Here is a 70,660-nt window from a genome sequence, read left to right as displayed (position 1 = left end):
ATTGGCCTTGCTATCTTTGGCAATGTTGTAGCACTAAACTAGTAAAACTTATCTTTTGAACAGACCACACAAGAAAAACTCCATCTAGGGCATCAAAATCGATAAAATGTAGAAAATTTTATATAATTGCTGAAATTTTGGTCAGTATCAGCTAAACTACTGGGAGTTGAACCAAGTAAACGTTTGCAAAAATATTTTAAATAAAGATCTCAGCAATTCTTCGGAACATTCTGAACTCTAAAATACTTACTTCATGTTTTTCTTATATTTTACAACACGTATTTCAAATACAGTTCACACCAACAGTTTATTCTCGCATTTCGGATTTCACTGCATTACAACCTAGACAGACGGCAGCGTTAATGTGCATTATCTGCCTTAATTCAAATTAATTCGTGCATTATCCACATTCTTAATGCACAAAAGAAACTGAATTTAAAGGGAATTTAGATATTTCAATATGGCAATACCGTAAAAGAGAGGGAGAGACACAATCTGAGACACAATTTGCATTGCAAACAACAACAAAACAGTGGTTTACCAGCAATCAGCTGTTTCGTAAATGCAGAAACTGTCGTCTGTCAGGGCAAAATTAAATACAGTTCCTAATGCAAATTAACGCTGCCGTCAGTCTAGGGTATTATTTTTCCAAAAGAAAACATTAAGAAAAAATTAACGGTTTTGGAGATATGTTCCGAAATGTACACAAATTACGGAAATGTTCGATATTTAGTAAAATGGCCCAAAAACTCAAAGAATCCTATAGATGTTAGAGATATTGTGTTTTCACATTTCCTTTAGGTCAGAGACTGAGTTTATGTCTATGTCGGCACAGTTGACTGATAATTTTTTTAACTGTTTTTTTTAGGGATCGATAATGCATTGCCACTGAAGTTGATGGCCTGTTCCCGTACTTTATAAAGTGGTAAAAGTCGTAAAAGTTGTAAAAGTCGTAAACGATTTTCATATAAATTTTGTGTACGGGAACGCAAAATGTGTAAAAGTGGTAAAAATTGTAAAAACTTTTTAGTTCTGGAACAGAGCTTGAGTTGCGTTGTCAATTGCCTGCGCGACTGAGATGACATGTTGTATTATTAGGTCTGTTCGATAACGCAAACGTTTGTACAAAATGTTGCAAAATGTTGTTCGATAACAAACTGGTAAAGTAAAGAGAGCGTATTGAGAGAGAATTTTGGAGACGTTTGTAACTGAGAACTTACAAGTTTTTGCAAACAAAATTTTCCTTGTAAGAATTTGCAAGTTTGATCAGCTGATTTAAAATTCGAATGTTTTGCAATTCTTGGTAAAAAAACATAAACAAACATTTGGTTATTAAAATAATTACACGACAAAAAGGGAAGAAATAACTAAATAAATTATGGAAAACGAGATGGTAAATAAAATAACTTATTTTGTAGTTTGTGAAGACATTTTTTTAAAGGTATCCATGGTTTAATAAGAAAGGTTAGCCAAAGCTTTATGTCAATTTATTTTTTCATTCGAGTATTCCTAAAACTTCAAAACAATATACACAAACTGTGTATGTGTGTGTGGTGTTTGAATAATATGTCAAACAATTTTAAAAACAATCGAATTCAATGATTTTTAAAATTATTTTTGGAACATTTGTGTGGAAATAATTCGTCAGGTTATCATTGAAACAAACATTTTATCATATCCACAACTTGATTATGCGGAGAAGCATTGGTCCTTCATTCATTTTTCGCGATTTTTATAAAATGCTCAAAATTGTTGTTGTAAACAAACCCACTTGTTGCTTAATTTTGAAGTTTTAGGAATTCAGGAAAAACAAGGGTTCTATAGATTTTTTTCATTTAAATCTACCTCTTTACTTATACCATGAAGGTATCAAATCCCAGCAAAAGCGTTACATCCGTGGAGTAGGAGATACACCATGTAGACGTCCCTGGAGAACACACTAGATCTATTTTCCTTTTGTTGCTAAGATTTATTTAATTTTCAGTGGAAAATCAAATAATTTTCGTTTACAACCTTCAATTGTTTAATTTTATCTTTTCCGCCAAACTTCTTCTTTGTCAAATCAGCTGACTTCTTGCAAGTGATTGCATATTGTTTTTCGATAACATTCTTCAAATTTTTAGCATCGAGAGAGTAAAATTCATTGAGAGAAGTTACTGAGTACTTGCTAGAACTTTCTACTTGCGAAGTTATCGAACAGACCTATTGATGTCAAGCCAACTGGGTGGTCGATAAACGTGTTATCGATCAGTGTTTTTTCAAACTTGTGAACTCTATGTTCAATCCAAAACACACTATTCGCCAACCAAAAACTATTTTAAATGATCAGTTCAGTGGAATTATTTGTTGATGATGAAGAAAATTGAGGGACAAATCGAATCTATTGGAATTGCCATCTACACTGTAAGTTGATGCTCATGTTGGAAAGATCTGTATAATCAGTAAATTGTTTTAGGTTTAAACCTGGGTACAGATTGTCCGTTTTGAATGACAGCTTTGTTGTTGCTTGCTAGTGTGGCCGTTGATTTTTGTCATTCATCATGCAACCGCAAAATGTTTTGTGGTTGCTGCACAGTTTGAAGGTTATCGATAATTGCGAAATATTGACATTCAAAACTGACAATGTGTACCCAGCTTAATGCGTGTTTTCGATTACCAAAAGGTGCCGTAGTTTACATTGTGGAAACGTTAAAGGATTACTTTTAAAAGTCCCATGACAATGATTACAACAATTGCATGGCTCAATCCACATTGTCGAACGTACTGAAGTAAGTTGTCCTCTTTATAGAGGACAACTTGTGCCAAAATTGGATCGTTTCGAAGTTGACGGAGGAGGAAAAGGCAAAATAAAAATCATTTTTATTCAAAAACGAAATTCCTGGTGTAGTCGGTTGTATATATTAGAGCTGGCAAAAAATCGATGGCATTATCGATTATTTTTAAAAACTCAATATCGATAGATAGTTTTGTCTATCGATATTATCGTATTAAAAACTCCTAACCTAAAATTCATTGAAATAAATAGAAATTTCGTGGTTTTTCTGTTTTGTAAACGTAAGAAAGTAAGTTCGTATTCACACGTACACATTTTTTGGGAAAGTAAACTGTGCTTTTGTGTATTTTTATTAAATAAAACAATTGTTTTTTCACCTTTGTATTTCTCTGAACTAGTTGCGCAAAATGTCAACAAAAGCATTTCCGCCATTTTCATTTCCAAATTTATGGTGATGACAAATTAACGATATTAGTCGATTTTTTAAAATGAAATATCGAAAGTATCTATTGTTGGGAATATCGATAGTTTGCCAGGTCTAGTATAGATGGATCACATGTGCACATTGGATTTGCACTCAACTTATCAATTAATCGGTCTGTTCGTTTACTTGTGAAAATGGTAAAACTGGCAAAAATAGTAAAAGTTGTAAACTGCTCCCATATGAATTGCATTGTGTCTGAAGTAAAGGAACGCTTTTCAAGTAAAAAGTGGTAAAACTTGAAAATTCTTGCACGTAAAGGAACGGGCTATTATTTCAAACTGTTGTTTTGTCGTTATTTTCAACATATTTTTCATACACAAAATTAATTAATTTGACTTCTTGTTTCTTCGAAAATGTTCACTGCAACTGAAAATAGGTGGCTGCTGAAAAATAGCCGATTCGATTCGTCAACTGAGATTCGCAACTTCAGCTGAATGTTGCCATACATAAAGTAATTTTGGCAACTGGCAACACCACTCAAATTTAACTGCTATCGATAACACTGTGTGTCATTTTTTAATCATGGTTTATTAAGGGGTAGTTTACATCATCTATCAATGTCATATGACACGAAATAAAAACATTCCATATCTACCCACGCAGGCAATGTGGAGACGTAATTTTATTTCAATTTTGCTGGTGTGGACGCACAAAGTAAATGGCATAAGGAAAATCCCCAATATTGCACATATTAGCGACTATATAATGATGGAAACTTTCATGTCATATGACATTTACATATAGTGTAAACTACCCCTAACCACATTCTGACACCACAGCGTGATAGAAGACCAAAAATAAGAAGAAACATGTCCCAGCGTTTTTCCCTATCATTTCAACTTTCGCGGTTATGGGCCCACAAAAACCTGAGGCTTTGATGTCAAAAGGGATCATTTTTCAGGCGCATATCTTCTAAACCGCTTGGAATTTGGGATTACTGGTGGAGGCAAAGTTGTAGCTCTCGCCCTAAAGAATAATAATTGTGAACACATAAAATCTATTCGATCTCATCTTCAAGGTCAAAATCGTCAAGGTCCAATTTCCATTATGGGCTTTTCTCGGCTTTTAGTCTATAGATATCAAACCGATCAAAATTGAAGCACACAACCAACCTGAAAAATGTTCGTTAGATCTCAATAAACAACTTTCTAGAACATACGAACTCTGTAGAAACGGTTCTTAATGGCCAAAATAGCTAAACAAATGCGATTTTTATCCTCGCAACATTATCTTATATTTCTATTAAGGAAGGTATTTCATCTGGTTCCCATGAAAAGGCCAACAAAGATGGCATATTCGTTTATTATTTTTATCCAATAATATATTTATTCTCTCGAGAGGAGTTTTTTCATATGAATATAATTCTGTGCGAATACTACTCGTGCTTCACATATTCGTATGTCGGGACATGCGCTTTTATTGCAATTGGCCGCAATTTTTCACCAACAAAGGTGTAGACCTAGATTGGTTGTTTTGTTCAAGGTTGTCATGAAATGTCTCTTGTGTGATTCTATTTTTTGTGTTACAAACATTTGACACATTTAACGGAAAATGTAATTTCTTTGAATTTAATTAAAATAATAATAATTACAACATTGCCGTTAACTTAATGAACTTCCCTAGACTTTGAGTACACAGCAGACACCTTTTGTTCGCCATGTCACCTTAATGCTGAAATTAACAGACAATTTTGGGGCCCCCACCTCTTGGCATGTAATCAGACGACATGTTTTATTAACATTATTACGACAATGACAATTAAACGAGTTATTTTCTTGTCGTCGATGTTGTTGTTGTTGAGGGAAGTTATTACCAATGTTGATGAAATTAGAGTAGAGTCAAGGTAAACCAACTCCCCTACCCTTTGCACCAGGCAATCTGAACATTACTCACAAAAAAAAAACAATCAAAAGATCTATGTATGGGCCCAAAACAGTAAGCAAATTAACTGAATTACTGAGTGTGGTAAATGGGAGGTGGGGAGGGGAAGTGTGGAGGGTAGCTCCAAACATAACCCACCAAAGATATGACAAAATAAATTGGACTTCATTAAACCCCCAAAAAAAAGACATAACAAAAGAATACAACAACTTACATACATACGTTTTTGCTTAAGACATATTACAGCCATTATTCACGTGTTTCGTGGCTCAAAATAGATGAATGGATGGATAGCTGGAACAAAAGCAGAAACAACTTGGCTTAAAACAAAGAACAGAACATAGAACCCAGAATATAAGTCACCATTTAAAATTATTATTTTGCTACTGGAGTTGTGACAAAATAATTTATTTACAAATTGTAACGCCACATAAATTTTAAGCGATCGCCAACGAGCTTCGAATTAATGACCTGATATTTGGAGAGACATATTTCCTTGTAAATAAAAAACATGTTTTTTTTTTTGAAAATTAATGAAGTGCAATGTGAGTCATTTATAAGAAGTGGATACATATAATTTTAATTTTCCAAAGTGGTTTAAGACAAAGTATGTTTGAAGTAAAGGCACAAATAGACTGAACAGGGTTAAGTTAAATATGCCAACAAATTAACAGATCGATATGACCCAGAACTGCTTTCACAATGTACCCATTTTGATTACTAATCTCAGTAAAGATGCTGAATATACATATCTCGTTACATCCTCAAAAACTACTCCAACATAGATGACGATTATAGTTTGGAATGTTGGACGATTGCTGTAGTATTAATTGATTTGAACATCTTCGTTCGTACAGCCTCATCTTAAACCTTCACCCCAACTGCATTAACCTGTTGCAGCCACATCTTGTGGATCATCCCTGACGATCACCATCTTCAATTCTTAGAATGCTCCCAAAAACATACACATTTGTAACGTAATTTGTTAAATACATGTCCTAAATGGCATGTCAGGTTTATTGCCCATCTAGTGGCAAAATTCAAATTAAGCGCCAGCCACAGAGCGTGTGCCAAATGACCGATATTCCAAGCAATGACATTCAGTTTAGCACACTTTGTTATAATCGTGTGCAGAAAAAAAGAGACGAAATACAACGGTGACCATATTACGTGACATTCAAATGCCGGATTACAAAAGTTCTCCGCTTACAAATGTGGGGATTCTTTGTGTTATTTGTTTTCTGTTCACTTGGCAGCGTTAATTTATTTCTATTATTGCGTAATTTATGTGTTCACTTGGCCTAAAGAAAAAAAGAAAAGATATGAATGAAGATTTTAGTCAGTAAAGTAGACCATTTTTTTAAAGATTTTTGAGACTAATCCAAGAGGCCACAAAATGTGGATTTTTTAAAGATTTTTAAGACCAACCCAAGAGGCCACAAAACGTGGATTTTTCAAAGATTTTTAAGACCAAGCCAAGAGGACACAAAACGTGGATTTTTTAAAGATTTTTAAGATCAACCCATGAGGCCACATAACGTGGATTTTTTAAAGATTTTTAAGATCAGCCCAAGAGGCCACAAAACGTGGATTTTTTAAAGATTTTTAAGACCAACCCAAGAGGCCACAAAACGTGGATTTTTTAAAGATTTTTAGGCCAAAGCAAAAACGCCACAAAACGTGGATTTTTTAAAGATGTTTAATTAAGACCAACCCAAGAGGCCACAAAACGTGGATTTTTTTTAAAGATTTTTAGGGAAAAGCAAAGAAGCCACAAAACGTGGATTTTTTAAAGATTTTTAAGATCAACCCAAGAGGCCACAAAACGTGGATTTTTTAAAGATTTTTAAGACCAACCCAAGAGGCCACAAAACGTGGATTTTTTTTAAAGATTTTTAGGGAAAAGCAAAGAAGCCACAAAACGTGGATTTTTTAAAGATTTTTAAGATCAACCCAAGAGGCCACAAAACGTGGATTTTTTAAAGATTTTTAAGACCAACCCAAGAGGCCACAAAACGTGGATTTTTTAAAGATTTTTAAGACCAACCCAAGAGGCCACAAAACGTGGATTTTTTAAAGATTTTTAAGATCAACCCAAGAGGCCACAAAACGTGGATTTTTTAAAGATTTTTAAGATCAACCCAAGAGGCCACAAAACGTGGATTTTTTAAAGATTTTTAAGATCAACCCAAGAGGCCACAAAACGTGGATTTTTTAAAGATTTTTAAGATCAACCCAAGAGGCCACAAAACGTGGATTTTTTAAAGATTTTTAAGATCAACCCAAGAGGCCACAAAACGTGAATTTTTTAAAGATTTTTAAGATCAACCCAAGAGGCCACAAAACGTGGATTTTTTAAAGATTTTTAAGATCAACCCAAGAGGCCACAAAACGTGGATTTTTTAAAGAATTTTACAACCAAGCAAAGAGGCCACAAACGTGGATTTTTTAAAGATTTTTAAGATCAACCCAAGAGGCCACAAAACGTGGATTTTTTAAAGATTTTTAAGATCAACCCAAGAGGCCACAAAACGTGGATTTTTTAAAGATTTTTAAGATCTACCCAAGAGGCCACAAAACGTGGATTTTTTAAAGATTTTTAAGATCAACCCAAGAGGCCACAAAACGTGGATTTTTTAAAGATTTTTAAGATCAACCCAAGAGGCCACAAAACGTGGATTTTTTAAAGATTTTTAAGATCAACCCAAGAGGCCACAAAACGTGAATTTTTTAAAGATTTTTAAGATCAACCCAAGAGGCCACAAAACGTGGATTTTTTAAAGATTTTTAAGATCAACCCAAGAGGCCACAAAACGTGGATTTTTTAAAGATTTTTAAGACCAACACAAGAGGCCACAAAACGTGGATTTTTTAAAGATTTTTAAGATCAACCCAAGAGGCCACAAAACGTGGATTTTTTAAAGAATTTTACAACCAAGCAAAGAGGCAACAAACGTGGATTTTTTAAAGATTTTTAAGATCAACCCAAGAGGCCACAAAACGTGGATTTTTTAAAGATTTTTAAGATCAACCCAAGAGGCCACAAAACGTGGATTTTTTAAAGATTTTTAAGATCAACCCAAGAGGCCACAAAACGTGGATTTTTTAAAGATTTTTAAGATCAACCCAAGAGGCCACAAAACGTGGATTTTTTAAAGATTTTTAAGATCAACCCAAGAGGCCACAAAACGTGGATTTTTTAAAGATTTTTAAGATCAACCCAAGAGGCCACAAAACGTGGATTTTTTAAAGATTTTTAAGATCAACCCAAGAGGCCACAAAACGTGAATTTTTTAAAGATTTTTAAGATCAACCCAAGAGGCCACAAAACGTGGATTTTTTAAAGATTTTTAAGATCAACCCAAGAGGCCACAAAACGTGGATTTTTTAAAGAATTTTACAACCAAGCAAAGAGGCCACAAACGTGGATTTTTTAAAGATTTTTAAGATCAACCCAAGAGGCCACAAAACGTGGATTTTTTAAAGATTTTTAAGATCAACCCAAGAGGCCACAAAACGTGGATTTTTTAAAGATTTTTAAGATCTACCCAAGAGGCCACAAAACGTGGATTTTTTAAAGATTTTTAAGATCAACCCAAGAGGCCACAAAACGTGGATTTTTTAAAGATTTTTAAGATCAACCCAAGAGGCCACAAAACGTGGATTTTTTAAAGATTTTTAAGATCAACCCAAGAGGCCACAAAACGTGGATTTTTTAAAGATTTTTAAGATCAACCCAAGAGGCCACAAAACGTGGATTTTTTAAAGATTTTTAAGATCAACCCAAGAGGCCACAAAACGTGGATTTTTTAAAGATTTTTAAGATCAACCCAAGAGGCCACAAAACGTGGATTTTTTAAAGATTTTTAAGATCAACCCAAGAGGCCACAAAACGTGAATTTTTTAAAGATTTTTAAGATCAACCCAAGAGGCCACAAAACGTGGATTTTTTAAAGATTTTTAAGATCAACCCAAGAGGCCACAAAACGTGGATTTTTTAAAGATTTTTAAGACCAACACAAGAGGCCACAAAACGTGGATTTTTTAAAGATTTTTAAGACCAACCCAAGAGGCCACAAAACGTGGATTTTTTAAAGATTTTTAAGATCAACCCAAGAGGCCACAAAACGTGGATTTTTTAAAGAATTTTACAACCAAGCAAAGAGGCAACAAACGTGGATTTTTTAAAGATTTTTAAGATCAACCCAAGAGGCCACAAAACGTGGATTTTTTAAAGATTTTTAAGATCAACCCAAGAGGCCACAAAACGTGGATTTTTTAAAGATTTTTAAGATCAACCCAAGAGGCCACAAAACGTGGATTTTTTAAAGATTTTTAAGATCAACCCAAGAGGCCACAAAACGTGGATTTTTTAAAGATTTTTAAGATCAACCCAAGAGGCCACAAAACGTGGATTTTTTAAAGATTTTTAAGACCAACACAAGAGGCTACAAAACGTGGATTTTTTAAAGATTTTTAAGACCAACCCAAGAGGCCACAAAACGTGGATTTTTTAAAGATTTTTAAGACCAACCCAAGAGGCCACAAAACGTCGATTTTTTAAAGATTTTTAAGACCAACACAAGAGGCCACAAAACGTGGATTTTTTCAAGATTTTTAAGATCAACCCAAGAGGCCACAAAACGTGGATTTTTTAAAGATTTTTAAGACCAACCCAAGAGGCGACAAAACGTCGATTTTTTAAAGATTTTTAAGACCAACACAAGAGGCCACAAAACGTGGATTTTTTAAAGATTTTTAAGATCAACCCAAGAGGCCACAAAACGTGGATTTTTTAAAGATTTTTAAGATCAACCCAAGAGGCCACAAAACGTGGATTTTTTAAAGAATTTTACAACCAAGCAAAGAGGCCACAAACGTGGATTTTTTAAAGATTTTTAAGACCAACCCAAGAGGCCACAAAACGTGGATTTTTTAAAGATTTTTAAGATCAACCCAAGAGGCCACAAAACCTGAATTTTTTAAAGATTTTAAGTTCAACCCAAGAGGCCACAAAACGTGGATTTTTTAAAGATTTTTAAGACCAACACAAGAGGCCACAAAACGTGGATTTTTTAAAGATTTTTAAGACCAACCCAAGAGGCCACAAAACGTGGATTTTTTAAAGATTTTTAAGATCAACCCAAGAGGCCACAAAACGTGGATTTTTTAAAGAATTTTACAACCAAGCAAAGAGGCCACAAACGTGGATTTTTTAAAGATTTTTAAGACCAACCCAAGAGGCCACAAAACGTGGATTTTTTAAAGATTTTTAAGACCAACCCAAGAGGCCACAAAACGTGGATTTTTTAAAGATTTTTAAGATCAACCCAAGAGGCCACAAAACGTGGATTTTTTAAAGATTTTTAAGATCAACCCAAGAGGCCACAAAACGTGGATTTTTTAAAGATTTTTAAGATCAACCCAAGAGGCCACAAAACGTGGATTTTTTAAAGATTTTTAAGACCAACCCAAGAGGCCACAAAACGTGGATTTTTTAAAGATTTTTAAGACCAACCCAAGAGGCCACAAAACGTGGATTTTTTAAAGATTTTTAAGATCAACCCAAGAGGCCACAAAACGTAGATTTTTTAAAGATTTTTAAGACCAACCCAAGAGGCCACAAAACGTGGATTTTTTAAAGATTTTTAAGACCAACCCAAGAGGCCACAAAACGTGGATTTTTTAAAGATTTTTAAGATCAACCCAAGAGGCCACAAAACGTAGATTTTTTAAAGATTTTTAAGATCAACCCAAGAGTCCACAAAACGAGGATTTTTTAAAGATTTTTAAGATCAACCCAAGAGGCCACAAAACGTGGATTTTTTAAAGATTTTTAAGACCAACCCAAGAGGCCACAAAACGTGGATTTTTTAAAGATTTTTAAGACCAACCCAAGAGGCCACAAAACGTGAATTTTTTAAAGATTTTTAAGACCAACCCAAGAGTCCACAAAACGTGGATTTTTTAAAGATTTTTAAGACCAACCCAAGAGGCCACAAAACGTGGATTTTTTAAAGATTTTTAAGACCAACCCAAGAGGCCACAAAACGTGAATTTTTTAAAGATTTTTAAGACCAACCCAAGAGTCCACAAAACGTGGATTTTTTAAAGATTTTTAAGACCAACCCAAGAGGCCACAAAACGTGGATTTTTTAAAGATTTTTAAGACCAACCCAAGAGGCCACAAAACGTGGTATTTTTAAAGATTTTTAAGACCAACCCAAGAGGGCACAAAACGAATGATTTTTACGACGAAGCAAAAAAGGCCACAAAACGTGGATTTTTAAAGATTTTGAAGACCAACCTAAGAGGCAAAAAGTGAATTTTTTAAAGATTTTGAAGACCAACCCTAGAGGCAACAAAACTTGTATTTTTTGAAGCGGACACTAAACGTGGATTTTTTAAAAATTTTTAAAAGGAGGTAAAGAGTCCGAAAAGAGGATTTTTTAAAGATTTTTACAAGTAGGTAAAGAGACCAAAAAGAGGATTTTTTAAAGATTTTTAAGACCAACCCAAGAAGCCACAAAACGTGGATTTTTTTAAAGATTTTTAAGAGCTACCCAAAAGGCCACAAAACGTGCATTTTTAAAAATAATTTGCTAATGTATTACAGTATCACGTGTATGTCTAAATATGTGTGTTGTTACAACAATAAACTTCTTATATTTTTGTGCTTTCATTTGTTTATGTCGAAATTATCTATGGGCCTATAAATTTTGCAATCATTTAACTTTTAACAAAAACCCTTTTTAATGTCAAAAGTATTTAAAAGCGCTGTGCACGTGTAACTGAAGGCAGCACATGGAGGCAGCAGAATTATGTGTCCACCCATTTTGGCCATATGTTACAGGGCAAATGTTTACATTTATTTCTTTTCCATTTAAATCCCGTTTTGTTAAGTTCGTCATGCGGTAGTGATTCGTGTACTTTATGAGCAATAACTTAAAGAAATTGATGGCGAAATAGAGGAAGCAAAATAAATGTGGCAAAGGGACGTAGGCTCATAATAAACTATGTGAAGTAATGATTTATTTTTAAGGTATTTAAGAAGTTTGCTTATGTACTACGATTATTATCAGTTAAATTTAATATGAAAGCATTACTTTTTATAATATTTACCCAACGCTTAGAGGGAAGCCGTTGAGTAGTGTTTTAGACAACCCACCGTCTTGTCTCAGTGTGAAAGAAGCAAACATTTTTATCAAATAGATAATGAATAACAAACCCTCTATTATATCTATCAAGGTGGGTTACAACCACTCACTGATTTGTCTCTATTTGACATTTAATGTCACCATAGAATGGGAATGGTGATTGGCTTATCTTAAAATTTACATACTGTTGCAAAAATAGGTCAAATCACAAAGAATAGAGTATAGATGTCAAATCGTATATTCTTGAAAAATTGAAACATAGAAAAAAAATAGAGGAGTGTTGTTGGCTTGGTGGTGATTGTTGTTGCATCTATCTTGTCTGTGTTTTGTTTACCTGAAGCACAACATAAATATCAACAACGATTTGTAGTTGTTGTGATGGACATTTGCTTGTGTCTTAGATCTTTTGTTTCTTCAATTGGACATTTCAAAGATTACTCACTCACTACAAGACACCACAAGGAGGGTTTGTGAGTGAGACACACAACCTTTATTTAAATATCAGAAATATCAGATTATTGTTACACTCACACTCCCACACATATTACGAACAAATGTACTTAGCCACGTACACCCAATAAAATGTTAACAACATTTAATTAAATAATCGACAGCGATATTAATCGCTAAATGTTGGAAAGACAAAAACGAAATAAAACAATTGTTTGTTTGGTTGTAATATGTATGTACATATGTTAGCAAAACTAGTAGGTTAGTTGGTTGGTTGTCCACATGTTTGTTGTTATTGCTTCTTGACTACCGTTAGAATGATATATGTATCTTATTTAAATAACAATATTATAAATCAATTTGGTTTATCTTTATCTAAAGAGTCAAGAGGAATAACATTGAATTGGCTACTGAGTTGCCTTTTAGGGATGGATGGAGCTAGATGGTGTTAGCAGACCTGTTGAGAAGTCTTCCATCTGTAGAAGACCTATCGAAAGTTCTTCTATATATAGAAGACCTGTAGAAAAATCTATCATTTAAAGGACTATGGAAAGGTCTTTAATTTATACGAAACTTTCGGTCTACAAATCTTAAAAAAATCTACATTTTGTGGCCTCTTTGCCTTGGCCTAAAAATCTTTAAAAAATCCACGTTTTGTGGCCTCTTGGGTTGGTCTTAAAAATCTTTAAAAAATCCACGTTTTGTGGCCTCTTGGGTTGGTCTTAAAAATCTTTAAAAAATCCACGTTTTGTGGCCTCTTGGGTTGGTCTTAAAAACCTTTAAAAAATCCACGTTTTGTGGCCTCTTGGGTTGGTCTTAAAAATCTTTAAAAAATCCACGTTTTGTGGCCTCTTGGGTTGGTCTTAAAAATCTTTAAAAAATCCACGTTTTGTGGCCTCTTGGGTTGGTCTTAAAAATCTTTAAAAAATCCACGTTTTGTGGCCTCTTGGGTTGGTCTTAAAAATCTTTAAAAAATCCACGTTTTGTGGCCTCTTGGGTTGGTCTTAAAAATCTTTAAAAAATCCACGTTTTGTGGCCTCTTGGGTTGGTCTTAAAAATCTTTAAAAAATCCACGTTTTGTGGCCTCTTGGGTTGGTCTTAAAAATCTTTAAAAAATCCACGTTTTGTGGCCTCTTGGGTTGGTCTTAAAAATCTTTAAAAAATCCACGTTTTGTGGCCTCTTGGGTTGGTCTTAAAAATCTTTAAAAAATCCACGTTTTGTAGCCTCTTGGGTTGGTCTTAAAAATCCTTAAAAAATCCACGTTTTGTGGCCTCTTGGGTTGGTCTTAAAAATCTTTAAAAAATCCACGTTTTGTGGCCTCTTTGCTTGGTTGTAAAAATATTTAAAAAATCCACGTTTTGTGGACTCTTGGGTTGGTCTTAAAAATCTTTTAAAAATCCACGTTTTGTGGGCTCTTGGGTTGGTCTTAAAAATCTTTAAAAAATCCACGTTTTGTGTCCTCTTGGGTTGGTCTTAAAAATCTTTAAAAAATCCACGTTTTGTGGCCTCTTTGCCTTGGCCTAAAAATCCTTAAAAAATCCACGTTTTGTGGCCTCTTGGGTTGGTCTTAAAAATCTTTAAAAAATCCACATTTTGTGGCCTCTTTGCCTTGGCCTAAAAATCTTTAAAAAATCCACGTTTTGTGGCCTCTTGGGTTGGTCTTAAAAATCTTTAAAAAATCCACGTTTTGTGGCCTCTTGGGTTGGTCTTAAAAATCTTTAAAAAATCCTCGTTTTGTGGTCTCTTGGGTTGGTCTTAAAAATCTTTAAAAAATCCACATTTTGGGGCATCTTTGCCTTGGCCTAAAAATCTTTAAAAAATCCACGTTTTGTGGCCTCTTGGGTTGGTCTTAAAAATCTTTAAAAAATCCTCGTTTTGTGGTCTCTTGGGTTGGTCTTAAAAATCTTTAAAAAATCCACGTTTTGTGGCCTCTTGGGTTGGTCTTAAAAATCTTTAAAAAATCCACGTTTTGTGGCCTCTTGGGTTGGTCTTAAAAATCTTTAAAAAATCCACCTTCTGTTGCCTCTTGGTTTGGTCTTAAAAATCTTTAAAAAATCCACGTTTTGTGGCCTCTTGGTTGGTCTTAAAAATCTTTAAAAAATCCACGTATTGTGGCCTCTTGGTTGGTCTTAAAAATCTTTAAAAAATCCACGTTTTGTGGCCTCTTGGATTGGTCTTAAAAATCTTTAAAAAATCCACGTTTTGTGGCCTCTTGGATTGGTCTTAAAAATCTTTAAAAAATCCGCGTTTTGTGCCCTCTTTGCTTTGGTCTTAAAAATATTTACTGAAATCCACGTTTTGTGGCCTCTTGGTTTGGTCTTAAAAATCTTTAAAAAATCCACCTTCTGTTGCCTCTTGGATTGGTCTTAAAAATCTTTAAAAAATCCACGTTTTGTGGCCTCTTGGATTGGTCTTAAAAATCTTTAAAAAATCCGCGTTTTGTGCCCTCTTTGCTTTGGTCTTAAAAATATTTACTGAAATCCACGTTTTGTGGCCTCTTGGTTTGGTCTTAAAAATCTTTAAAAAATCCACGTTTTGTGGCCTCTTGGATTGGTCTTAAAAATCTTTAAAAAATCCACGTTTTGTGGCCTCTTGGATTGGTCTTAAAAATCTTTAAAACATCCACGTTTTGTGGCCTCTTGGGTTGGTCTTAAAAATCTTTAAAAAAATCCACGTTCTGTTGCCTCTTGGTTTGGTCTTAAAAATCTTTAAAAAATCCACGTTTTGTGGCCTCTTGGGTTGGTCTTAAAAATCTTTAAAAAATCCACGTATTGTGGCCTCTTGGGTTGGTCTTAAAAATCTTTAAAAAATCCACTTTTTGTGGCCTCTTGGGTTGGTCTTAAAAATCTTTAAAAAATCCGCGTTTTGTGGCCTCTTTGCTTTGGTCTTAAAAATCTTTAAAAAATTCACGTTTTGTGGCCTCTTGGGTTGGTCTCAAAAATCTTTAAAAAATCCACGTTTTGTGGCCTCTTGGTTGGTCTTAAAAATCTTTAAAAAATTCACGTTTTGTGGCCTCTTGGGTTGGTCTCAAAAATTTTTAAAAAATCCACGTTCTGTGGCCTCTGGGGTTGGTCTTAAAAATCTTTAAAAATCCACGTTCTGTGGCCTCTTGGGTTGGTCTTAAAAATCTTTAAAAAATCCGCGTTTTGTCTTCTCTTGGGTTGGTCTTAAAAGTCTTTAAAAAATCCAAGTTTTGTGGCCTCTTGGGTTGATCTTAAAAATCTTTAAAACATCCACGTTTTGTGGCCTCTTGGGTTGGTCTTAAAAATCTTTAAAAAAATCCACGTTTTGTGGCATCTTGGGTTGGTCTGAAAAATCTTTAAAAAAAATCCACGTTTTGTGGCAAATTGGGTTGGTCTTAAAAATCTTTAAAAAATCCACGTTCTGTGGCCTCTTGGATTGGTCTTAAAAATCTTTAAAAAATCCACGTTCTGTGGCCTCTTGGATTGGTCTTAAAAGTCTTTAAAAAATCCACGTTCTGTGGCCTCTTGAATTGGTCTTAAAAATCTTTAAAAAACCACGTTTTGTGGCCTCTTGGATTGGTCTTAAAAATCTTTAAAAAATCCACGTTTTGTGGCCTCTTGGATTGGTCTTAAAAGTCTTTAAAAAATCCACATTTTGTGGCCTCTTGGATTGGCCTTAAAAATCTTTAAAAAATCCACGTTTTGTGGCCTCTTGGATTGGTCTTAAAAATCTTTAAAAAATCCACGTTTTGTGGCCTCTTGAATTGGTCTTAAAAATCTTTAAAAACCACGTTTTGTGGCCTCTTGGATTGGTCTTAAAAATCTTTAAAAAATCCACGTTTTGTGGCCTCTTGGATTGGTCTTAAAAGTCTTTAAAAAATCCACATTTTGTGGCCTCTTGGATTGGTCTTAAAAGTCTTTAAAAAATCCACATTTTGTGGCCTCTTGGATTGGCCTTAAAAATCTTTTAAAAATCCACGTTTTGTGGCATCTTGGGTTGGTCTGAAAAATCTTTAAAAAAAATCCACGTTTTGTGGCAAATTGGGTTGGTCTTAAAAATCTTTAAAAAATCCACGTTCTGTGGCCTCTTGGATTGGTCTTAAAAGTCTTTAAAAAATCCACGTTCTGTGGCCTCTTGAATTGGTCTTAAAAATCTTTAAAAAACCACGTTTTGTGGCCTCTTGGATTGGTCTTAAAAATCTTTAAAAAATCCACGTTTTGTGGCCTCTTGGATTGGTCTTAAAAGTCTTTAAAAAATCCACATTTTGTGGCCTCTTGGATTGGCCTTAAAAATCTTTAAAAAATCCACGTTTTGTGGCCTCTTGGATTGGTCTTAAAAATCTTTAAAAAATCCACGTTTTGTGGCCTCTTGAATTGGTCTTAAAAATCTTTAAAAAACCACGTTTTGTGGCCTCTTGGATTGGTCTTAAAAATCTTTAAAAAATCCACGTTTTGTGGCCTCTTGGATTGGTCTTAAAAGTCTTTAAAAAATCCACATTTTGTGGCCTCTTGGATTGGCCTTAAAAATCTTTAAAAAATCCACGTTTTGTGGCCTCTTGGATTGGCCTTAAAAATCTTTAAAAAATCCACGTTTTGTGGCCTCTTGGATTGGTCTTAAAAATCTTTAAAAAATCCACGTTTTGTGGCCTCTTGGATTGGTCTTAAAAGTCTTTAAAAAATCCACATTTTGTGGCCTCTTGGATTGGCCTTAAAAATCTTTTAAAAATCCACGTTTTGTGGCCTCTTGGGTTGGTCTTAAAAATCTTTAAAAAAATCCACGTTTTGTGGCCTCTTGGATTGGTCTTAAAAATCTTTAAAAAATCCACGTTTTGTGGCCTCTTGGATTGGTCTTAAAAATCTTTTAAAAATCCACGTTTTGTGGCCTCTTGGATTGGTCTTAAAAATCTTTAAAAAAATCCACGTTTTGTGGCCTCTTGGATTGATCTTAAAAATCTTGAAAAAATCCACGTTTTGTGGCCTCTTGGATTGGTCTTAAAAATCTTTAAAAAATCCACGTTTTATGGCCCTTGGATTGGTCTTAAAAATCTTTAAAAAATCCACGTTTTGTGGCCTCTTGGGTTGGTCTTAAAAATCTTTAAAAAAATCCATGTTTTGTGGCCTCTTTGTTTTGGCCTAAAAATCTTTAAAAAATCCACGTTTTGTGGCCCCTTTGCTTCGGTATAAAAATCTTTAAAAATTATACGTTTTGTGGCCTCTTTGTCCCAATTTACATTAGGCGAGTTTACTTGCGGCAATTGTCAGTTTAATGGAGAGAGAGGTGAGGTATATGGTAACCCTTTGCCTCTCAACGCCCTCTCTCACCCACAAACTGAATTGGTCTTAAAAATCTTTAAAAAACCACGTTTTGTGGCCTCTTGGATTGGTCTTAAAAATCTTTAAAAAATCCACGTTTTGTGGCCTCTTGGATTGGTCTTAAAAGTCTTTAAAAAATCCACATTTTGTGGCCTCTTGGATTGGCCTTAAAAATCTTTAAAAATCCACGTTTTGTGGCCTCTTGGATTGGTCTTAAAAATCTTTAAAAAATCCACGTTTTGTGGCCTCTTGGATTGGTCTTAAAAATCTTTAAAAAATCCACGTTTTGTGGCCTCTTGGATTGGTCTTAAAAGTCTTTAAAAAATCCACATTTTGTGGCCTCTTGGATTGGCCTTAAAAATCTTTTAAAAATCCACGTTTTGTGGCCTCTTGGGTTGGTCTTAAAAATCTTTAAAAAAATCCACGTTTTGTGGCCTCTTGGATTGGTCTTAAAAATCTTTAAAAAATCCACGTTTTGTGGCCTCTTGGATTGGTCTTAAAAATCTTTTAAAAATCCACGTTTTGTGGCCTCTTGGATTGGTCTTAAAAATCTTTAAAAAAATCCACGTTTTGTGGCCTCTTGGATTGGTCTTAAAAATCTTGAAAAAATCCACGTTTTGTGGCCTCTTGGATTGGTCTTAAAAATCTTTAAAAAATCCACGTTGGATTGGTCTTAAAAATCTTCAAAAAAATCCACGTTTTGTGGCCTCTTGGGTTGGTCTTAAAAATCTTTAAAAAATCCATGTTTTGTGGCCTCTTGGGTTGGTCTTAAAAATCTTTAAAAAAATCCATGTTTTGTGGCCTCTTGGATTGGTCTTAAAAATCTTTAAAAAATCCACGTTTTGTGGCCTCTTGGGTTAGTCTTAAAAGTCTTTAAAAAATCCACGTTTTGTGGCCTCTTGGGCTGGTCTTAAAAATCTTTAAAAAATCCACGTTTTGTGGCCTCTTTGCTTTGGTCTTAAAAATCTTTAAAAAGTCCACGTTTTGTGTCGTAAATATCTTTATATCTTTTGTAGCCTCTTGGGTTGGTCTTAAATATCTTTAAAAAATCCACGTTTACTGGCCTCTTGGGTTAGTCTTAAATATCTTTAAAAAATATGTTTTGTGGCCTCTGGGTTTGGTCTTAAATATCTTTAAAAAAACACGTTTTGGGGCCTGTTTGCCTTGTCCTAAACATCTTTAAAAAATACACGTTTTGGGGCCTGTTTGCCTTGTCCTAAAAACCACGTTTTATGTCGTCTTTGCCTTGGCCTAAAAATCCACATTTTGTGGCCCCTTAGCGTTGTTATAAAAATCTTTAAAAAATCAACGTTTTGTGGTCTCTTTGCTTTGTTGTAAAAATCTTTAAAAAATCCATGTTTTGTGGCATCTTGGGTTGGTCTTAAAAATCTTTAAAAAATCCGCGTTTTGTGGACTCTTTGCCTTAGCCTGAAAATCTTTAAAAAATCCACGTTCTGTGGCCTCTTGGGTTGGTCTTAAAAATCTTTAAAAAATCCACGTTTGTGGCATCTTTGTTTTGGCCTAAAAATCTTTAAAAAATTAATATTTTTTGTCATCTTTGGTTGTTATTAGAATACCAATACCAATTCTACTAAGTCTTCCTTATCTTGGCTTCAACAAAATTAATAACAAATACCTAAAAATATAAATCAATTAGACGCCTTCATATAATCATCATTTGCCATAATGAGATAAGATGGGAAGACAAACCAATTTGTATTAGATAACATTAAGAACGGATGCCAAATAAGTCACATCAGACTTTTGCCACATATGGTCATAAAAATTATAAATTAGCTTCCTGATAACTATCTGTTAAAACTATTGTTCCAAAAGCATATTCTTTCACAAAACAATTCAATGTTTAAATGATTGAAATCTTGGGATTTTTTTGCAAACAACACCAAACAAATATCTGTGTATTTGGACAAATTCTTGACAATTTATGTTAATGAGAATTTGTTAAATGCAAGCATTTAGACATCTATATTTGGTGTAGATAGCACATATATATGACACTGTATATGCATATCGATCGTCGAATGGCATACTTCAATAAATTGTTTTGTCATATTTAATAAAAATGAAAGTATATTTGATTTGGAACATTTTTAGAAAAACTAATTTAAATTTCGGTGGACTTTATAAGGAAGAAGAACTTGATTTAAGTGGCAATCGTGTACCTGGCGTTACGGTAGAAGGGATCACAAATCTTAGCAAACAAAGTTTGCGCTTTTAAGTCTGATTAAAAATCAGAAATTGCTTCCAATGAAAACCTGAAATTTACCATAGTCGGTAAGTCTACCTCTTACTTTACACTTCCCCTGCAGCCAAGTGTCATATTCCATGTCAGTATTGTTATTACCCACGCATCTTAATTAACTTCGATGATTTGGAGCCCGTTTTTTGTGCACTGCCGTTCTTAAACATAACGAATATGTATTAACGTATGTATGTATATTCAAATGCATTTGTACGTACCTCTCTTTGTATGTATGTACCTCAAATTTTATGAGTAGTTCATTAATAATCTGCCAACACATTTAGCCCCAATTATCGTAATAAAAATTAATCATAATCATTGTGTAAAGGTTATTATTGGCGTCTTTTTTGACAAATTTCATGATTTCTTGCACACAAATTTATGACCATATTGTACTTGAAAAAAAAAAATACATTACATAATAATATTCCATTATTTCGTTTAAATTTAGTTAAATTTCCCTATTCTCCACGATTCCTTGGCACCCATTGCAAATAGTTACTTTGCGTGGCCGCCTCATATTCCTGGGCCAAACAATCGATTACATCACGTGAATTATCCAATTCGGAGAGATCATCTTTGAACATATCTTCACGACGAAATTGATCTAAGAAAGCACCACGTTTACGTAACTTATCGTATTGGGCCAAAGCACGATTAAAAAGTGAGGTTATCCCCGTGTGATTAGCCATCATAAGGCCGGAAACTTTATGATTGCTCTGAACATAGGGAGAGCTACGCGATAGGGCTACCTGGATGCTGGCTGGTCCCCAGGGTATAAATTGTGCCAGTTTACGTTCACGTATACGTTGCAACGATTTGTGGACTTGGGTTGGATCAACTTCACCCTAGGAAGAGGAAACAAAATATGTATTCTATAATAGATATGGGTTGGAGATGTTGTTACCCACCTGTATGATATTCAAAATGGATATATAGCAATGATGATTTGTTTTATCCGGCCCTGATGACACCATCATGTTTTTGGGTTGTAATAAACGACGCATAACATCCAAGACGGTGGTCTTGCGCACATTAACATTGGTCTAGGAAAGAGGAAAAATTAAAAGAAATTAACTTAAGCCTTAAGAAGCACCCTTCCCTTTAAATATAAACATAAAAGGCACCCTTTCCATTAAAACGGGTCTTAAGAAGCACTATTTCCTTTGGAAAGGACCTTAAGAAGCACTATTTCCTTTGGAAAGGACCTTAAGAAGCACTATTTCCTTTGGAAAGGACCTTAAGAAGCACTATTTCCTTTGGAAAGGACCTTAAGAAGCACTATTTCCTTTGGAAAGGACCTTAAGAAGAACCCTTTGCAAAGGAAAGGGTCTTAAGAAGCACCCTTTGCAAAGGAAAGGGTCTTAAGAAGCACCCTTTGCAAAGGAAAGGGTCTTAAGAAGCACCCTTTGCAAAGGAAAGGGTCTTAAGAAGCACCCTTTGCAAAGGAAAGGGTCTTAAGAAGCACCCTTTGCAAAGGAAAGGGTCTTAAGAAGCACCCTTTGCAAATGAAAGGGTCTTAAGAAGCACCCTTTGCAAAGGAAAGGGTCTTAAGAAGCACCCTTTGCAAAGGAAAGGGTCTTAAGAAGCACTCTTTGCAAAGGAAAGGGTCTTAAGAAGCACCCTTTGCAAAGGAAAGGATCTTAAGAAGCACCCTTTGCGAAGGAAAGGGTCTTAAGAAGCACCCTTTGCAAAGGAAAGGGTCTTAAGAAGCACCCTTTGCAAAGGAAAGGGTCTTAAGAAGCACCCTTTGCAAAGGAAAGGGTCTTAAGAAGCACTCTTTGCAAAGGAAAGGGTCTTAAGAAGCACCCTTTGCAAAGGAAAGGATCTTAAGAAGCACCCTTTGCGAAGGAAAGGGTCTTAAGAAGCACCCTTTGCAAAGGAAAGGGTCTTAAGAAGCACCCTTTGCTAAGGAAAGGGACTTAAGAAGCACCCTTTGCAAAGGAAAGGGTCTTAAGAAGCACCCTTTGCAAAGGAAAGGGTCTTAAGAAGCACCCTTTCCATAGGAAAGAATCATAAGAAGCACCCTTTCTAAAGGAAAAGGTCTTAAGAATCACTCTTTTCAAAGGAAAGTGTCTTAGGAAGCACCCATTCCAAAGAAAAAGGTCTTAAGAAGCACCATTTCCTTTGGAAAGAGGCATAAGAAGCACCCTTTCCTTTGGAAAGGGTCTTAAGAAACACCCTTTCCTTTGGAAAGGATCTATAGAACACCTCCGAATGAACTTCTAAGACCTCCGGAAGGACTTCTATCTATAGAAGACATCCAAATGTAATTCTTTTTATAGGTGACATCCATAATGTCTTCTATCTAAAGAAGACCTCCTCTAAAAGATCATATATCATTACTTACATCATTATCCGTTGTCAACGGTGTATAGCCGGTCATCAGGAAATGCAGCTGTGGCGTTGGTATCAGTGGAGCCGTCAAACCAATCAAATTATTATTCATATATGAAGGATAACGCAGCGTCGTTGTGCTAACCGACATTATCGTAGATACCAAAGTATTGATTTGTGTAAATGTTGGATTTTCAATATGTAAACGATCCGAAGCAATACGATTCAGGGCTGTATTATCCAACACCACAACGCAATCAGCACAATTTGTTAAACGTTTCAATGTCAACAGCGAATTGTAGGGTTGTACGACAACGTCACTTATTTCATCTTGATTTGGAAAAACACTATAGGTTTGCAATAATTTCTTGGGGAAACGATCTGATAAACGTTCCAACATATAAGAACCCATTCCGGAACCAGTACCGCCAGCAATGCTATGGCACAAAACGAAACCCTCCAAGGAATCACTACCATCTGCCTCACGATCTATAATATCGAATACCTCTTCCTGTAGCTTTTCGCCTTGACTAAAGCCCGAGGCCCAATTATTGCCAGCACCACCACCATGTTTGGAGAGATACACATTTTCGGGATTATAGAGCTGAAAGGAAAAAATATCTCATTAAATGAAGTGGAGTGCAAGAATATGGTCTTACCTTTGCATACGTCGATGTCATAATGGTGTGTATTACACGTGGTTCTAAATCCAAAAGCACAGCTCTTGGTATATAATGATTGTCGTCGGCCTGATAGAAAAACACATCTTTACGATCCAGTCCATCGGTGGTAAACTCTTCCAACATGCCCGTTGGAGAAATGCCATGTTCCAGACATAAACGTTTCCAAAATTCAAAACCAACTAAATGGAATAGTTCAAATGAATGGAGTTCATGGAATTCATTAATTAATAGGGTGTAAAATTTTTTAAGGGGAGAATAGAAGAAAGCTCACTTTGATTTCCACATTGTCCTAATTGCAATGTAATTATTTCACTTGGCATTTTGCAGGATTGAAATTTTTTCTTTTCCCTCGGAATTTGGAATTTATAAACAAAACCAACCAAATATAAAACAAAACACCAACGAATAAAACAAAAACAAAAAATGCCGTTATAAATCAAATGTTGTCAATGAAATATAAAAGAAGAGATAAAGAGTGTTGCCAACGACCACAACACTATTAGCTCCGTTCCAGTACTTTTTTAATGGTAAAATGTGCAAAAGAGAGAACCGTCAAACAATTGTTCAATTCACACATTTTTCCAACATGTACGAGATCGGAAAAACGGCAGAAACGTCAAAAAACTGGAACAAATGTCAAAGTCGGCATGTCAGCCCATAGGAAGCCGGCAAACATGCTGCACATTTTTGCTCGCTCAAATTTGTCGTGTAAAAAGTTTCTAAAGAGAAAGCCATTCAGCGCCATTTTTGTTCAAAGAGAAGTGAACATTTTGAAAAATGTGCAAAATGTGTTAAATGTGTAAAAACTTTTTAGTTGTGGAACGAAGCTATTGTGTGTATACAGAGTTGTGTTTGGTTTACATTCGGCTTCGTTTCGTGATTTCAAAGGCTTTTCGTGATTTCGCGCGAAATCAAGCAAAATTTATCATGATTTCGCATACAAAAATGAAATCATCTCATTTCGTGATTTCAGCGAAATCAACATCGAAATCACAGTACACATGATATACAACCTTGCTTTTGCCTAAAAAAGTACCAAAAGTTGCAACACTTTTGACGTATGACAATAAACAAGGTAGATGTGCGAATTGCTGCAACAAAAAATGTTAGTATCAAAATTTGTAAACAATGTGAAAAAATATTAAATTACTTTGTTACAATGCTATTTTTCATTGTGTTCCCGTACTTTTTTAATGGTAATTTTAGAAAATAGAGCGAATTGTCAAATATTGCTTCCCCATACAAATTTCCTAAAAAATACGGGAACGGAAAAATGACGGAAATTGCAAAAACTCCAGCAGAAATGTCAAAATTAACGTATCAGTTATAATATTAGATACCAATGAACATAAGAACATGCTTGCTGCTGGTTTCTACTAGGCCAAAATTTTATGGCAGAAAACAGGAGAAGAGGGTGTTATTCGTCGCTATTTTTTTTAAAGAGAATTGCAAGTCTTGCTAGATTTCGGTATACGGGAACGCATTTTTAGCACTAAACGGAAAAACTACTGCAAGTACTAATATTTTGCAGGTTCTGAGCACAACTTTTATCTATCAGAATTTATTATTATGATGTCTCAACGATAAAATCTTTTTTTTTTTTTTTTTGGTACTATACACAATTATTACGATATATAGATAATTTTACGATAATTTTCGAAATAAAGTTGTAAAGTTCTATATTGTCTTATATTTTTGATGTTTAATTCAATTTACAACAACTTGTTTTGAAAATTCATGTTCGCTCAGCTGCGCATATGCATCTACCTTGATCATTGCGATATGTTTGAAATCAACAAAAAAATAAGTGTAAACACCGGGGTGTATTTCAGGATTTCGTGAAATCCAGTGGATTTTGGAGCGCAAGTGTAAACTTGGCATTAGTCTGTTCCTTTACTTTTGAAAATTGTAAAACCGGCAAAAGTAGTAAAAGTTGTAAACTACTCACATTTGAATTGTATGGTGTCTGAAGTAAAGGAACGCTTTTCGGGTAAAAAGTGGTAAAACTTGAAGACTCTTTCAGGTAAAGGAACAGAGCTAGTACATGCACGATGAGGTGGTATAGTCACACGACGATTTTGTCTTTTAAAGGTGTTTTTTTTGGTTTAAGAAATACCCCAGTAATAAGTTAACATCTATGTATGCAGTTAAAACAGTACAAGTACAGCGAAATTAAATTTTTTCTATGAATTCCTCAATGAAATTTACAAGAGAGCTAGTAGAAAAAGAAGCGCTCCATTTTGCCTCCCAATACGCAGCTAAGAAGCACTCCATTTTGCTTCCCAGCACGCAGCAAGGAAGCACTCCATATTGAATTCAAAGGGGGTTCTATGTGATGACTAGACAGCGGAATTTTATGAAACCCCTATTTTTGGTCCGATTTATGTCAAATTTTGGGACTGGGCATATTTTTGACTTCTGATTACATTGCAATCGAAACATATGACATATGCAAAATTATGCAAAATGCATAAATTTTTGCATATGCAAAATTCATGCATTTTGCATATTTTCGTATGCAACAAATATTTCAATAATAGGTACATGAAGACCTGAACCTAAACCGACAAATGTTAGGTGGAAAGTTTTTCGCCCCCAAGGAAGATTTAATACCAAACTTCAGCCATTTCGGAGGGATATTGAGGGCACAACCTTCAAAATACCAGAAATCTGTAGGTACTGTTCTATGGGGGCTATATGAAGAAGTGAATCTATACCGACAAATTTCAGGTGGAAAGTTTTATATCCACAACGAAGACAGAATGCCAAATTTCAGTCATGTTGGTGGGATATTGAGGCCCCAACCTTCAAAATTCCGAAAATCGGGAGGTACCATTCTGTGGGGTCTATATGAAGACGTAGAACTTTGCCGATACATTTCAGGTAGAAAGTTTTATACCCCCAATAAAGACTTAATACCAAATTTTAGCCATTTCGGAGGGATATGGAGGGTACAACCTTCAAAATACCAGAAATCTGGAGGTACCGTTCTATGGGGGCTATCTGAAGACGTGGACCTATACCGACAAATTTCAGTTGGAAAGTTTTATACCCGAAGCGAAGGCAAATGGCCAAATTTCATTCATTTCGGTGGGATATTGAGGCCACAACCTTCAAAATACCGAAAATCCGGATATACCATTCTATGGGGGCTATATGAAGACGTGGACCTGTGCCAACAAGTTTCAGGTGGAATGTTTTATACCCACAACGAAGACTAACTGCCAATTTTCAGTCATTTCGGTGGGATTTTGAGGGAACAACCTTCAAAATACGAGAAATCCAGAGGTACCGTTCTATGGGGGCTATATGAAGGCGTGGACCTATACCGACAAATTTCAGAAAGTTTTATACCCACAGCGAACAAAAATTGCCAAATTTCAGTCATTTCGGTGGGATATAGAGGCCACAACCTTAAAAATACCGAAAATCGGGAGGTACCATTCTATGGGGGCTATATGAAAAAGTGGACCTGTGCCGACAAATTTCAGGTGGAATGTTTTATACCCCCAACGAAGACTTAATACCAGTTTTCAGTCATTTCGGTGGGATATTGAGGCTACAACTTTCAAAATACCGAATATCGGTAGGTACCGTTCTATGGGGGCTATATGAAGACGTGGACCTATGCGCACAGATTTCAGTTGTAATGTTGCATACCCCTAACGAAGACTTAATACCAAATTTCAGCCATTTCGGTGCGATATTTAGACCATAAATCCTTGAATATATTTTTGCATAAGGTTTTGCATATGCTCATTTTATGCAGATATGTACGAATATGTCAAAATATGCACGATATGCAAAATATGCAAAAATTTCTGGGCCTAATTCGTTTTATTTTGTAATAAAACGAGTTTCTGTCTAATCAGATTTTCTCTACGACCATCCTAACCATATATGCATTTGCATAGGATTCCGCGGTCTAGTGATGACGTGATTTCCTGTCATCTTTTGCATTGGTTCAAACGAAGTCGTGAAAGATCCGATCTTTTCATTAGCATTTGAAACCGTGCAAAGGAAGTCGTGAAAGATCCGATCTTTTCATCAGCATATGAACCCATTCCATCGATCCAATAAAGATGATTGGCCTGTTCCCGTACTTTATAAAGTGGTAAAACTCGTAAAAGTTGTAAAAGTCGCAAACGATTTTCATATAAATTTTGTGTACGGGAACGCAAAATGTGTAAAAGTGGTAAAAATTGTAAAAACTTTTTAGTTCTGGAACAGAGCTAATGTTTGTGTTTTTTATTTATACTGCTTTATATTTTCTTTTATATTTAACTAAATATGTTTAAAGTTATATAAGGTTTATTACTCATTACATAGTAGCATTTTGGCATTTGCAAATTTTCCAAAAACTAGAAAAATTGCATTGACATTTCTATTAATCCTGTAAACAAAATTAGCGAGCTGGGTATAGTTCCAATAGTTCATTTAACGGAATAATTCATATGAACCTATGCAATAATTATCAATTTTCTTATGTCTTCTTCTTGATTCCTCATACTCACCTATCAGTTTTGTTTTGGCTACTCATTTTTATCAGCAAAATTTGTTTTGTGTTGTTATTCGTGTCGTACGATGAACTCGTATTCACCAAAGTGAACCAATGTAAAAAGCGCCAAACTTTTCATTTCATTCTGTTATTGTTCACCGCGAAAAAGCAATTTATTTAATTTTTGATCGAATTGTTTAATTATCCTCGAAACATGTCAAATCCAGCAGCAAACAAAGAAACTGATGAGAACGTTGAAGAGAATTTTGTTAAATTTCAAGATTATGGTGAAAATGTTCGACAAGAATATGCGAAACGTTACACGGAGATGTGGAGTGGATTAAACGAAAACCATTTGGAACCAATTGCTAAAACTCTCATAGAAAGAGAGAAGATTGTATTGAAACATCGCGAACAAATAATCAATAGTGTACGCAATAATCTACAGAAACAAATGATAAATACATTGAATAATTTTTGGCAAAATGCTGGTGTTTCGGAGGCACTCATTTCATTGGAGATGTGTAAGGAGAAATTTCAGGCGTATGCGGGAAATAAATGGTATGTATTCGTTGTGATCAATAACACTGCGCGATTGTATTGTGTTCTTTACTCATTCACTTTTATGTCGGTATTATAGGAATCTGGAATTCAAAACTCCCTCCGAACGTACCCTACCAATACGGATGCAGTACAAGGAAAAACGTCTACGATATTTACAAGCTCAATTGAAATACCAGCAGAATCAAATGGACGAAGTGCTACAAGAAAATCAATCACTTCGTAATCAAATAAACGAAATAAAACAGAAACGCGTATATTTATTGGAGCTAATCAGAGAGTATCGTAACAAATTTGAAACAGCCACACCAGAAATTCTTGGTCTACAAATGAAAATATTGGAGATCGAGGAAAAGGAAGCGAATGGTGAAAATATTGAACCAAATAAGATGGCAGAAAGTTGAAGACAAAAATGTATTTATAAAAAATAAACAATTCTATAAAAACATCCGAAGGAAGATTATTTCAGGGCATATCTTTCCTTTACCCCTAATTCCAACGACGTATAGCACTTTCTGGGGAAATGTATACTTCACGCGATATGGGCCACTGAAGGAAAATTCTCTTGTTTAATGACCGGCAACTTAAAGAAAAATGATTAATGAAAAGAAAATTGTTCCCGAGTTACAAAATCATGGTCAGGGGCCGGCTACTAAAGGGAATATGCACATAATAAAAAAATTGGACTGTTCCATTATTTCTGATTGGAAGGGCATATTGTCCTCTATCGTATCTGTAGGAATTATATGGCCTTTTCATCTTCTATATGGAAGCACAATTCTAATGGGCCTCTTTATGTTGTTTCCATTAAAACATTTAGGTCCTTCGCAGGAAGGCCCGTGTATTATACAAGATGATAATTGGTTTCATATTACAAGGAAGGCCCGTGTATTATACAAGATGATAATTGGTTTCATATTACAAGGAAAACGTTTGCATTTTATAAAGACCTCAAGGTCAAATCATTTAATGAAATTATCAACTCAGTTTTTTTAAGTTAAAACAAGTAAAAAGAAAAACATTTGAAACTTAAAGGTAATTCATTGAATGTATCCATTGGAAATCCTGGCTTCCAAGTTAGAAAAATCCCTCGTCTATATCATCAGCAATGGATTTGCTATCGAACATGGCGCCCCATTTAGCTGCCTCTCCACCACGTACTTTGACATTGTAGCAAACATTTTCAGCCTTCAAGACACTTTGCCGCATAGTGTAAATTTTACGTGATAACTCACGGCAACGATGGACATTTAAACTGATGTAACTGCAAAAGAGGGAGAGAAATGAACATTAGAAAAATAATCTACAAAAACATTCATAGTGCTTTACCCTGTGAAAAACTTTTGCAAGACTTTACAACAAGACAAGCAGGTATCTGTTTCACCACTACCCAAAGAATTTATGCAACGACGCATAAGTTCGCCGGTGAGATCAGAAACACCCAAAATATATTCAGTAGGATCAACAAAGAATGACGTGTCCTTACTACCACCTCCGGCTTCGTCATCGCCTTTTCCCTCTTCCAACGACGAGGATGGATATGTCATCTTCTTCTGCAGTTCAATCCAATCAATCATTTCACCTTCACTTGTATTCTCTTCATTTTCAACATATTTTGTATATTCCATGAATGTATAGGCCTCGATAAATTCCTGCAGACCTGGTGAATAGGCTCCACGAAATTGATAAGGGTCATATCCATGTAGCTCTTCAGCTATGGCTTTAAAATTCTGATTAATGACTTTTTCCAAACGTGTCTGGGCTTCTTCCAATACTTTTTGCTTGTTATTTTTACGTATATCTATGGAATGCAGTAGGAAAATGATTCTCTTGGATTCAATGGTGATGTCTCGGCTCATCTTAACAATCCTTTCATAGCGATCGTGTTTAGCATCCAATTCAATAGCATATGATTGGAATGCTTTTAGCACTGGGTTATTTTCATCGATGATAGGACGTTCCTTTTTATTGTAGTTTTTCTTAAATTGACGACCTGGCCCCGGCATTTTTGAAGGATTTTTGTGCAAAATAAATCAATGACGAACGTAAACAATTCAGCTCAGTAGAGTTGTGTAGTTCCGGAACGAACTAGTTCTAAGGAACTATTCCGAACAAGGAACCATTGGAACTATATCCGGCTCTTTCATTTGTATAGTTCCTTTAGTTCATAAAGCTCCAGCCGTGCATATAATTCCATTCATTTGTATAATTCATTTTCTTTATTTAATTGCACGTAAATCACATCCTCGTTACATCGCTGCAATTTATTTACTTTTATGTCAATTCATCCACCAACAGATGAAAACAAAAAGAAAGGCTGACTTCATAAATGCAGTATTTACATTCCAAAAACTGACACAATCATAAAAAGACGATGTAAATATGATTGGCAACACTGACATTGTCAAAAAAGAGACGCGTCCAAGGCACATTGAATAAGGTAGCCGACAAATAGCAACAACAAAAGACCTCTTGTTATACACTTTAAATGTCAACATTTGTTATGTTTTATTATGAAGAATTGTTGTTGTATGTTGTTTACAACAAATTTTTTGACATTTCATGTTCAATCAGCTGGCATGAATCGGCTACCTTATTCAATGTGCCTTGGACGTGTCATTTTGCTGCATTCATGAACGCACACATTAGCTCTGTTCCTTTACGTTCAAGAATCTTCAAGTTTTACCACTTTTTACTCGAAAAGCGTTTCTTTACTTTATGTAAGCATACAATTGATATCAAGGTATATTTATTATAAGGTATGTATATGCATGAATTACAACAACTAACAAATTTACAAAAACAACATTGTTGTTATTGAAAATTAATTGTCAAAGAAAATATTGAATAATAGGGTCGTTCCAAAAAAATGTTTCAGGAAAAACATGAATACATTTTGAAAATTCTCTTAAATAGAACAAATTTGAATCAAAATGTAAATATAAAGCATTCTGAACTCTCGTGGGTAATTTTTGTTGCACGTTTAGGTTGAAAAGCAGTATTTTATGGTAGCAAATTTCGAAGTTTCAAATTTCATGAGTAGACCCTATTACATTTTGAAAACTAAATTTACAAAAAAAGTAAGAATACAGCTGATTGTCACTGCTACCTTACTAGGCGTTTACACCAGACAGTTTGTCTTCAAATACAACTCTGATTTACTAACACATACATACATTTGTCGTTTGTCTCCCTCTATCCATCATTTTTTCACAGACAGTAAGGAAGACAAATTTTTGGCATTTTTGTAAAAATAGGTGAAATAATAATTGAAAAGTGTTGAAAACAAAAGAACATGGACATAAACAAAATATGTGAACGGAAAATAAAAAGAAATCGACGAATTTCATTCAAAATTTTAAAACTGTTTTTGCAGTTGTCGGGACGCCTACGTCACACAGGCAAGTTGTGGGATTTTGACAATCAATACATGAACTCAACTGTCCTGTCATTTGTAAACGCAGGGTTATATAAATATGCCTTGATTGATATGAGAGCAGTTCACAACTTTTGCTACTTTTGCCACTTTTACAATTTTTAAAAGTAAAATTCGGTTTTTTGAAAATAAATTTATTCTATTGAATAATTACTGCAAATCCGCCATTTCTAATAGTTCCTTATGTATTTTTCCTGTTTTCTTTGCAAATGTCAGTTGGCATAACAGTACTAAAGAAATGTCAATTGGTGTGCAGTCCACTTGGAAAAACTGCAGAAATTCGGCAATTGCTGCGCAGTGTGATGTGTCGCGTAACATTTATGAACTCGCGACGATGTCAATAAAGAGACATGCTGCATTTATGAAGTCGCGACGATTTCATTTGACGCATCATACTGCATTTATGAAGTCAGCCAAAGATTCGTCGAACTACTTCACTCTCGGAACTATTTGGAACGAAGGAAGTAGAAAGAACGATGAAAGAGAAAGATTCACTAAACTATATCGCTCTCGGAACTATTTGGAACTATATTAAGGAACTAGTTCCTTTTGGCAAAAGGAACTTGAAAGATCTGAAAGATCGATCCGCTCCAGGAGCTAGATTGCCCAACTTTAGTCTTGTACCGGACTATGAAAATTTTCATGGAAATGTTTTGAGCTTATGGGTAAGAAGGGAGAAAGGGAGCTCCTTCACCGTTCTGATAATATTTTTGACCGTCCAAAACTGAGCTTTGACCGTCCAGATCTTGGCTTTGACTTCAAAATTCCGATTTGTTTATAGTTAATTATCACTCTAAGTATAGACTAATATGTTCTACCTACAGTTTCGCCAATATTTCGATAGCTTTTTCCATAATTTACCTAGAATTTTCCTTTTATAGATGCCACTTTCTTTGCCCTTGTTTTCCATTCTTGAAATAACTTTTTTTAGTAAAGAGTGCAAGCGACCTCACAGAATGACCAGGGGCCTAATTCTCGCATACTTGATCGAGTTATTTCGATCGATATTTTCAGTATTTGGATTACGGCATCCGTTGACGAATACACTTTCGAGTGAAATCTTGCGAGTTTATGCCCGCCACACATCTGCTGTCGAAATGACTATTTTTGTGGCAAAAACGAACGTTAATGAAACATTTTGCAATAAAACCAATCAACAACACATTACTAACATGGTATAAATAGAAAGGTATGACAGAGCTCACATCTGATTTCAATTTTTTTCTGAGTGTGACCGACTTTTGTCAATTTGAAGTTTTTATTTTGCGTGTGTATCATGGTATAATAAGAAAGGTATGACAGAGCTCACAGCTGATTATAATTTTTTTCTTTTGGTGACCAACTTGTGTCAACGTCATTTTGTTACGTTTTGTTTTGAATATTCCAATTTTGACAAATTCCAAAAAATACATACACACATTACTGAATATTAATTAAAAAAAAAGAATTGTAGTCGTAATAAACACAGAAACAATAACAGTGAGAAGATGCGACGTATCAAAATGGTCAAATGGTCATTTTTTAAATTCCTGGGGACTATAACCGTAGCTCTGAGGGGTCTGCTGGATGTGATATTAAATTTAAATTCAATAGCTCCAAATGTGAAGTCCAGTGTTGACAAGGACACACAATAAAGCGAAATAAAGTAACAATCAGATTGAACATTGCAGATACTATGGAACATGAACAAAGTAAACAAAGTTATGTCACGATATTAACTTCTATTTAACAATGTAACTTCTTATTGAATATAAAATAAAGAAAAAAGGTGAATCTTTAGCTAAATTCCCAATATATTTTTGATCGGATTTATTATTACAATGTGATCTTAACCTCCAATAAGAAGAATTTCACTTTCTCCATTTTCTGGCGCACGTTTGAGAATTTAAGTAGTCCTTGCAGCCGTAAAATGGTAAGCACGCCTGCAGGCTACATTTCTGGGGGTCGCTAGACAGCCATTAAGACTCGTCGTAAAAAACATGCGAGAGAAGTCTCCTTGTCACTTCCGGAGTTTCTGTGGTAAATATACATACATACATGTGCGCATGTGTAGGTTGTGGAAATATGAAAGCTGCTTTTCTTGACATTTTTCTTGCTAATGTTCTGTATTCTTACAAGGACTCGAATTTACAGATTGATAATTAACAGAATCCAATCTTTCACTTCATAAAACGAAGACTTCTCCTGACTTTATTGATACTTTTTCTTTTCTTCGTATTAGCCAACAGTTACGATCTTTAGCAGGGACATTTCTAGTAGATCCACATAAAAGTTATTGTCTTGTCCTGTAAATAAACCTTTATGAAATTTTAAAGGCAATTTCGAAGACTGAATATATCGTATTATTCATTTTTTAACACATTTCATTAATTTTAAAAATTTAATAAAATATGAAACAAAACAAACATTAACAAAAACAAAACTTGACGTTTGTCACCATAGACAATTTTGAAAGGAAGCGGGCATACGTGTAGGGTTGATTTTCCATAGTTTTTTCGAACCTGTTCTACCTTCCTTATTGTACCATGGTGTGTATGTGTTTGTTTTGAAAAATATTAAAAATGTTTTCAAAATAGACTCAAAAAAAATTGCAATGAAATCGTTAATTACAGAGCCGTTGTAGAATATATTTATCAAACTTAATTTGAAAATAAGTTTTTGACCGTGTTTCGATGTATATGTGAAAACAAATATTTATGTTTCATTCATTTTCGCGCTGTTTTAACGAATTGGATAAAATGACAAAAAATATCAAACAAACAAAGGCAACCTGTTGCATATGCCAGTATAACAATTCTGACAGGAAGCGGGCATACGTGTAGGGTTGAATTTCTATCGTTTTTTCGAACCTGTTCTACCTTTCTTATTGTACCATGATTACTAATGACTTTTTCCAGTAAAAAGAGTAAAAAACTAGACAAAAAGGGACTGTTTCTTAAAAATTAAAAATATATTTTTCGATGCCAGAATGCGATTTTTATACTTTTACATAGTGGAATTTATTTCGGATCACTATTACTTTTAATTTTTCACAATTTTCTATTATTTTATACAATTTTCATGTTTTCATTTCATTTTACGAGAAACTTGCCTCAAAACTACTTGTTTGTTATAATTTGTGTGTACCATATGTTTCACCGTTCGATAACCGTATGTATCGATAACTTTTTTAAATAAATTCGATCGTATTATGCCTTGTTCAGACTGACGGTAATTCGCTCTCTATTCGTTGTTCGACCCCAAATTACGAAATAATTACTTCATTTCCCATACAAAATTTTGAGAACGAACAACGATTTGTGTACATTGTTCAATTTAAATTACTCTCAGAACGACGATAAAATGTGTCCCATCTCTAACAAATGAGAGAATATATCGAAATAAATTAAATATGACAGGAAAAAAATAAAATTTAAAATGTATTGTTACGAATGTAACTGATAGTTTTAAGTTAGTTTAGTTTAATTTCCGTTAATTTAAAAATTTGAAATGTAACGTAAAGTTTTATTACGCAGTTACTTTATTTAAGCAACAACAACTGCCATGTAGAACTCTCTTCATTATTCTAGATGTTACTTTACCTTTCATTAATGTGCTTTTATTTTGTTTTGCCATAATCATGTAATTATCGTTTAGTTTCTACTTCTTGTATTTCGTGTATTTGTTTGTTGTTGTAATTACGTCATTACTGTGCTGGTCTACTTGTATGTATGTGAGTATGGTTGTTCGCTTAGTGGCAATGTGCGTCTGTGTGTTCGCTGCACAGATTCGAGAAGTTGCCAGATTACTGGATAATTCTAGACCAAGGAGATTTTGGATATAAATAGCGGTAGGAACGGCAACATGAGTGAGTTGTGCTTTAAGCGTTGAACTGAACAGATCGGTTAAATAATAGATGCGTGCTAACTAGAGACTTGCTGTGTGCTTTGTAATTAAAGTCGGTTCTGAATAAGTGTAATAAAGTAAATAAAGCATTGTAGAAACGTAATCTAAAACGAACCCTGTTTTATTTGGTACAAATCGTATCGGGGAATAAAACAACGTCTACACGGAGACTAGTTAAATCTAATTCCGTAACAATTGGTGTCAGCAGTGAGATTACGATCATCCTACAATGAAGCTTAAGGATCTACGAGTGGAAGACATGGTAGAACAAATACAAGGTAAAGTTAATACTACAACAAATACAACTCGAACAACAACCACAAAGGAATTTGTTTTTGTTTGTAAACCTTAGTGTCAACGTAAATGTAAACAAAACAAGGAAATGTCTATAAATTATTGGAATTTAAAAAACTAATAATTTTTCACATTTGATTGAATATTTTGGAAAACATGAATGAAAACTCGTTAGATTTTCAATTTGAATGTTCCATATCATTCCACTAAATGCATAATTTCTCGCAGAAAGTAGAATACTTGCAAAAATGTTTCGGGTCGCTGGTAATTCATTGAAAAAAGAGAAGCTGTTTCAATCATTTGCTTTTGAAAACAAAAAAGCACATGTTTATTAGGGCTTTATTCTTTTCAAGTTTAACAAAATTCCACACATATTAACAAATATTGTACCGCCTCTATAAGCGGTGTTTTAGTGTGCGGCATGTCGTTCGGACCTGGAGGAGGTTACATGTCAATGATATGAAGCCGTCTTTATGGGAAATAGTTTTTTTTTCTGATGAATAAATTTGTTCTTCAAAAATATATATCCCTAATATACATCGAACATAGAAATAAATACATAAAATGTCGAATGGAATTTGACACTAACACTACAACCCAGTTCAGTCAGCTGGGTATTGCTGCTACCTTTTCTTGTTCTACCATGAGTGGAAGACTTGAAGAAGGAGCTAAGTAAGTTGGAATTGTGTTCTACTGGCAACAAGGCCGAACTACAAAAACGCTTGTTGGAAGAGTTCGAGCGCCGTGGAATGAACATCGACGAATATGAGTTTGATATTAGAGATGAAACTTCAGACGCGGTTCCGAGTTATACGGAGGTTGCAAAAGTTATTGCAGTAACGTTGGCGAAGGAATTTAGTAAGAGAATGGAAGAGGAATCTATTGCAATAAATGAAAGCTTCAAATGTCTGACGGAGGAATTCGACGAAAAATTGGAAGAATTAGAGGCAAAAATCAGCGAAAGACTCTATAATATTACGCAAGTTATTGGAAAGCGATTCGAGGTTATGGAAAACCATTTAAAGAAATTGGATAGGCAATTTCTGGCCCACGACGAGAAGATTGTGAATCTGGAAAAGAAAATGTCTGAACTGGAAATCAAAGGAGGACCAGTGCGAGTTATTGATAACACTCTGAAAATCAAGCCTCCTGAATTCGACGGATCTACATCGTTTGATGTCTTCAAATTACAATTTGAGACGGTTGCTTCGAGAAATTCGTGGAACGATAACGACAAGGCGGTACGACTACTTATGGCATTGAAGGGCGGTGCTGCTGACGTATTACAGAATATTCCCGCCGCTTCTAGAAACAACTATGGAGATATAATTGCTGCTCTCGAACTTAAGTACGGTGGCGGACATAAGCAAGAAACAATGGTGAAACCTCAGGCTTGCAATGTGCGGAGGCTGGAAGTTGAGGACAACAATCCTCAGACCGTTGTCGAACTAATGAAAGATGCACTAATGCAGGTAATAGGTAAAGTGAAACGAAGGGCTGGCAAAACGAGAAGGACTTGCTACAACTGTCGGAAAGCTGGACACATTGCACGAGAATGCAGATTGCAACGACCAAGGACCAGATCCGCCTCACCGCCTTTGAAAAGCGAAGACCAACTTGTGGCTAAGAATCCGAAAAATGAGACATCAGGTGAATCAAAAAAAGTGAATTCCGTCAATCACGAAGCGCCGCTGGCAGATGATGAAAACGATGGTCCCACAATTTCTATAGCCATAGTCCAGCAGGAGAATCACAACTTAACGGCTAAAGGCTTCATCAATGGTGTATTGCGTACCTTGACATTGGACACCGGTGCAACAAAGTCCATTATTAGACCGGATTTGGTAAAAGGGAAGGTATTGCCGTTAAATGGAGTCAAATTGCGGACGGCCACAGGCGAGACTACAACGGTTCATGGAAAGGCCTACCAAAGGCTGAGCATGGGTAGAAAATCTGTAAATTTCGATTTTATAGTGGCCGATATTGTGGACGAAGTTATACTTGGCGTAGACTTCATGATTGCCTTCGATATCAACCTGGACATAAAGCACCGTGTGATGACTTGGTCCAATGTGGAAATACCGATTAATGTGGGCTACAAAGAGAAGAAAAGTATGTGTCGCCCAAGCGCAGAATTTGACGAAATCGCTGTAGATGTCCGTACGCTGAAGGTGGACGCCGCCGACCATTGGCCCGTAGGGAAGCGGAAAAATCCAGCAAAGAGGACGAGAAAGCGAAGATGTACGTCGAGGAAACGTCCATCGAAAAGCGGCCGTACAACAAGGAAGGACAAGTCCGATGAAGACCAGGTGGCACTTAGGAAGGTGACCACAAAGAAAGAAGGTATAACGTCAAGATTCCTGGAGAGAAAGCAACGTCCAGAAGAGCAGAAGTCCAAAGCTGACGCAGTAGAGGGTACATCTAAATCGGTTGCCACCACTACGGAACGAGAACTGTGTCTAGTCAAGAGGAACAGGCTTAAGCGGGAGGCAGTGTTACCAATGCCCATACCACAGAGAGGGAACTGTGCCTATTCGGGACGAACAGGCTTAAGCGGGAGGCAATGTTACGAATGTAACTGATAGTTTTAAGTTAGTTTAGTTTAATTTCCGTTAATTTAAAAATTTGAATTGTAACGTAAAGTTTTATTACGCAGTTACTTTATTTAAGCAACAACAACTGCCATGTAGAACTCTCTTCATTATTCTAGATGTTACTTTACCTTTCATTAATGTGCTTTTATTTTGTTTTGCCATAATCATGTAATTATCGTTTAGTTTCTACTTCTTGTATTTCGTGTATTTGTTTGTTGTTGTAATTACGTCATTACTGTGCTGGTCTACTTGTATGTATGTGAGTATGGTTGTTCGCTTAGTGGGAATGTGCGTCTGTGTGTTCGCTGCACAGATTCGAGAAGTTGCCAGATTACTGGATAATTCTAGACCAAGGAGATTTTGGATATAAATAGCGGTAGGAACGGCAACATGAGTGAGTTGTGTTTTAAGCGTTGAACTGAACAGATCGGTTAAATAAGAGCTGCGTGCTAACTAGAGACTTGCTGTGTGCTTTGTAATTAAAGTCGGTTCTGAATAAGTGTAATAAAGTAAATAAAGCATTGTAGAAACGTAATCTAAAACGAACCCTGTTTTATTTGGTACAAATCGTATCGGGGAATAAAACAACGTCTACACGGAGACTAGTTAAATCTAATTCCGTAACAGTATTAAAAACCCAAACATTTGTAGAAAAACTACAAAATATGAATGAAAAGTAAACGGTTCAACGACTAGTTTACATTCAAATCATAGCAAATTTTGTTTTCTCTTTCATTGCAGTTGCATTTCTTGTCTATCGTTTCAAATTCGCGTACAAATCTAGAAACCAAAATCAAATGCCTGCCAGAAAGTCTGTATACCAAAAGTTATTGTGGCAGGTCTCTCACTCTCTCTCTCGTTAATTTTTAAAATAGAAAATTTTGAAAATATACTGGAAACACCAAAATTGTGAGAAAAAGTAAAAAACATGAATAAAAATAATAGAATATAATATTAAATCGATATCTGAAAGAAGGATAAATATTTTTTCAGTTCATATCAATTAACATTACTCGTCTTTTGGCTGAAACTTTCTTTAAAATCAGTAAACAAAGACCATGAAAATATGAATCATGTTGCTATGAATTGTGTACCATGCCGTATGAACGGGTTAATTCGTGTACGTAATTATGAGAACGAACAACGTGATTCAAATGCTGGTATGAACATGGCACAAGGGAATCCAAAAATTTCGATCGTTCGTAATTTCATGGTACAAATACACAGGTAGCCGCATCGGCAATTGTTGGCAACATAAGATGTCAAAATTTGACATAAATTCAATGCAATTGACACATTATGTTACCATCAGCTGGCATGATAATGCTACCTGTATTATTGTACCATGCGTAATTTGTCTTCATGGTACAATAATACAGGTAGCATTATCATGCCAGCTGATGGTAACATAATGTGTCAACTGCATCGAATTTATGTCAAATTTTGACACCTTATGTTACCAACAATTGCCGATGCGGCTACCTGTGTATTTGTACCATTTTTGTCTTCAAACAAAAATTCGCTCGATTCTCTTATGTTACACGCTAAAACTTTCATACGAAACTTTCCCATTATTTTGGCGTTCATAGATCGAGTTCCATACAAAAGTAATTTTATGAAATTACTGTAATGGGGAACTCGACCTAAGAACGCCAAAATAATGGGAAAGTTTCGTATGAAAGTTTCAGAGTGTAACATAAGAGATAACGGATGCGAGAATTATACCCCGGTTACACTATTAAACCCACTGGGTTTAATAGATCCAGTGGGTTAATCTTTGCTGGTTACACTTAGCTTTTCGAGGATATAAACTGTCACCTGACGTTTGTTTACGTATACATACAAAATAACTAATAAAGTCGTGTGTTACACTTTTACAATTTCTCGTATGAGATATCGTCCCCTCTTTTTTGTATCATGGTATCAAGCGTACTTTTTGTTAAAAAAGTGTCTAATGTAAAAAAAAATAAATAATTTTATGATTTTCAAATAACTTTGGATTTATTAACTCCATAAAATCGCATGCGACCAATCGTAAACGTGTAAAACACGACTAACTCTGTTGCAAAAACAATTGCAACTTTTGGTACTTTTTGAGTAGAGTTGGATTTTTTTCGCACAAATACCGAATACAACACTGTATTTTTGGTGGATTTGTGCCGGATTTAAAATAAACCCAGTCGTGAGAGGATTTAATTTTTGTATGGCAAATCTGGTCAGATTTGACCAGATTAAGCAATAAATCCTCATGAAGTGGGTTAACCCGGCAAAAAGCTGTAGTGTAACCGTGCTATTAGGCCCCAGTTGTGACAATAAGTCTGTCTGGTTACTTTCCCAGCAAGAATTGTCCAGCAAGAACTTTCTCAGAGAGTAAGGGGTTTTTATTCTCTTTTGCTAGATAATTGTAAAAAGTAAACAGACACCTTCCCAGCAAAAACCAGCAAGCAATCAGCTGACTTGCCAAAACAGAACAATTTGTCCGCCAACAAAGGAAGCAAACACGTTGTATTTTATTAAAAATAAAAAAGAAAATGAAACAAAAAAGTATTTTTCCACTTTACAAATTTGTTCTCCATAAAACAATACAATTAGATTATGTTATTTCCACAATAAAATTGTTTTTAAGGTTCACAAACATAAATCAACAAAAAACTAAAAACGGCTGATTGATTGTTTTCAGGAAGAAGAAGAGCTTGCAAGTGCTTGCTAGAAGAAATTTGTCCAGCAAGAATTTGCAAGCTCTCAGTGAAAGAACTGTCAAAATGTCTCTCTCGAATCGCTCTCTTTTGCTGGTTTTTTGTGTTAACAGACGACTTCCAGCAACAATTGGTACAAATTGTTAAAAATTTTAGGGTAACCAGACACAGCTAATATTGAATTTTGACAACTAGTGTGATAACCAGCTGTTTTTGCCGCTGTACCTGTATTATTGTGCCATGGTAGATACTTTACCCGAGTTGATTGAGCATGAAATGAGGAAAACAATTTGTTCAATTCACCAAAAGATACTTCAAATTACCGCCAATTGAGTACACGTATTAAGCTGTAAACAGATACAACGTTTGGGTAAAGTTTTGTGTCGTTTTGGCCGTTTTTACACTGTTGGGCATGATGCCGAAAAATTCAAATTCATTTGAAATATTTTATTTTTTTTTATTTTATTATTAATCCATTTAATAATACTAAAGCCTTCAAGGCCAATAAATAGTATACAAAAACATTTTATGCTCAAAGTAGACTAAATTAACATCTATATATATTTATATTCATCAATTAATTAACAAAAGCAAATTTATTAATTTCTAAAGCAAAGGAAAAAGATTGGCTCCCCAGCCATAACTAAAAAAGTGAAAAATTATAAAACAGGATGTGAAAAGCAACAAGCGATTTATTAAAAAACGCACTCAAATAAGTAGAGTACTCGAAACATAAGTTCACAACAAGGATCATCGGAATCATGCTATGAGATATGAGGGCTTGGAGACAAAAAATGATTCAGTAGTTTCAATCGAAACGCATTGTTCGACTGCGAAAATATTCTTAGTTCCAACGGTAAATAATTCCAAATCCGAGCAACTCGTATCACAAAAGATTTCTCAAACCAAGAATTGCATATCCTCGGTATAATTATCTGCGTACTCCTAGGAAACAAGTTAAAAACAAACATGCTCGTCAGGTAAACTGGTGAACCCCTCCGAATAACTTTATAGAAAAAACATAATACCCTACTAGCCACAAAGTGCTCAAAATTCGCACCCAAAAAGTCCTTAACATAGTTCGAGACATGCTCACGACGTCTAATCCCATAAACATAGCGCACAATAGAATTTACAGTACGTTGCAACCTCAAAAACACCCGTTCCAGTGACCCAGAAATGACCTCTAAACCATAATTAATATGTGGCATAAGAAGAGCATGAGCTAACCTTTTTCTAACCCAAGGCGGTACGAATAAATTTGTTGAATACAACCTCCTTAAAGTCCCATACACCCTTCGCTGGACGAAGTCCATATGATGATCAAACAAAAGTTTATCATCAACAAATATGCCTAGAAACTTATGACAATCCACAATACTTACTGGACACTGGTCAAGAAAAATGTTGATTGTGTGGGTCTGGCTGCCAAACATAATGGCTTTGGTCTTAGCAGGATTCAATGTCAGAGCATTGTTCAGCGACCACTCCTTAACAAGAGAAAGATAGTGATTAACCGTACTTTCCAAACTAGATAGAGAGCTCCTATCCCCACTAAAAATAAGAAAAATAACATCAGCAAATAAAAGCGGTGTACAATTCACATCACAAACCGATTCAGCAAGATTATTTACATAAAGAATAAAAAGCAGAGGACCTAAAACAGATCCCTGCGGTAATCCACATGCAAGAGGTAAACTTTGCGAAGATCTTCCATTGTACGAAACAAATTGAGACCTCCCAACCAAATAAGAGGTAACGAGCTTACAAGCTGTTCCCGAAAATCCAAACTCATTCTTGAGTTTAGCAACGAGTAAAGGATGTGAAACCGAGTTAAAGGCTTTAGTAAGATCCAAAGAGACCACAAGAGTGCTTTTATTAATATTAGCATTGCTCCTAACTAAATCAGTGAAATACAAAAGCAATCCGGTGGTACTATAATGTCTGCGGAAGGCAAACTGACCATCATAAATAAATCTGGACACATAGCAAAGTATTTGGTCCTTCAAAATGTGCTCACACAATTTCGACAGAACAGGAAGTATAGAAATAGGCCTTAGATCATCAGGACCACTAACGACACTTGTCTTGGGTATTGGGACAACACGAGCACACTTCCAATCCAAAGGATAAGTTGAAGATGTCAATACAGAGTTAATAAAATCTAGAACATGACCCGAAATATATGGAAAAACTATTTTCAAGAAATCCACAGGTATCCCATCAATACCAATAGACTTAGATTTAATTTTATTAAGGGCAATGACAACATCATCTATACATACGCAATTAAAGGAAAACCCATTACTAGTAAAATCAGAAAAATGTTCACCAAAATCGATAACATTCGGCGACCCCTGAAAAACAAAGGAAGAGTTCATGTCATCAACATCAAAATCAAATGCCATACCATCATTACCCGTGAAACCGGACACCCTAAAAAACCGCCACAACGCTGTCGAACCCATCCCGTTAAATTTCTTCGAGTAATACTTCCTTCTTTCACGACGAATGATTGACTTCGCTTTGTTCCTATATTTACAGAATGTCCTCCAATTACCTATACTCTTATTCTGATAGTAAGAACAATAAGCTAGGTCACGAAGGGAACGAGCCAACTTAATAGGATTCGTATTAATCCAACTATCGTCCGAATGAATTTTCCTACGAACTGTAGGAACAAAGGAAAACAAATCTGTAATAAGAGAGGATAACAAAGAACACTTAACGTCAATATTAACGACGCACAAAGTGTCAAAATCAAAAGCAGATAAATAGGAGAATATTCCATACCAGTCAATATTAGCGTAATCACGATATTCAACAAATTCACAAACTGTGTTCATACTGACGTTAAGTGAGGCAAAAACGAGGGAATGATCAGAAACCGATGGGCATATAATTTGATTTGAGAGGTGAATCATGGAACAATCGCTAACTAAGATAAAATCAATTAAAGAGGACGAACCATGAGATAAATCATGGTGAGTAGGTGACGAATTATGCAAAACCGATAGGTTTAACCGGAAGCAAGCAGATCGGACAGAAAAAGCCTTATGTAAGTCGAACAAATTGCAGTTAAAATCCCCGACTACAACAATTCGAGAATAACCCAAGAATAAATCAGCATGACGATCCTCAAAAGCAGCAAAATCTCCTGGAGGAGGCAGATAAACCACACCAAATAAGACATTAATATCACCCAACAACAGCTCAACAAAGAGAGACTCACATTTGCCCAAAACAAATGTTTTATGCACTATCCTATATCGAATATCATGCATAATATATATGCCGACACCACCACCTCTTACGTCCACACGATCACTCCTCAGAAACTTATACCCAGGTATAGTAACAGCATTGTTAAAAACTTCGGGCTTAAGCCATGTTTCTGAAACACCAACAACATTCAAGTGAGACCCAGATAAAATAGACATAATTTCGCCAAATTTTGTAGAGCTAGCGGACGGTCTTAAACTTCGACAATTCCAATGACCAACATTCAATTTCTCATGGCATGATCCAAGAACTGAGGCAATATACGCGCTGCTGCTAACCACATGACCTAAATTTGTATCAAAAGACATCAAATGCCAAGAACTTAGTTATAGCGGGGAACCAAATAAAACGAAAAAATTTACAATTGCTAATTAACATATTAAAATTTATAAAAAAAAAATATATCTACCAAAGTCTAACGCAGCTGATCAAAAAACTCAAAAACAAGATTTAGACTGCATGACAAAATAAAAAAGTGAATAATCAATGGCAATGAAATAAGAAGTAATAGTGTACATAATAACTGGCTACAAAAAACAATGAACAGGCATCAATTATTCCTTCCATCAGCGTCACGAAGCAATGCCTCACACTGGCTGCAGTTATACGTATCATTAGTACCATCAGAAAAAAGTAGCCAAACTTTAGGCTCATCAGAATTAAGAATTTTAAATTTCTTGATAACTGCAAGACGTCGAAGCTTGTTGTATATAAAATTCAAGTGTGCAGCGGCAGGGGAAAAGTGATCATTTAGATACACTCGGTTCGTCAAGTCTCCAGCCTGGTCACTCAGAATATCACAGAGTCGGAGATTATGCGTTTTGAAGTACTCCCTCATTAAATTATCACGAGTAGAGACCTTATTGAATTTCACAAGAATTTGCTTCTTCTGATTGATATAGCACACATGCTGAATATCAACACTAGCAACAGGCACATTAAAGAAGGAGCCCAAGGCAATCACAGGTGCTTCCATGTTCTCTAGCCCAGCTGGTAGACCACCAATAAGAATGTCAGGACGATTCAGTCTCCTATGAATAACGTTATCCTCCCTCTCAAGAGCGACAAATTTGGAAGTGGTTGTTGTTTCTATACGTTGAATGTTATTAGTGCACTGTTTCAAGTCAGACTTCATCTCAGAAACACAGGTTGTCACTTCTCTCGTTAAGTCATCCAAAGAGGTTTTAATGCGATTCTGCTCAGTCTCATAATTCCGCATAAAGTTATCCAAAACTGCAGACAAACTGTTAATTTTATCGATGACTCCATCATTCTTACTGGTTTTCTTAATGTTAGGTTCACAAGCATCACAAATAAATGCAAAAGATTTTTCCGCCCTCAGGGCCTGCAGATTTTTTTCATCAACTTTAGCACACGATGTATGGATACACCGGTCGCAAACTCTACAAAGGACACTAGGCTGCGTCTTGGTAATAGATCCATCACAGATCTTACATTTCGCTGATTTTGTAGCAGGCATATCGAAGCAACAGATAAATAACAGCAGAAGGCCAAAAATATATGTCGGCAAACAGATAAACGCTGGACTTTGGTATCGTCGTCGCCCTGTTGTTGTTGTTTTTTTCTCGACGCCCAACGCAAAACTTTAATCGAACGTTGTATCTGTTTTCAGCTTTATACCCGAAAAGTGTTCGACTGGCATGCAGTTTTCTTGTGCAAGTTCAATTTCAAAATTATTTAATTATATTTCAGATTTAAAACACAAATCACAACATATTATTGGTCTGTTCCAGAACTGCAAGAATCTACTAATTTTTACTATTTATTCCGATAACTTAAAGGAAAAAATGTTATCGTAGTAAAAAATAGTAGCATCTTGCAGGTTCTGGAACAGAGCATATATTATTTTTATTTTATTTCGTTTTAAAAAAGATTTTTTTCAATCATAAACATAATGAATCTGGTATTGCCGTCTTTTTTAATATTGTATAATCCCAGAAGGGAAATTATTTGTCAACCTATATTTTCATGGAAAACATCAAAATTTTGTCTTCTTTACCACTAACTCTTAAGCTGAAAACAGATACAACGTTTGATTAAAGTTTTGTGTCGTTTTGGCCGTTTTTACACTGTTGGGCATGATGCCGAAAAATTCAAATTCATTTGAAATATATGCCGACAAACAGATAAACGCTGGACTTTGGTATCGTCGTCGCCCTGTTGTTGTTGTTTTTTTCTCGACGCCCAACGCAAAACTTTAATCAAACGTTGTATCTGTTTTCAGTTTTATGTTACACGCTAAAACTTTAATACGAAACTTTCCCATTATTTTGGCGTTCATAGATCGAGTCCAATACAAAAGTAATTTTATGAAATTACTGTAATGGGGAACTCGACCTAAGAACGCCAAAATAATACCCCGTTTATATATAACCGGATTTAACAAACCGACTGGGTTTTAAATGTCAATTCCATTGCTTATATTTCAAACAAATCCTCATAAAGAAGGTTAACCCTGCAAAAAGCTCTAATATAAACAGCATATAATGGGAAAGTTTCGTATGAAAGTTTCAGCGTGTAACATAAGAGTAATATATTGCAGATACCGAGATGTATTAGGTCTGTACGATAATACAAATTTGTACAAACTTTTACAAAATGTTGTTCGATAACAAACTTCTTCAGTAAAAGACATGGTATAAGTAAGAGGTAGATTTAAATGGAAAAATCTATAGAACCCTTGTTTTTCCTGAATTCCTAAAACATCAAAATTAGTAAACACAAAAGCAACAAGTGGGTTTGTTTACAATACCAATGTTGAGCATTTTATAAAAAACACGAAAAATGAATGATGGGCCAAGGTTTCTCCACATAATCGAGTAGTGGATATGATAAAATGTTTGTTTCAATGAAAAGCTGACAAATTTCTTCCATACAAATGTTCTAAAAACTATTTTAAAAACCATTGAATTCGATTGCTTTTAAAATTGTTTGGCATATTATTCAAACAGCACATACACATACAATGATTGTGTATATTGTGTTGAAGTTTTAGGAACAGTCGAAAGAAAAAAATTAAAATACCTTTTACTTGCGAAGTTATCGAACAGAACTATTGTTTCCTCTGAACGTCAACGGACTTTTGTTTTGACAAATGTATTGTTGCGATCAGGAGACTAAAGCCGATATAAAGGTCGAAAACCCCTTCAACAACTCAATATCTTCTCATGAAATCACTTGGAGACACTTGGTTTTCTGACTGACTTCGTAGTGTGTTAAGTGAGGGAAGGTTAAACACGTAAAGTTAATGAATACCACAGTTTATACAGTTGGCCATTCAGCCCAAACTAGTTAGCCCTGACTATTTAGTTTGCTGTCAAATACATAAAATACAAAGGAAATCAAATCACAATAATGAACAATCTATTATGTTTGTTGTCAAATGTTGTTAACAGAACTCTGAATGGCCAACTGTATAAACTGTGATGAATACTGAGTTTATTGAAACAGAGGGAACTTTTTAACCTTAGGAAAACATAATCCGGCATATCTTTCCTTTACCGACCCACCGCAGAAAATTATGGAAAAAATTGGGGAAATGTATACTTTCCGAGATAGATGCCTCCGAAGTGCCGAAAATTCCATTGTTTACTTTGGGAAAAATTTACGATTTAAAAAAAGTTTGTTTGCGTAGCCGAATTTGCTCCTGTCCATAGGAGAAAGTCTTTCAGCCTGTTTCTGTATTTCGAAAGAAGAATGTGTGCGAATGAAACACGCCCGAACTTTAGTTTTCAAAATAATTTTACCTTTGCTTTCGCTTCAAAACAAAAAACAGATTTGAAAAACACACAGGAGTTTGGACGTGTTTCTTTCGCACACATTCTTCTTTCGAAATACAGAAACAGTCTGAAAAATCCCAGGTTGAAGACCGGCTACTTAAGAAAACTTGCGAAGGGTCGGTGTTTAAGTTCAAATGTGATTTTTATTCTAATTCGACTGACTTTCAGTCATGTGTCAACCCCCCTTGTCAGAAATAGTCGACTACGTAAATCATCCAACTTTGCGCTTTCGACGCAAAGTAATATTGACATATTCTGACAAGAGAGATTGACAGTTTGCCCGCCAAAGTCTAGTTAAAGCTGCGTTTGAGGAGAGTGTGTTATTCGACACAAGGCACAACAAACGAACTACGTTCACGGACTTCGTCCAAATAACATTACTAACAAGTATTGTTAACGAAAAAAGGTAAAAGCTTTACGAGCAAAAATCCAATAAATATACCAAACACCAATACTAAAAACCCTTGTGTTTTTATTTCTCTTCTTTTTCGTTTATTTACACCGCACAACCTCTACGAGGCAAACAACAACAAAAGCTACGCTTTAAAATATACAGTCCACTCATCATTTGGTGTCCCACCTAAACTTTCTGCTTTCGCAGCTAAACATCCGGTCTCTTCAGGCTGGATTAAACAGTCGGTAAAGGAAATTTGTTCCTTAAATCCGTATCTAGATTCAGGATTCAGCTACAGAATTATTCAATTTTGCTTTTATATTAAGTGACTGTCAAAAAAATGATGCAAACTGAAATAAAAAATGTAAACGTTGGTAACTTGGAAACGAGTTGAGATTTTTAAACGATTCAAAAAACAATTTTGTAGGCCGAAGAGTTGTCTTTAAGATGACATACAAAAATATTCCGTTTTCAGTAGCGTTATACTAACATTTTACCGGAAAATAAAAAGTGGTCCTTTTTAATGTGAGCATAAAAAATGATGCACCACAATAATCGATTTGAAATTTCCAGATTTTTCGCATTTTATGCAATTTTAGTAATCAGAATGGGAGAATTATTGATTTCTTATCGTTTTCAGAAGCTTTGTCAATGTTTCCGATAGGAAAAATTATATTATTGACGTAATATTGGCATGATTGGCGAGAAATTTCTAGTTTTTGGAGTTATTTTCCAAAAAAAATGAACATGAAAAATCTTTAAGGGTTATATCCAGAGTACGTACAAACAATCTAATGATATGTGGAAGGTCCTGTATTAGCCAGGCTTGCCCTATATTATACTAGTCTTTAAAGGCGTTGCCCTGATAGAGCTAAAAATCGGGGAATATATCAACTTATTTTGCACTTTTCTTTGAAAATAGTTTTCAGAAATATTCTTAACAGTGTTTAGATCATGTTCGCTTTTATAAAAACAAAAATTTCAAAACTCATTGTTGCCATTCAAGCCGAACAATACTACTCCCTTCAACGAGTTTTAAAGAAATACTCCAGCTCTTTTTTGGTGCGGGTTTTTCAAAATATGTCGTATTTTTGTGGGCTTTGTGTGGTATAAAACCCATATTTCGGATGAAAATCAATATAACTGGCGCAAAAATCGATATTTTACTTGTTGAAGAAGCCAACACACGCCTGAGTTTAAATAAATAAACTAGCTATCAAAACGCTTCGCAAGAAGTAGTATTGTTTGGGCCTGAATGGCAACAAAGGGTGTTGACATTTTTATATTTGTAAAAGCAAACCTGGTGCTCAATTCTGTTTCTATTAAAATGTGAAATGAAAACTTTTATAAAGGAAAAAACGAACTGTCAAATGAAAAAAATTATTCAGCCTTATTACGGTTGGCGTAGTCGTATCCAAAATTGCAAATTGACGTGTCGTAACGTCTAATTGGTATTATGTATGTCGTACACGACATATTCGCAACGACTAATTGGTATTATGTATGTCGTATACGAGATATTACAACTCTGTATGCCATTCTTTTACAATTTTGCTACCACGAGAGGCGTTTTATTACGAGAAACGCTGTGAAATTAGTCGTTACAGATTTTGTTGACGACAACAGACAAATTTCTTAAAACGTTAATAAAAACGAACAAATAAAATGGATTTAAACAAAAGGTATGTGTCTATATAACAAAAAGATTATATATTTTCGTATAAATTTTATAATATTGCACATGTTTTAGAACAAAAGTCACCACAAAAAAGCAGTTTGACACAATGGTCCAGATTTTGCAGAACAATCCAAATTTGGCCAGAGGTTACAGCAATGGAATAAAAAAAATTAGCGTGAAAGAAGAGTGGAATAAAATTAGTACGAAGCTCAACACATGGTACAATAATTCTTAGGTAGGCCACAGCTAACAGCTGATTACAATTTTTTTTTGTTATGGCTTAATCTGTCAAAGCCGTGTTGACATGCAGAGTTGATATTTATTATTGATCAAAAAATTCAACTCTGTTTTGTTTTCATTTCAACATTTCGTTCTTCTTCTTCTTTGTTTACTCATCCGTTATCATTCATCAAAACAATTTTGACGTTTGAAGCCATAGCGACAGGGTTGTATTTTTTTGGCGATTCTCATACCTGGCCTACCTATGAATTATTGTACCATGGCTCAACATTTTAGGACCGCCAGTACGAACAGGTGAGGGTTGGATGAAAGTCTGGGCTGACTACAAATTCAAGTTAAGGAAGAAGTTAGTTCACAATAAGGCGGAATGTCGTGCTGGAGGATCCTTCAAACAGTACATACTAACAGACACGGAAGAAGCAGCATCCAGCTTGTTACAATTGGATACAATTGTAAACGCGGGCAATCAGTCAATTGAAATCCAGCAGCCTTCAACGCTTCGAGAAACAACCACTGAGGAAGAACTGTTTGAAGCATGTATAATCCATGAAGATTTAGAAAACCACGATCCCTGCACAGTTACTCCCCAAAGCGTAAGCAGGCCTCATGCAAAAGAGCCGCAGGTCGTAGTGAATCAGGATCCCCGCACAATAACCCCTGTAAGCATAGGTATCACTCATGGAAATGAGCAACAGGTCCAAGTGAACCAGGATCTATGCCCACTAGTCACAAATACACCTCACAGAAATGGATTTCAGCAACAGCAACTGAGTATCAGTCATGGAAAATATGTTTGATTCTTGTCGTAACTGTTTTCGTCTTACTTTTAAATCGTTCGGAGTATATTCATCCTCATCGTCGGATATAAAATAACCCACACTTAACATTTTTATGGTTTATTAATAAATAATAGTTTTTTTTATTTTAACTGACTCTATTTTTTGTTTTCTTTTTTATAACAGGGTGGCGTGTAATAGTCGAAAATGTTAATAATCTTCAACACCCTGTATTTTTGCAATCTATTACAAAACAGACGTAGTCGAAAATTTTACATAATACCAAAAATTATTGACTACGACAACGCCTACGACTACGTCTACGACACTTGAACGCCTACGACAACGCCAACCGTAATAAGGGTGATTATAAAGGCAAAATTTTTCATTTCAAATTTTCATAGAACAAGAATCCAGCCCATGGTCAGAACATTGTTAACCCTGCGTTTACAAATGACAGGACAGTTGACTTCATGTATTGATTGTCAAAATCCCACAACTTGCCTGTGTGACGTAGGCGTCCAGACAACTGCGAAAATAGTTGTAAAATTATGAATGAAAATCACCGATTTCTTTTTGTTTTCCGTTTACATATTTGGTTTTGTACATATTCTTTTGTTTTCAGCACATTTGAATTATCATCTCACTTCTTTTTCACAAAAATGTCAAAAATTTGTCAACCCGGCTGTCTGTGAAAAACTGATGGACAGCTGAGAGACAAACGACAAATGTATGCATGTGTTAGTAAATCAGAGTTGTATTTGAAGACAAACTGTCTGGTGTAAACGCCTAGTAAGAATATTTTTCAAAACAATTTTCAAAGAGAAGTGTCAGAAATTTTGTTATATGCCCCGATTTTTAGCTCTATCTGCCCCCCTATTCAGTAACTTTTTAACAACTTTACTCATTGTTTATTTTACAACAATTTCATTTGTTGGTTTGTAGTTGTTACAAAAACAAAAGGAATTTTAACAACTTTTCAATCGATAAAAGTTACAGAATAGGCCTACAGGCCAACGCCTTTAAAGACTAGTATAATATAGGGCAAGCCTGGCTAGTACACGGCTTTTCACTTATCATTAGAATGAATTTTCATGTTCTTTTTGTTTTGGAAATTAACTTCAAAAACTAGAAATTTCTAGCCAAATTGCCTACAAAAGGACATTAATTACAATCATGCCAATATTACGTCAATAATATAATTTTCCCTATCGGAAACATTGACAAAGCCACTAAAAATGATAGGAACTCAATAATTCTACCCATGGTACAATAATTCATAGGTAGGCCAGGTATGAGAATCGCCAAAAAAATACAACCCTGTCGCTATGGCTTCAAACGTCAAAATTGTTTTGATGAATGATAACGGATGAGTAAACAAAGAAGAAGAACGAAATGTTGAAATGAAAACAAAACAGAGTTGAATTTTTTGATCAATAATAAATATCAACTCTGCATGTCAACACGGCTTTGACAGATTAAGCCATAACAAAAAAAAATTGTAATCAGCTGTTAGCTGTGGCCTACCTAAGAATTATTGTACCATGATTCTACCATTCTGATTACTAAAATTGCATAAAAAGCGACAAATCTGGAAATTACTAATCGATTATTGCGGTGCATCATTTTTTATGCTCATATTTAAAAGGACCATTATTTATTTTCCGGTAAAATTTTAGTATAACGACACTGAAAACGAAATATTTTTGTATGTCATCTTAAGGATAACTCTTCGGCCTACAAAATTGTTTTTTGAATTGTTAAAAAATCTCAACTCGTTTCCAAGTTACCAACGTTTACATTTTTTATTTCAGGTTGCATCATTTTTTTTTACAGTCACTGTATGTATTCTTGATAAGTATTGTCTAGTTTAAATCAACCTTAAGCAATTTTTTATGTGCTATTTATTTGGTGTAAACAAACATTTTAAGAGACGTTTCCGCGTAAAAAAATATGGGTGAATCAAGTGGACAGGCAGCAACACGTCCTTCCTGTGAATATGGACAGGAATGTTACAGGTTGGTTTGTGTTCGTGGAGATAGGCTTACGCTTCCACTAATACTATCCCATTCCTTTGAATTTCATCATAAGGCGAAACAATTGAGAAATAGGAGTTTGATGATTTGACATTGATTATAAGATACGATTAGTGGCACCTTAAGGAGTCCTTACACTTGTTGTGATTCCAACGATATACTGGAAGTTATGGGCAATTAAAGTTTAGGGTTTATGCTATGGTATGTGGAGTTGAGTTCGTTTTTTGATTAAAATATACTGTTTCTATGGATTAGTTCAAAGGTTTTGGTAAAAGAACATTTAATTTGAAGCAAGATAAGATTGTTACTTGGGAACAAATTTCCTTTACCGACCCTTTGCAGAAATAAATACAATTTCCTTTAAATCCCAAGTTTTTTTTTTTTTTTAAGTAGCCGGCGATTTATGGCTTTCTTCTATATACAGGAGCAAAATCGTAAATTTTTTCCAAGTAAACAAACATTTTCGGCATAAAAAGCACTATCTGTTGTAATTTCTTTCATAATTTCCTGCGGTGGGTCGGTAAAGGAAGTTTAAGCGGGAGAAAGATTTAAATTTAGAGAATAGTTTAAAGGTGAATTTTAGGTAAAATAAAATGTAGGTACATTGCCTAGAGGTATTTGCGGAAATTACATTTTGTGCAGAAAGCAGCCATTTTTTTATGTACGGTGTCGTTAAAGGATACTTGTTCCAATCAATTTATTGGCAATACAAATCTGTTATTAATCTTACATTTTAGAACAAATCCTAACCATCGTTTGGAAAAGGCACATCCTGGCGATCATGATTATCAAGTACCACGAATGCCGTCACCAGTAGAAGGTGCTCCCAAGTGTAAATATGGCCGGCGTTGTTATAGGAAAAATGCAGATCATTTTCGTAACTTTAGACATCCACGGCCTGTTGGTAGGTTTTACAGTCATACCCCCATTATTATAAGTCTTCTTTTGTTATAGTTTGGATTTTCCGAACAGATTTATAGCGTTTCGGTTAACATAATCATGATGATTGAATTTCAAGGAGGAGCTTCTTGGAATTAACTTTCAATATAAAAATTATATTTTTAATGACACCAAATTGGTTTATTTTGCGTTTTTAAATCGATCAGATAGTAAAAGAACACATGTAATAATGGCCCTAATACTAGGAACCTAAAGCTTTAATGACATCTTACTTTTAGCTACCAGTGATCAATATCTAGATGACGATGATGATGAAGAAGAAAGTGATTTTGATCCCTTTGCCGATTCAAGTGGATCCGATTATGTTCCCAGTGAAGAAGATGATTAGAAATTTAAGTGTTTAGTTTTAAAACGTTTAACATAAGATACTTATTTGTAAATAAAATTGTAAGTGTTTTTTATTGTCCATGTTTTTATTCTTGTCAAGAATCCATATCATTTTATCCATTGCCATTTCCTTACATCATTACCTCCCGACTTTTTTATGGCATCATATATATTTAAACTTTCACCCGGTCGTATGTCATAGCCGATCTTAAGGCCATGAGGATTTGATGGTGTTACACAATCCATGGTACACTCCTTACGCAACACCGTATCTACCTCAACGGAGGAGAAAAATGCCACAGACATAGGTAGATCTTGTAAGCCCAAACGTGAGGAGCAAAATGCTCGTGTCAACAAATTGGTTATGTGCATTGCCAGGGCTGCCTGATAGGCATATTTCTCTTCAACCAAATAACGACATTCATCATGAAAGCTAAGACAAAATCGTGCCTTATCACCCAACAGCCAACGCATTGAAACCAACATTAGATGGAGAAAATCAACAGCACCACTTTGTACCACCCAATTGATGCGGGTGGGAAGAAAACGATTTTCATCGGGGCTATTTTGCGACTCCAAAGCACGACTTAGGCGACCACTTAGAAAGGGGGTTACAGGTTCGTCACCACTTGCAATTTCTTCTAGGCGATTGAACATGGCACTTTCAGTGCCCCCTTCCCAGCGGGCCTTTTCAAACATTTCATCTACTCCACGATTATTTGAAGAGGATAGTTTCAAGGCCTCATAGCCGGAATAGCTAGGAATTAAACACGAAATTCAATTAACTTAAAAAAAATGTGATTTTGCATAACTTACCTTCTATTCTCAAATTCCTCCTGAAATTCCTTTCTGAGCCTGTAGGACTTTTTCCCCTTGGTGATGGCAAACATTTTCATTGCCTTAGACCTGGCCTCGGTTGGTGAAAATGTGGGATTAAATTGCTTAAGTAAGCCTTCTGCAAAATTCTGTCCCGCTCCATAGATTCTGGCATAATTTATAACCTTGGCATGATCTCTGGAAATACCCACAGCTTTTGCCGTTATCGAATGCATATCACTACCTTTTGCCTTAGTACCGCTAAGAGTCATCCAACCTAGTGGAGTGGCGCCATGTATACCATAGGCATAGGCATCACCCAGAACAGAAGCAATCCATAACTCCTGAGAATCCACATCGGCCCCCACAATCTTATAATTTGGCGGGGCTTGGACCATGGCCCTTAGTTCGGAACCAATACGTTCAGTTTGTGAATTTGATGCTGTCATCCAGGTCGGTTCCATGGCACGTCGTGTCAATGTACCACATGTCACCACCTGCGGACAAATGGCTCCATATTCATAATCTTTGGTTTTCAAATTTTCCGGCAATTCATTGGGCGTTAGCCATACCACCAATTGGCCTATAATACGATCACGATTGTTACGCCAGTAGGACATCATGCGAGCAATTTTAATAATGCGACCAGCCACATTGTTACCACTCTCAGCACTGCTGAGGACATTCTCAGAAAACTTGTTGAGAAAATCTCGGGATAATGGATTTCCAACTCTCAGACTTTTGCCATTTTTGTGTGGTAGCTTTAAAAAGAAACAACAATTGTCCACAATATGATTACACCACACACCGGAACCCTTGTAAATGCCTTCAGTGTGATTTTTCTTTGCAGGTTTGCTGTAGAATTCGCGTTTTCCTAACTTCGCATCAAGTTCCTTGCTCAGATTTCCAAAAGCATAATCACTTTCGGCTTCGGAAGCATAGTTGCGAGCGAATTCTGGAATGGGACACTTTTTGGCAAGCTCTTCAATGGGCACACGCACAGTTTCATTATCAGGGAAATCTTCTTCCGGAAGATTTGTCGTAAATGGCACCAAAAATCCCCAACCATGCTCACGGTTATAGTGTAAAGGAAAGCCTTCCCAGCACAGTGAAAGTAGTTTAGGAGCAATTTGCATTCCTGTGCTAATTTCAGTTGGCCCTGGTTTCCATTCTGCATCGTCATTCCCTTCCTTAGGAGGTTTTTGACACAATTTGCGATACCATGCCGGATAGCCGGGCAACAAAGGCCTTCGAGCCGGCAGCTGAGATTTGGTATCGTATAAATATTGGAATTCCTTATATAAACGCTTTTCCTCCTCACTAAGATCATCATTGAGGACAAGATTCGGATTCGCCTTTGCAGTGGCTTCCTTACTTTTCTTACTAGGAGGTTTCTTGATTTTCAGCTCTTGTGTTGACCAATCTTCATCCCACAGCCACAAGTTCTGTTTATATTTCTCCCCCTTCATAAGGCTACATGCTTCGTCTGCCCTACTGGCCAGATGATATTTGGCTTCTATACTAAGATCTTCATAGGCCAAATCAGATTCATTAATGTAACGTATCCAATTTCTGTTGATCGGCAAATAGGCTGACCCCATTTCCAGCATACCAGCCAATGTTACAGGATGGGGAAATCTTTCTTCAAATAGTGGAAACAACTTTTCCAAAATTCGATGTGTGGCCGCAACATCATTTGAACAATAAGTCATGAGAGATTGGAACTCACGACGTACATCTTGCAGGGTGCCCTCAACAAAAACATTACGTTCTTCTTTCGTTATAGCTTCGCCACCACAATACAAACGGTGGACTTCAGCCAAACTATTCAATGAACTTTGACTTAACCATTCCAGGTCCTCGGGTGCAGGTTCTTTTTTCGATTTCATTAAAGCTCTTTGATAGCTGGTAACGCCGCTCACGCACACATGTAAGGACATGGTATCCAGGAAACGTACTTTGGTATCTTTCAAAAGATATTGCTCTTTCAAACGGGCCCGATCGTAGGAGACATTATGGCCGATCACAATTTTTGGTCCCCTAAGACCTAAGGGGATCAATTCATCTGTTGTGTAGTGGGGAATTTTTTGTACTACTTTCATTTCAGGATGTTCTGCCGCCAAACGTGGACTAACCCAAGAGTACCAATGTTTTTCACTTACAGCAGTTGCCAATGTTGGCATGGGTCCTTCGGATACACACACTTCCACATCAAACACCAAACCATCTTCAAGGGGATATTCTATGGAGCGTCCAATGCCTGTTCCCGGATCGTATATTGTCCAGCCTTCTTGCAAGGACCACTTTTCTGGTTTCCTGGGCAATGACTTGACCGTTAGTAAAGGGTTTAGAAGGTCTTTATAAGGTTTCACCTGTTGTTTACCAATTTCCATAAAGTGTTCCTCAATATTCCTACCCTTAAGTGGGGGTAGTTGTAAATCAACATCTTCCAAAGCTTCAGTACTTTCAATATCAATACCATGACGTTTTAAATCTTGTCTTATTGTTGTGGTTTTGCTGGTGAGAATATTGTAGGTTTCATCTCTTGGCGAATTGGGAAATATTTGTTTGTGCAAGCTGGCTGAGAGCATTTGAATTTTGACCACATTCTCGTAATATTCACTGCTTCTTTGGTTGAGAGAATTGTTGGTTGTTTCGTCGGGTGGAGGTGGTACTTTATTTGATGTCGATGTTGGTTTGATTGGCAAAGTATTAGTTGTTGTTGGTGGAGGTGATGTTGGTTTAATGGGCAATGCATTAGTTGCTTCCTTTGAGGGTGGTGGTGCTGTTGGTTTGACGGGCAACAAACCTCTAGTTGAATTTTCTGGAGGTAATGTTTTTGTTTCTTGTGGGGTTGTTTTGGTTTGTTCACTTCCTGGTTTGACTATTTTCTTATTACTACGAAATATCTTAACAGTTGAGCGGGGATAAATTTCATTTGCCGCTATTTTTGAATAAAAACGAAACGAACTCATCTTCACAATCCTTTCAAAGTGAAAGGAGGCAAAATACAGCTGATTATAGGGGACAGCTGTTTGAAAAGTGTAAAAGGTATCGCAAAATCGCTTTTGATGGAAAAGAGATATATTAGTGCTGTTTTACATTTAAACGATTTGTCTTACGATTTTTTGTCTCCTTTTTGCTCATCTTCGTAAATTTCACACACAGGGTTGCATTTTTTTGTAACATGGTACCAAGTGTACATTTTGTTACAAATTCTTAATGTAAAAAGAAGGTATTTTATAAAAATATGTTATAAAAATTTTAAAATGCTTATAAAAAATAATCATTTTATGCTTTAAATGATTTTTTTATGCACAAAATTCATTGCAAAACCAAATTTTGTTTCAATTTCTCTTACTATGTTTTGCAACTCTGCCTAACAAGAATAACCACCACAAAGAGGAGACAAAAAATCGTAAGAGAAATCGTTTAAATGTAAAACAGCACTTAATTTTAGCTCTGTTCCAGAACTAAAAAGTTTTTACAATTTTTACCACTTTTACACATTTTGCGTTCCCGTACCCAAAATTTATATGAAAATCGTTTACGACTTTTACAACTTTTACGACTTTTACCACTTTATAAAGTACGGGAACAGGCCATTTTATGAGTGAAGTAAGTACGAGATTGAGAAAAAACGACTAATTTTTTCATTAGGTCTGTACGATAACTTCGCAAGTAAAAAGTACTTGCAAGTACTCAGCAAGTTCTCAGTAACTTCTCTCCACTTATTTTACCCTCTCAAAGCTAAAACTTTGCAGAATGTTATCGAACAACAATTTGCAAAAACTTGCAAGAAGTCAGCTGATTTGACAAACAAGAAGTTTGGCGGATAAGATTTAATTTAACAATCGAAGATTGTATACGAAAATTGTTTGATTATCCATTGCTACAAAAATAATTCTCTTTCCATATCATAAATTAACGGCTGGCCGTCCACATATTGTTCCTCCTACTCCATGGATGCGCCGCTTTTTGCTGGGATTTGATACCTTAGAAATAAAACAATCATCACAAAGTACAAAATAGGTTATTTTACAAAATAAGTCGTTTTCCATAATTTGTTTAGCTATCTCTTTTATTTTTTATCTTGTAATTATTTTAATAACCAAATGTTTATTTATGTTTTTGCCAAGAATTGCAAAGTCCGCCACAAAACATTCGAATTTAAATCAGCTGATCAAACTTGCAAATTCTTACAAGGAAAATTTTGCTTGCAAAAACTTGTAAGTTCTCAGTAACAAAAGTCTCCAAAACTCTCCAAAATTCTCTCACAATTGTCTCCAAATTCGCTCTCTTTTACTTTACAAGTTTGTTATCGAACAGCATTTTGTAAAAGTTTTTACAAATTTGTGCAAACTTTTGGGTTATCGTACAGACCTATTGTTTTCGTCTTCTTTCGAAAAAGGACCGTCAAATTCCGGGTAAACTAAATAAAAATAAACAGCTCTCCCCATCTCTGTATCCCATGAGAGAGAACGTTTGAGAAATGGTAACCCTGGCAGCTTGCAACGTGAAACAAATCAAAACAAAACAGTTTGTAAACAAAGGGAGAATTATTTAAAACTCCGTTAACACTCCAAAAAGGGAAAATTAAACTAAATTAAAATATAATTATAAAATAAAAAATGTCGACCAGACAATTAAATGAATATGAGTTAATTGAGTATCCTGGTTTGGTGAAGAACACCGATAAAATGTTGACCACACTTGGAGGATTGACAAAAGTCTCACAGGTAAGTAGAAATTACAGAAAAATTGTAAAAGGAAATAAAAAAGAGATGTTGATCAATTAATCCATGTTTAATACATCCCATATAGGCTTTGGGAGGCGAAACCAAGCGCTTGGAATTGCGCTTCCATTCTGACAATCCATTTAATAAACCATTGTGTGGGGATGTTGGTAAACGTGCCGGGCTCTTGTTGTCCGTTAAGGTGCGACGCTCAAAACGTAATCCCAATAAGCCACCACAATTTGTTGTTAAAATATTGGGATATACAACAAAAAGTTTCACTTTTGAAAGTAAGTTAAGATGAATTTTGTTAAAAATTGAATAAGATGCATACATATACAATTCCCAATAGGTTTGTGTGATTTCCAGTACCTACCCTTAGCACCAGACCCTAAAGAAAATACCGGAGAATTGAAAATGGCTTTGGATTCCATATTACCACGTTCTGTAATAGATTTGGATTATTATAAGTAAGTTTTTCATAATAGGTAGGCATTGCCAATGGTCAACATAAGGAATAATATTCCTATTAAATTTACTAAATACAATTTATATTTTCTTTCAGTCGCGAGGATGTCCCTGTTGTATCGCTACCAACTCTGTTTGCCCGTACCGAAACGGTTCACACCGCCATGTACCGGGGAGATTTTTCCAAAGAAGATGGTATGCACGAAACTTTGGGCGTCGTAACAAAGACCATCTACGAAGGAAGAGACATTGTGGCATTCAGTATGGTGGACAGCTTCCCAACAAGACCAGATCCACAAGTTGTGAAAAAGATGAAAGTAAAATATGTATCTGATGAACAATTGGAAAGAGTTAAAAAGGTATTGTTGCATCAAATGGCTATAAACCATACATTTCATTGGTAGTTTCTCTTTTATAGTTATTTGAAGAATGTCCCATTTGGACTCGTATTGCCCTGCTCTATGAATCTGGTGTTACACCGGACAAATTAAAATGTCTTATTCCCTCGTTGGCCTATTACTTTTCAACAGGTCCATGGCGTACCTTATATGTACGCTATGGTTATGATCCACGCAAGGATTTCAATTCACGTTATTATCAAACTTTTGATTTTAGGCTTAGATTTCGTTCCGGGGTTTCGGAATTCGTAAGTATGGGTGAGGTATAAATTTTCAATGATTTTGAATGATAAAGATTTGTGCAAATTCGATAGGTTGCAGATCGCAAAACCACAATTAAAAAACGTTGTTTGGAAAACTATGAAATGAATACCTTGGTACAGGACATAAATTATCCTTATTTTGATGAACACAAATTACCCAGATCACGGCAATGTATAATGAGGGTGAGTTTGAAGGGATATTTGTAAATCGTTTACTTTTAAACTTTTCATTTGCTTTGCAGTATTGTGACATACGCATGCCCAAAATCCAAGAAATGTTGGAAAAAATTCCCTCACCCATGGCTGGAGCAATGTGTAATGAACGTTCTGGCTGGTTGCCCCAGGGATTTGACAATCAAGTGCGACAAATTGTAAGCAATGCAATAAAGGAACTTCTGAAGAACCATTATCGCAAGGAGCAAATATTGGCCGAAGTGGATTCCTATGAAAATGAGGTAATTTACCAATACCCAAATATGATATTCAAAATAATCACTCCTTCCATTTGCAGGATCAAGAATATGGTGAAGATGAAGAATATGATGAGGCTGAAGACAACTATATGAATGATGACAACTTGGAGGAGATTTTGGACAATATGCAAATCGATCATGATGAAAGTATTAAAACAAATTCGAATCCAGTTTCTTAATTTTTCTTTATTTCTTTGTTAAGCATATTTTGTAAGCATTCATTTGCCATGTTGAAGAGTGAGAAATGGTATTCGGTTGCTTGCAACTTTTACCAAATTTGTATTAAAAACTACAATTTTTATATAACCAATTTTATAAATGCTGCTTTAATTTCATAGAATTCCAGTATTATTTTGTTTGCTTAAGGCTTGCATCTGTCCAAGAAACGTGGATACAAGCACACCTCACGAATGTGATAACGGTTAAGTAACCAACACAACAAACGTTCCAAACCCAAACCATAACCACCATGGGGTTGGGCACCATAGATACGTTGATCGGTATACCAATAGTAGGGTTTGGGATCAATACCCTCACGTTCATAACCCTTCAACAATTCTTCATTGTTGTAAATCCTCATGGAGCCACCAACAATTTCACCCACATTTGGCAACAAGACATCCACACTTTCCGTTAACTCTGCGTTTTCAGGGCAAGATGACATATAGAAAGATTTGATGTTTTTGGGGAAGCGACACAGCATAATGGGTTCATTGATGGTATCGGTCATTTTACGTTCAGGGGCTTCAGGTATGTCCTAAAAAGAAGAATTCATTAGAAAATCCATTCAAATCCATTAATAGTTGTCATACAAACCTCTCCAAATTCATAGAATGTGCCATCATCTTTTGTAACATTGTTCTCCTTCAACCACTTGATGGCATCTTCATAGTTCATGCGTCTGAATGGCTTAGTGGGAGGTTTGAAATCGGGATTCAATTCGTGGACAATATGGCCCCATGGTGATTTCAACACACGATCGACAACATCACAAACCAAATCTTCAAGACGATCCAACAAATCATCGAATGTAATAAAGGGACATTCAGCCTCAATGTGTGTATATTCGGCCAAATGACGTCTGGTACGACTTTGTTCGGCACGATAACTTTGAGCAATACAAAAGACATCACCCAGGGCAGGCAAACATGTTTCCAAATACAATTGAGAACTTTGGGTAAGGTAGGCCTCTTCGCTATAAGGAAAAATATGTATGATATTAGTAATTTCTTTTGATACTTTAGAGAGGATTATCTATCTTTTAAAGGCCTATAAAAAGGGTCATCTATCATTAAAAGTCCTTAGAGAATATTTACTATCAATAGAAGGCAATTACAGAACTTAATCTATCCCTAGTAAGCTTTTGGATAATTTCTTCCAGTCACAGGAGGTCTTTAGAGAAGGTCTCTCCCTCTTTTAAGACGTTTAGAAAAGGCCCTTCATCTTTGGGAGAACACTTGAGAAGATTTTCTATTAATAGAAGGCGCTTACAGAACCTAATCTATCCCTAAAAGGCTTTTAGGTAAGGTCTTCTAGCCTCTAGGAGGTCTTTATAGAAGGTCACCTTCTCCCTAGGCCTCTAAAGGCCCAATATCCATAGAAGACTCTTAAAGAAAGTCTTCAATCCAGAAGGCCTTTGGAGAAGGTATTTTCTTCATAGAAAACATTTAGATAAGCCCTTTAGAGAGACCGCATCTACACAAAAAATCTTTGGATATGATCTTCTATACCTAGCAGGCCTTTAGAGAAGAAGTTAGACGTCATTAGTAATTTGTTCTGAGTGGATAACTTTTAAAGGCCTTTAGAAACGTCCCTTATCTTTAAAATACCACTAGAGAAGATTTTACATCAATAGAAGGTCCTCACATAACCTAGTCTATCGCTAGACGGTTTTTAGGTAATGTCTTCCAGTATTTAGGAGGTATTTAGAGAAGGTCTCTCTCCGTAGAAGACTTCTAAAGTCTTCTATCCATAGAATACCTTTTGGGAAAGGTCATCTATACACAAAAGCCTTTGGCGAAGGTCTTTTCTTCATAGACATCATTTAGATTAGGCCTTTAGTGCAGCTATGTGCAGCGCCTATAGTTAGGTGCCTATGGGAAACGAACAGAAGCACACGCACAGCATAAACAAATTCGTGTGCTTTCGTTTGTTGACATCGTTTAGATTAGGACTTTAGTGCGACCTTATCTTCACAGAAAACCTTTGGATAAGTTCTGCTATCATCCATAACAGGTCTTTAGATAAGGTAGTCTATTTACAGAAGACCTTCTATCCATACAAGATCCTTATCAGCTCTTCTCGAAAATACTTTAATTTCCTTACCTAAAGTATTGCAACTTGAAGAGAGTAGAACCACCTTCAACTTGAGTCTGGACAAGGGTTGGTGGAGTGACTTCACAGTAACCACGATCCAAGTAATGACCACGGAATGCTTGCATAACAACGGAACGCATTTTTAAGATTTTCGATGTGTTTTCACCACGAATCATGATGTGGCGGTTATCCAATTGGACATCAGGATGAGCTTCTTCGTTGAGAATGCTTTCTGCACCGCCAGCGGGAGCCAAGCCAATCAGTTCCCAGTAATCCACAATCATTTCGTGGCCACCAGGAGCCTAAATAGCAAAAAACACAAATTATTATTTTTGATCAATCTCCAGTACTGTTTCTTCCCCACTTACCGATTTGCCTTCTGGCACTGGTTTCAAGGTACCAAACAATTGTACCGATGATTCAGTGGTCAATGTAAGACCATTATAACACTGACACAGGCGGTCAGTTAACACACACTGCAAGAAACCGGTACCATCGCGTAGGGTAATGAACATCAAACCTTTACCTTGACGACGTAGGCGATGTACCCAGCCATAGACTCTGACGCGTTTTTCACGATTATCAACACCCTCGAAGATGCGTATCTTTTCAGCCTTTGGCCATGAGGGATCTTCGGTTAAAACAATTTTCTTTGCTTCTTCTAAATTTTTATCACGTTTCTCGGCATCCTCCGCTTCACGTTTTTCCTTGTCGGCAGTTTTGTAACTTTCACGTACCCATATTTTTTGTATCTTCTTCAATTGTGATTTGGCAGCAACTTCGTATTTTTCAGCAGCTTCGGGATCCTTACTATCGACATAGATGACAGGGAAGGGTTCCTTGCCGGCATGACGCATAGCTTGGAGAATAGTTTTGTATGGTTTCGACTCGGAACCATCACCGGATTCATCACATCCAGTCTTTTCGGAAGTGTAAATTGCTCCTAAAAAGACACATTGGGAATATGGTTAGATTCTTACATACATACTACAGTAGTTTTGACTTAGCTTCCAAAACAAGTTTTGCACGCATTTTGTGGCAGCAAAGCGAATTTCGCACTTATCTTTAATATTTTTAGCTGCCAAAAAGTGGCAGTTATCCGATTCGCTCACCTGCCAAAGAGTTGGCTCTTCATAAAATAAAAACATATAATCAAAAAGCTTATTTTGCATCAGCTGAAAGAATCGAAATGGAATTAAATAACAATTATTATCGTAATATTTGCTTCCACATCTGTCATTCAATTTCTGTTTTAAAGAAAGTGATGTTAACTTTTTCTTTGTATTATTGCAACAACCTGCGTGTGACACAATAAATAAATAAATAAACCCTCAGATGTGATATGAGAAAAGTCTCCCTTGTCCCTTCTGGGATGTTTGTGGAATAATTAATAATTATTATTATAAGTTCGTAGAAAGAGTTCCCACGACTAAAAAAGCCTAACTATTTTTTTCCATAATAACATAGGTTGTCTACAAATGATCAACATAAAATAGTTTTCTTCTGTACAAAAGACCCTGTACATGAGTTAGCAACTGTCGCATGACTTGATTTTAGTTTTGGCTGGTAAATACAAATTTCTCTGTGAAAATGAGTTAATTTTTCCAAATGTTATTGGTACTTAGATAAAATTCGCACTTAGATGATTAGCAGTTAAAAGTGTAATTTGCATTGAAAATTTGACAAAAATGCAAATATTTTAGTTTTTGGGCAGGAAAATCAAATTCGCACTAAAACGATTGGCAGCAAAATCAAAACTACTGTATATGTATATATGTGGGGGTTTTTGCATATATTGATTTTGCCGACGAGAAGTGTGCCACCTCAACAACGTGTCTAGATGTCTCGCCCGAAAGAGTTTGCAAATTTTGATTGTGTATCTTTACTTACCCAATGACAAATTGGCCATTTCTTCAGCAGGCATTTTACTTCAGTTGTAGTTTTAGTTTTTTTCTCACAATTCCAATTTATTTATTTATAATAATCCAAGTTTCCTCCCAAATTGCATCAGCCTGTCGAGTTGAATGTGGAAAAAACGATGAATAACACACCGCAAGTAAAACAAATCAATGGGGGTAGTTGAATGTATGCGTGTCGTATGACGCAAGTCACTAGCTTTGCTTTGACGTTTTACGACAATTGTTTTTTGCGCCGTTAATTGTCTGAAAGCAACATTACCTTTGGAATAAAGAGAATATAAAGTCCTTTTCTCTCTCTCCAAAAGTAGTTAACCGTAGCTTCGTTCCCGTACTTTTTAATAGTAAAACTCGTAAAAGAGAGAAATAGAGAAAAATTGTTGTCACACAAAAGTTTATTCAAAAAGTTCGGGAACGGAAAAATGGAAAATACGTCAAAAAAACTGGGACAAATGTCAAAGTCGGCGTATCAGCCAATCAGACGCCGGCAACCATGTTACTATTTTTTTACTCGCCCAAATTTGTCGTGTAAAAAGTTTTTAAAGAGAGCGTCATTCAGCGCCATTTTTGTTTAAAGAGAAGTGAACATTTTACAACTTTTTTGTGTACGGGAACGCTTTTTCGAGTAAAATGTGTAAAAGTCGTAAAAATTGTAAAAAGTTTTTAGTTCTGGAACACAGCTCGTTTAATTTAATTTTTGTAGTATAAAATACTACGAGAGACGTAAAATCAAACTGTCTGTGAGTCAATTACATGTGTGGCCATACAGCTTAACTTACCTTCAGTCAACAATTTATAAAACCCTTTTTAGGTCATTTTCAATCAATAGAGCCCTAAAACGGTTGTGTTTGACGATTTTGTTTTGATTCTTGATTTTTATCGTCTATATCCTATTTCTGCTCACTTTCTAAGGCACTGTTAAGGACTATAGACTATATTAAGATATACAAGACAAAATCATGTCCAGAAATAGGAAGCGTGAGGCCCAGAGCAGTAGCTCCTCGGAATTAGACAGTGAAGAAGAATCCCGTTTAAGAGATATTAAAGAAAGAGATGAGTTTGCCGAACGTCTAAAGAAACGTGATGAGGAACGTACTAGGAAAATTATGGAGGCCTCCTCAAGCCGGAAGGCAATTGAGGAGGCGGCCAAACGTTTAAAACTGGAACTTGAAGATAGGGACAAAATACTGCCCAAATTGCGTATAGAATCCAGAAGAAAATATCTAGAGAAACGTAAAGAGGATAAGGTGGCTGAGTTGGAGGCAGATATTCTCGATGATGAGTATCTTTTTGAGGAATCAGTGTAAGTAGAATATCGTTTTTAATCTGTTTTCGAATCCAGTTAAAATATATATTTTATTATTTCCAGTCTCACAGAAAAGGAAAAACAGGAACGTGAATATAAGAAACAACTCTTGACCATTGCCAAGGAACATGAAAAGGCCAGGGAATTGGAACGCATCCAAAGATATCATATGCCAAGGGATTTAAAAAAGGGCGAAAAAGAAGAATATGTGGAAGTTGATGAAAATGAAAAGCTGCCACATTCGGAACAAAAGAAATGGGAAGCTGAACAATTGGCTTCGGCTCGCTTTCAATTCGGTGCCAAAGATGCAAAGGCCCAAGAGGAATATGAGCTATTGCTGGATGATCAAATCGATTTTATTCAGGCTCTCACTATGGATGGTTCCAAAGATAAGACTTCTAAGGAGCCAGAAATGTCCGAGGCCGAAAGGAAACGTATGACCATAGAAGAAACAAAGATATCGTTACCAGTGTATCCATTTAAAGATGATTTGATTGCGGCCATAAGGGAGCATCAGGTAAAGTATAAGATGTTGGAACTCCGAAGTCCCACAATGAAACATTTCATGGTAGATTACTGAACAATTAGAATCGATGATCTCAACAAATTCTAAAATCTTAACACGTTCGCATTCAAAATGACGTGAATGCTATAGCATTCAAATTACAAATCCAAAAATACATTGTATTTTTTCCGCGAAAGTGTTGAGAAATGTTTTTGAAAAAATTCTGATCACATTCCCTTTTTCAGATTCTCATTATTGAAGGTGAAACAGGTTCCGGCAAAACTACGCAAATCCCCCAATATCTAGTTGAGGCAGGATTCACAGAGGACAAAAAGAAAATTGGTTGTACCCAACCGCGTCGGGTGGCAGCCATGTCGGTGGCTGCTCGTGTGGCTGAAGAAATGGGAGTAAAGCTAGGCAATGAGGTGGGCTATAGTATACGTTTTGAAGACTGCACCTCAGGTATGTTCAAAATAACCCCAATCCGGAGAAACAGTATTTCATATTTGCTTCTTTCCAGAACGCACAATCCTAAAATACATGACTGATGGTACGCTGCACAGAGAATTCTTATCAGAACCAGATTTGGGCTCATACAGTGTGATGATTATTGATGAGGCCCATGAACGTACCTTGCACACGGACATTTTGTTTGGCTTGGTAAAAGATATTGCCAGATTTAGAACGGATTTGAAGCTCCTCATATCCAGTGCAACCTTAGATGCAGAAAAATTTTCACAATTCTTTGATGATGCTCCCATATTTCGTATACCTGGCCGTAGATATCCCGTTGATATTTTCTACACAAAGGCACCAGAAGCAGATTACATCGATGCATGTTGTGTTTCGGTGTTACAGATTCATGCCACCCAGCCATTGGGTGATATATTGGTATTTCTTACGGGTCAAGATGAAATTGAGACGTGTCAAGAAGTTTTGGCAGATCGTGTCAAACGTTTGGGTTCCAAAATTAAGGAACTTATTATTATACCCGTCTATGCCAATTTGCCCAGTGATATGCAGGCCAAGATCTTTGAACCCACCCCACCAAATGCCCGCAAAGTTATTTTAGCTACAAATATTGCGGAAACTTCCCTGACCATTGACAATATCATTTACGTTATTGATCCGGGATTTTGTAAACAAAATAATTTCAATTCACGTACCGGTATGGAATCTCTTATGGTTGTTCCAATTTCCAAAGCCTCAGCAAATCAAAGAGCTGGTCGGGCAGGACGTACGGCACCGGGTAAATGTTTCCGTTTGTATACCGCATGGGCTTATAAACATGAATTGGAGGATAATACAGTTCCGGAAATTCAACGTATTAATTTGGGTAATGCAGTGCTCATGTTGAAGGCCTTGGGTATTAATGATTTGATACATTTTGATTTCTTGGATCCTCCACCCCATGAAACTTTGGTGTTGGCTTTGGAGCAACTGTATGCCTTGGGTGCCTTAAATCATCATGGAGAGTTGACAAAACTGGGCAGGAGAATGGCTGAATTCCCTGTCGACCCCATGATGGGCAAAATGTTGTTGGCCAGTGAGAAGTAAGTTGCAAGATTGGAGTTATCTTTATGTAGGTTAATTGTTTGATTTTTTTCTTTGCTTTTCAGATACAAATGTTCCGAGGAGCTGGTGTCCATTGCTGCCATGTTGTCGGTAAATAGTGCCATCTTTTATAGGCCAAAAGATAAAATTATTCACGCTGATACGGCACGCAAAAACTTCAATCACATACACGGCGATCATTTGAGCCTTATGCAGGTCTACAATCAATGGGTTGAAACGGACTACAGTACCCAATGGTGTTATGAAAATTTCATCCAATATCGTTCAATGAAACGCGCCCGAGATGTACGTGAACAATTGGTGGGTCTAATGCAACGTGTTGAAATCGATATGGTCTCATGTTTACCGGAAACAACAAATATTCGAAAAGCTATAACGGCGGGATATTTTTATCATGTTGCCCGTCTCTCAAAGGGTGGAAATTATAAAACTATCAAACATAATCAAACTGTTATGATACATCCAAATTCATCGCTTTTTGAGGAACTGCCACGTTGGGTGCTCTATCATGAATTGGTATTCACCACAAAGGAATATATGCGTCAGGTTATTGAAATTGAAAGTAAATGGTTATTGGAAGTGGCGCCACATTATTATAAGGCCAAAGAGCTGGAAGATTCAACAAATAAAAAAATGCCAAAGGTGCAAGGACGGGCAACAATGACGGAATGAAAAAGGGGAATTCTCTCCCAAATGAGTTTTTATTATGTGGGCTTTTAATACAAATATTTGCTGGGCCAATATTTTTGAGGAACAGCTACAAACTTTGAAGATTTTTTTAGAATTTTTTGGGAGACTACCAGATCATGATACAATAAGAAGGTAGCATTATCAGCCCAGCTGAAGCCCAGCTGGCGGTAACATAATGTGTCAATTGCATTGAATTTATGTCAAATTTTGACATCTTATGTTACCAAAAACGGCAGTTGCTGCTACCTTCTTATTGTATCATGTACCAGATGAAAGTTTTGAACTTTTAACCGACTTTTTGGGGAATTATGACAACTATAAAATTTTTTAAATTTATTTTTCTGAGGAATTTTCAACATTTTTAAGAGACAATCCATGGTAGAACAAGAAAAGGTAGCAGCAATACCCAGCTGACTGAACTGGGCTGTAGCGTTAG

At 35.7% G+C, this 70,660-nt stretch overlaps 8 protein-coding genes across 11 annotated transcripts; 4 read left to right on the top strand and 4 right to left on the bottom strand.

Moving 5' to 3' along the window:
* Positions 1-20,110: 20,110 nt before the first annotated feature.
* LOC141393704 (uncharacterized) lies at positions 20,111-28,804 on the top strand. 3 transcript variants are annotated; one of them, XM_073967070.1, is made up of 3 exons: positions 20,111-20,317; positions 28,034-28,364; positions 28,444-28,802. In XM_073967070.1, exons 2-3 carry the CDS (start codon positions 28,132-28,134, stop codon positions 28,766-28,768), a joined length of 558 nt encoding a protein of 185 aa, XP_073823171.1. In that variant the 5' UTR covers positions 20,111-20,317; positions 28,034-28,131; the 3' UTR covers positions 28,769-28,802. The 3 variants fall into 3 exon arrangements, with proteins under 3 accessions (XP_073823171.1, XP_073823170.1, XP_073823169.1); XM_073967069.1 differs by having other exon boundaries at positions 28,031-28,364; XM_073967068.1 differs by lacking the exon at positions 20,111-20,317 and having other exon boundaries at positions 27,815-28,364; positions 28,444-28,804.
* gammaTub37C (gamma-Tubulin at 37C) lies at positions 20,601-23,731 on the bottom strand. Its single transcript, XM_073965102.1, has 5 exons — positions 23,577-23,731; positions 23,282-23,484; positions 22,636-23,226; positions 21,197-21,331; positions 20,601-21,133 (listed from the first exon to the last, which is right to left on the bottom strand). The coding sequence occupies exons 1-5, from the start codon at positions 23,623-23,625 to the stop codon at positions 20,747-20,749; spliced, it is 1,365 nt and encodes a 454-aa protein (XP_073821203.1). The 5' UTR covers positions 23,626-23,731; the 3' UTR covers positions 20,601-20,746.
* A 498-nt stretch (positions 28,805-29,302) lies between the features above and the next one.
* On the bottom strand, positions 29,303-30,455 carry Trax (Translin associated factor X). The gene is made up of 2 exons (XM_073965101.1): positions 29,694-30,455; positions 29,303-29,628 (listed from the first exon to the last, which is right to left on the bottom strand). Exons 1-2 carry the CDS (start codon positions 30,368-30,370, stop codon positions 29,442-29,444), a joined length of 864 nt encoding a protein of 287 aa, XP_073821202.1. The 5' UTR covers positions 30,371-30,455; the 3' UTR covers positions 29,303-29,441.
* Positions 30,456-53,305: 22,850 nt separating this feature from the next.
* Positions 53,306-54,836, top strand: LOC141393705 (uncharacterized). The gene is made up of 3 exons (XM_073967071.1): positions 53,306-53,457; positions 54,213-54,379; positions 54,654-54,836. Exons 1-3 carry the CDS (start codon positions 53,393-53,395, stop codon positions 54,761-54,763), a joined length of 342 nt encoding a protein of 113 aa, XP_073823172.1. The 5' UTR covers positions 53,306-53,392; the 3' UTR covers positions 54,764-54,836.
* PolG1 (DNA polymerase gamma, catalytic subunit tam) lies at positions 54,830-58,614 on the bottom strand. Its single transcript, XM_073967066.1, has 2 exons — positions 55,579-58,614; positions 54,830-55,519 (listed from the first exon to the last, which is right to left on the bottom strand). Exons 1-2 carry the CDS (start codon positions 58,551-58,553, stop codon positions 54,871-54,873), a joined length of 3,624 nt encoding a protein of 1,207 aa, XP_073823167.1. The 5' UTR covers positions 58,554-58,614; the 3' UTR covers positions 54,830-54,870.
* Positions 58,615-59,955: 1,341 nt separating this feature from the next.
* Positions 59,956-62,226, top strand: l(2)37Cd (general transcription factor IIIC subunit l(2)37Cd). Its single transcript, XM_073967064.1, has 8 exons — positions 59,956-60,317; positions 60,403-60,604; positions 60,667-60,784; positions 60,880-61,141; positions 61,201-61,428; positions 61,495-61,626; positions 61,686-61,898; positions 61,955-62,226. The coding sequence occupies exons 1-8, from the start codon at positions 60,210-60,212 to the stop codon at positions 62,093-62,095; spliced, it is 1,404 nt and encodes a 467-aa protein (XP_073823165.1). The 5' UTR covers positions 59,956-60,209; the 3' UTR covers positions 62,096-62,226.
* On the bottom strand, positions 62,083-66,422 carry AsnRS (asparagine--tRNA ligase). 2 transcript variants are annotated; one of them, XM_073967062.1, is made up of 5 exons: positions 66,123-66,422; positions 64,601-65,175; positions 64,242-64,534; positions 62,733-63,111; positions 62,083-62,673 (listed from the first exon to the last, which is right to left on the bottom strand). In XM_073967062.1, exons 1-5 carry the CDS (start codon positions 66,154-66,156, stop codon positions 62,278-62,280), a joined length of 1,677 nt encoding a protein of 558 aa, XP_073823163.1. In that variant the 5' UTR covers positions 66,157-66,422; the 3' UTR covers positions 62,083-62,277. The 2 variants fall into 2 exon arrangements, with proteins under 2 accessions (XP_073823163.1, XP_073823164.1); XM_073967063.1 differs by having other exon boundaries at positions 64,601-65,407; positions 66,123-66,337.
* A 540-nt stretch (positions 66,423-66,962) lies between these two features.
* l(2)37Cb (DEAH-box helicase 16 lethal (2) 37Cb) lies at positions 66,963-70,210 on the top strand. The gene is made up of 5 exons (XM_073967061.1): positions 66,963-67,451; positions 67,518-67,971; positions 68,205-68,421; positions 68,480-69,512; positions 69,579-70,210. The coding sequence occupies exons 1-5, from the start codon at positions 67,108-67,110 to the stop codon at positions 70,204-70,206; spliced, it is 2,676 nt and encodes an 891-aa protein (XP_073823162.1). The 5' UTR covers positions 66,963-67,107; the 3' UTR covers positions 70,207-70,210.
* Positions 70,211-70,660: the final 450 nt, after the last annotated feature.

The sequence above is a fragment of the Musca autumnalis genome, unplaced genomic scaffold, assembly GCF_047663935.1.
Source record: "Musca autumnalis isolate F117 unplaced genomic scaffold, ASM4766393v1 scaffold_2, whole genome shotgun sequence".
NCBI classification, from domain to species: Eukaryota; Metazoa; Arthropoda; class Insecta; order Diptera; family Muscidae; genus Musca; species Musca autumnalis.
Note: the sequence above shows the minus strand (reverse complement) of the source record. Positions and strands in the feature narration are given on the sequence as shown.

Coding starts and splice junctions, on each gene's coding strand:
- gammaTub37C (XM_073965102.1), bottom strand. CDS start 23,625: ATGCCAAGTGAAATAATTACATTGCAATTAGGACAATGTGGAAATCAA. Junction 23,227..23,281: donor TGACATCGACGTATGCAAAG/GTAAGACCATAT, acceptor TTTTCCTTTCAG/CTCTATAATCCCGAAAATGT. Junction 21,134..21,196: donor CCATTTTGAATATCATACAG/GTGGGTAACAAC, acceptor TCCTCTTCCTAG/GGTGAAGTTGATCCAACCCA.
- LOC141393704 (XM_073967068.1), top strand. CDS start 28,018: ATGTCAAATCCAGCAGCAAACAAAGAAACTGATGAGAACGTTGAAGAG. Junction 28,365..28,443: donor GCGTATGCGGGAAATAAATG/GTATGTATTCGT, acceptor TCGGTATTATAG/GAATCTGGAATTCAAAACTC.
- Trax (XM_073965101.1), bottom strand. CDS start 30,370: ATGCCGGGGCCAGGTCGTCAATTTAAGAAAAACTACAATAAAAAGGAA. Junction 29,629..29,693: donor TTGCAAAAGTTTTTCACAGG/GTAAAGCACTAT, acceptor CCTCTTTTGCAG/TTACATCAGTTTAAATGTCC.
- LOC141393705 (XM_073967071.1), top strand. CDS start 53,393: ATGGGTGAATCAAGTGGACAGGCAGCAACACGTCCTTCCTGTGAATAT. Junction 53,458..54,212: donor TATGGACAGGAATGTTACAG/GTTGGTTTGTGT, acceptor CTTACATTTTAG/AACAAATCCTAACCATCGTT. Junction 54,380..54,653: donor TAGACATCCACGGCCTGTTG/GTAGGTTTTACA, acceptor TCTTACTTTTAG/CTACCAGTGATCAATATCTA.
- PolG1 (XM_073967066.1), bottom strand. CDS start 58,553: ATGAGTTCGTTTCGTTTTTATTCAAAAATAGCGGCAAATGAAATTTAT. Junction 55,520..55,578: donor GAGGAATTTGAGAATAGAAG/GTAAGTTATGCA, acceptor TTTAATTCCTAG/CTATTCCGGCTATGAGGCCT.
- AsnRS (XM_073967062.1), bottom strand. CDS start 66,156: ATGCCTGCTGAAGAAATGGCCAATTTGTCATTGG. Junction 63,112..64,241: donor TTCAAGTTGCAATACTTTAG/GTAAGGAAATTA, acceptor TTTTCCTTATAG/CGAAGAGGCCTACCTTACCC. Junction 62,674..62,732: donor CATTCTATGAATTTGGAGAG/GTTTGTATGACA, acceptor TCTTCTTTTTAG/GACATACCTGAAGCCCCTGA.